Source organism: Lepisosteus platostomus, chromosome 9, assembly GCF_059453375.1.
Source record: "Lepisosteus platostomus isolate fLepPlt1 chromosome 9, fLepPlt1.hap1, whole genome shotgun sequence".
Lineage (NCBI taxonomy): Eukaryota > Metazoa > Chordata > Actinopteri > Semionotiformes > Lepisosteidae > Lepisosteus > Lepisosteus platostomus.
The window spans coordinates 44581123-44653211 of record NC_142619.1 but is presented as its reverse complement, the minus strand read 5'-3'; the positions used below and the strand labels follow the sequence as shown (position 1 = coordinate 44653211).

Genomic DNA, 72089 nt, shown 5'->3' with positions numbered 1-72089 from the left:
ATAATACAAACTTATTAAAAAGTTTGTTTTTAAAAAAGCATAGCCATCCCTTAAATTCTTTGTACTTATTTAAATTAAAGAAAGGTGCTGCAATTTCATTCACAGTTTACAAAATCTGGCCAAACCATTCTTCTCCAACTAGTAAATATTGTCGAGGGGTCCGTCTTCCACTGATGTCCTATCCATTTTGTCCTTTTCTTAAATAAATAGCATTTGTATTGAATTACTATATAGGGTATATAATATAATTTATAATCCCACCTCAGAAATGTGAAAAATGTATTTATTTATAATTATTTGATATCTGCTGCACTTCAAGGTAAAAGCACAATGAAAACACCAGAGAAGCATGTTTTCATGGTGCTTGTTAAGATGTAAGATGAGATGTAAGAAAGAGGTCTGTTTCCCTTAGGAAGGTGTACATACTGTTGCTGTAGAAGTGAGGGGCTTAATCGGATCTCCATCCACAGCCTCTATGAGCAGGTCATAGCGCTGTTTAACTTCATAGTCCGGACGTACCAAGAGTTTTATTATCCCCTTATTGGGATCTATCCAAAATATGTTGCTCAATCCAAGAGTGCTTCCACCAGCTGCAATTGAGTATGTTATCCCAATGCTGGGAAAATCTTCATCAGTTGCATTTACTACTCCAACTGTTGCAGAAGCTGTAACACATACGTATGTTGCTAAAGAAATGATTTGCACTGTACACACAACTTAATATAAAAATACAATTGCTTTTTTCCATGCATACATCTTTAAAAACATACTTTTAAACATATTAAAGGTTATGCTTTGAATATTGATAGGTGGTTAACAATATACAAAATGTAAACTGTTTGCTAGCATAATAAATTATTTTGGAACAGATGTACATCCCAACCATACATTTATAAAATCAGTATGATTTATTAAAAAATTACTCACGTCCTTCAATTTCAGAAACATTGAAAACGTATAAACTTGGGTGGAAAACAGGAGGATATTCATTCACAGGGGTAGTTGTTACGTAAATGTATGCAGTCCCTAAAGTGGACAAGAACAGAATTAATTCAGATCAGATTCATGAAGAACTGCCATTCTGTCAGGGTATACGAATCATTGTAGACAAAGTTAGAAAATGGCAAGTACCTTTCATCTGAGGATTGCCTAAGTCTTCAGCGACAACAGAAATACTGTACTCATTACCAACATAGAAATTATTTGGGTCTTCAATGTCTAGACTTCCGGTTAACTGTAAAGAAAATAAATAATATTGTGAAAATGTGATATTAATCAATGATACATCCCAGTGCTCTATCACATACTGTGTTCTTATATTCAGTAGATTAGATTCCAGTTGTAAAAGCCTGGTGTTAAATTCATGCTATGGGAGCTGTCAAACATACATAGTTCTTTCTTAGTGTAATTTTTTGTATCAGGCCTCAGGTCTGTATAATAGCAGTATATTTTGCTCTCTTGGGATGGAATTAGAATCAAAATTCCTAAATACTAAATACAGCCCAGGAATTAAAAACAGCAAAAAAGGCAGGGAGATATAATGATTTAATGTGTTTGTATAGTAGGTAAGGTATAGTCCTTACCAGCTAAGTTATAAACCACAACCAGTCATAAGGTTCTGTTCTAAAGTTTAAGTTATTCTCCTTTTGCATTGTATTGGGTAAATCTTACAGCTTTACCTATTTACTCCATATTTAGACAGTACAGTTAGCTTTTTTTTTTGGAAAACATCAGAAATTGGTAAACGGGACACTGTATCTTTCACTGTAAACAACACTAAAGCAAAACTCAATTTCCAAATTAGTCCAAATTGTTAAGATCTAGCAACCACTTCAATATTTACATGTATTAGATAACTGTATTTAACAAATAGAATAAGCAGAATTTAGACAGAAACGCCTAGCACTGTTGAATCTAAACATAATTCATTCAGTGTTAGAGCCTGCATCCTGTTGGTTACACTGTAAAATGAATACAAGGTGTCAATAAGGTACACAAGGGTAAAACTGCTCTTGTTGTCCTGATTACCACAATATTTCCTGGTTCTTTAGTGCTCCAGGCAAACATCTGATTGCAACGCAGGCAAGACAAGTTTGTGAATTTGAACTGGTTGTTGGCAGGGTCCACATCTATATCTGTGCATGTTACAGTGGCAATCAGAGCTCCCTTTACTTCTGTCTCCGGTACTTCCTGCCTAAAAAAGAGAACCATGAGATGTAATACATCCAGTATGTCTCTGAAGTATCCATGGAAACCCTCCAGTCAGCTTTTTGAGTCTATCGCTCTTGTTCTCTTTGTATTTAGGTTTAATACACATTGTTCCTGTGTATTAAACTGTGTATTAGTCTGAGGGGAATGTAAGGTGTGGTAAATTGTTTTGTATTGTCCTGAATTACTTTGCACAACTCAGCCAGTCTTAATGTAGCGAATGACAAGGGTCATAAACGTTACTTTGATTGCAGTTACAATACGTTTATGTACTCACAAAAGAGTTAGCATCTGCTGTGTGCTCATCTTTATAAAACATATATCGTATACATTTTTTATTTTATATATTATATACTGTATATATTATATATAATATATAATATCCTAAATTGAAAATATGACAACCATATAATTCTAACACATAGATGGTAGACAAATACAGTGTTTTTCATAGTCTGGAATAAATGATTGGGGTGGTAAAAGCGTATGAGGTTAAATGTATTTTGTATCTGTGTTACAAATTCATGATTTTTGTGATTAGAAACAAAAAATGAACAACAATGCATAAATGTGTCCTCTGCTTATAACCCCGAGGGGAAACCAGTTTGTTCTTGTGGCCATGGACCACTTTATGCACTGGCTCAAAGGCTACAGCCCTGTCAGACCAAGAAGTGGATATGGTGAGAGATGCTCTGATTGAAGGATTTTTCAGCAAGTTGGGCCTTCCTTGGAGGTCAAGGATATACAGTATCAAACCATGAGTCAGCGCTTTGGAATCTGAAGCTGGAGCCCAAATGGATGGGGATGTGGACAGTAGTGGAGCAAGTGAGAGAGACCAGGTATGGAGTGTGCCTGCCAAGACCAAGACCAAGACCAGCTGGTCTGGTAAGGTAGCTAGACTGCCAGCCTCCTCTTGTGCCCCCAGCCCAAATCCCTGTGAAGGGCAAAGGAAAGGCTCTGTTTTAGAAGCAGAGAAAATGGGCAGTCCACCTCCAGGTCTACGAAGCTATCCTTGGGAGTGAGGACTCGTGGAGGGTGTGGGGTTGCTATCTAGTGTTCCACTGACTCGGTCTCAGACTGTTCCACTTCCCTCTCCACCTTCATCCTGGTTTCTATGTACAAAGGGGTTCCCCCATCTTCCCTTTCTCTGTCGCCACATTGCCTTTATAAGAAGGACTGTGGTCCCTCTCTCGTTCTCACACATCCACTGTAAACTAAACAGCAGTAAAACCCCTGTTGTTGAAATGAAGACTCCTATCTCCAGCCTGCTCACTGCTGCTCATTGATGAATCTAGGGAGCTGAGCCATTCACTGCCCTACTGTAACAGTATTATCCGTTTATTTTAATTTAGTGGATGTTTTTGAAACATACTGTACCTTTGGGCAGCAGGGTTACAATCCGGAGGATTGTCATTGATGTCTGTGATGTTGAAGGTGAGAGTTATAGAGTTCGTGTGAACTCCTGGGGGGCTGTATCTGGCTGTCACTAGCACCGTTACGAGTGGACTGTCTCGAAGCGGCTGGGCATCGCGGTCCATCCTCATCGCCACGGTAATAACTCCACTGTCTGAAACACAGATCATCACAGAAGGACAAGCACTTTAGTGGAACTCAGATCTAATAGTGATATAATAGTTCAATAGGGTTTCCTCATCAGGGATTGCAGAATAGGTCAAACTTGTATTTTCAGCCTTAGAGTGGCAGTACTGAAATCAATTCACATTGGGATATAAATTGATTTGTTGAGAAAATCCTGGGTGAACAACTTTTCTTCACACTTATTTGAGGATCAGGAGTCAGGTCTGTTAAACTGACCTACTGGATTGCACCTTACAGTTGCAGGCAAGGAAGGATCTATGTCCAAACCAATAATTTTAGGAAAATAATATTTAATTATTCAATAAATATTAAGTCTTTTGGCTTCCAGAACCTGAAGCACGTGCTAATTCCCAAGTTTCTACTGTCTATTTCAAAACCTGCCAGGAAGTCTCTTTGACGATTCCATCAGTTGAAAGCACAGAAGGAAAATTTGGTTGTCAGTGCCATAAATGTCCTTAAATATGGTAATGAAGTTCTTAAATATGGTAACTAGCCAAAAGACGGTTTCCAAATCAAGACATTTAAAAACAGAGAAGGAATAAATCCAGCAGAAGACTTTCGAGGCAGAATTATTAAATTGTGGCCTCCCTGCTTTTGCTCTTAAATACTGTGGCTAACCCGGTTCTGTGTAAGCAGCCTGGGGAATAACAGGCTGGAGATGACTGCTGCAGACTCACTGACAGTTTTATTGCTCTTTTCATTACAGTGAGGGATGCTAATCGCAGAGCAGGAAAGTAGCTGGAAGGGCAGAGGGAGAAACAGAGAAGCAAACAACTGCTGGACGCACCAGAGGGGAAAGAGATAGAAAGGGGATTCCTCCTTATTTTTATAAAGAAAGACAGTGGGAAAGGGTGAAACTTGAGGTTAAAGGGGAGAAGTCACAGGAACAGTCCAGTACCATGGGGAGCAGAAAATAATCATCTGTTCAGAAGAATATCTATAATCCACATAGAGTTCTGAATTATATACACTGCTATCGTGACTCCTAAGGACATCAAAGAATTGAAAAACTAAAACATAACAAATAACACCACCGAGGATTCATGTCGAAATGTACAAAACCCTCATATAGCGTTGTTCGCATTTTTAATGTACTTACATTTGTTAATTGCAAAATACTGAGTGGGACTTAAACTGTAGAGCAGGTATCCAACATAATTAAAGCTATCGGGATCTTCAGCTGTGATATTAGCCACTACTTGTCCAGGAGGCAGCTCCTCGGGAATTGTAAAAAATGTGTTTTTACTGGAACGATAGGAATAAAAATAGTGCATTAGCTTAACAGCAAAATGGATTTTAAGTTATTTACCAAACTATAACATTTAAAACTGTTGAATACTAAGTAAAAAAACTCCAAAGTACATATAAATTCCGAAGCAAAACCTAGGTTTATCTGCATATCATACATTATCACCACAGTATCTAAATAATTAATGCATTTTACATATTTTTTGGGATGGATATTCTTCCTGAATCCAAGTCGTCATAAAAAATTCCAATTTACAATAGGAAAAAAGCAAGGATCCTGTTTACATTAATGTGTAAGCAAGCCCTCTTCTTTCAGTGAGAATGTGATGCGAGAAACTCACATTTTAAACTGAGGCTTGGCATCATTAGTGTTCACAATGTATACGATTACTGTCTTCACAACAGTGTGTGTCCCATCAGTCACCGACATGCTAAAAGTATAGCTGCAAATCAAGCAAAAAATGATTAACATAAAACATTTATTTGCAGAAAATATTACAATTCAGATAAACCGGGTCTTCTTCACATATTGAAATTACCTTTCACTTGAAATGAAGGCCTCATTTAATGGCCTGTGTCAAGTTTAAGGGGGTCTGCCTCATACACTTCCTTTAAATTATGGTATGTTTTGGTAGAGATAACATCAAAAGTTGATGTAGACATAACATTCAATAATTGATTGATTACCTTAATCAAACATTTCCCGTTTATTTTGCAAAACAACCATTAATAGCACAATAATATGTGAAAATAACTTTTTCTGCTTTACCTTTTATTCCCAGTCTCATAATCAAATGTTTGTTTTGAGGCAATAAATCCATTTCCTGGGTTAATGCTGAAGGCAGGGTTTTCTGGTTTAAGTGAAAACTTAAAAAAAAGAGAAAGCAAAAAATACTAGTTTGCTAAGGTTCTTGGCCTTCATGGGTTATCATGAAGAGACTCCCCATAAAATATCACAGTTAACTTCAGTCCTCAGATTATAGATCTCATTGTCACCACAGATAAAACAGTGTGTCCCATAGTGCACCAGCTCAACCCATATTAGTCAGAACAATTGCATGCTTGAGAAAGTGCAGGCCACAGAAGGCCAGTGATCAGACCTACTCTTGTACCTTCAACACCTTAGAGCTCAACCTTCACTTCAACAAGTGGCTTTACTGTTTGAGTCACACAGCTAGCCTAACAAGGGTTGTAATTTCACATGTGGAAAATATAATCACCTTTTTTTTATTAGAATATTTGTTTTCTCCCATTTCTATCAGTTTCAAAAAAATAATTCTTTATTCTGTGCTTTTGAATAGGTAACTTCCCTCTTATAATAACTTTTGGGTGCCCTACCTCACATCTTGCTGACGTATCTCCTCTCTCTTTTTCCTGTACACCAGTGGTTCCCAACCCCGGTCCTGAAGGAACACTGTCTGCTGGCTTTTGTTCCTGGTAAGCTCTAAATCTCCAGTGGTAATTGATTTAATTGATCTGCTCGCTCATTTAGAAATTTATTTAATTTATTTTCTTTGGCCTGTCTTGAGTGTCAGAAATACCTAATGTAGGTATTGAAGTTGTCTCCAGCTTCAGCATACAGAACTTTATACAGCCTCTCCTCAATTTGATTGCTGTTAATTCTGATTAGACAGCTCTGACCAGTTTAATTCATGAGGAACAGCCACAGGTGGGAATGACACTCTAACAGACAACTTACATTTCAGGCAACACATCTGAATGAGGGACGTTCTGAAACTCAGAAACTCAGAAACTGGTACAGGGCTGATACCAATTACAAATCCCATTTGATCAGTGACCTGAATTCAAGTTTGCAAACATAAACCAGATATGAAACTGAAATTAATTAACCTGTTATTAAGATCTCAGCTGGAGAAAAAACTAGAAAACATGGTGATCCTCTGTCCACCATGGATCACCACAGGAAACACTACTATATACAGCTGTAGACTCTCTGGCTGACATTTGGTGCTCTGTACTCTTTCTTTCCTCCGCTCATTCCTTAAATAAAATCCCTCTATATATTTTTACCTATGTTGTAAGAAAGTAAAAATAGGTTTGAAAATGTTAATTCCCTAAAGCTACCAATGCAAACAAAAGCAAATTACCGTGAGTGGTTTGCCTTCAGGATCAACTACATTAGGCTCATATAAAGGTCCAGGTGGTGTACCCTCTGGAATGTAAATTAATAAATCTAAAAATATAAAACATTTATGGTCAATACTGCTTCAAGTAACACTATAGATTAAAGATATTGCTAAGAGATTCCTCTAATGCAGGTGCTTTTCATTTTGTGTACATATATTTCCTAGCAACAGAAACTGGGCATGTGACACGTGTGATGACATTTTATTCGACTATACTAATCTGTAATGTAGCCATAGTACAGCACTTTTATCATTCACAAACAATTTCTTCCATGTTTCATTTAAAATGAAATGTTATCAACACAGGCTATTATCGACACAGCTGTTATCAACACAGGGTGAATTGTGGGAGCCACAGCAGTCAGCCCTTGAGGCTCATCAAAACTGCGGATGAGCTTAACTCTTTTCCCATTGGACATGCAAAAGTACATTTGCTCAACATTTCATTGTGTAGAAGAATGTTATACACATTCTCATTTTTCTTTCCTGCGTTGGTATTTTTTCTGAATGATTCAGATTACAGTGGAAATGTTTAGAGCAGAAGCTGAGTTTTGTGATTGCTTAAATAAATAAATTGCTATAAATTTAATTTAAAAATGTGTTTCTGTGTCTTCCGCTTTTCAGTTGTTTAAATAAGCTAATATTTGTGTCTAAGTGTTTATGAAAGCACTCTTCTTTCAAATAATGTTCATTTTTTATATCAGCTTTGGGCTTTGGGTAATAGTGAAAGTAACAGAGCAAAATGTCTTTTACATCAGTCTTTTTGTTATTTAACTACCAACCTTGGTTATTCAAATTGTCCAGAAAAACAGGGGGTTCATCCACATCTGTGAGGTACACTGTCAGTATTTGCATGTTGCTGTCTCCTGTTGTGTCCACAGCCAGAATTGGCAATTCAAAAACGTTGGGTGCTGTTTCAAAATCAAGAATTGGGTTTCCAGTAATCCTCACCTAGAACATAACATGAAACTAAAGCTCTGATTTTAGAGTAAATAAAGAATCCAACATAATTCATAACAATGTTTCAACAAGCAAGAACTACTCTTCATGATTCCTTATTGTTATTGTACACTGTTTTTAGATTGCCAGAAAATTTGTGTCTTGCTCGTGATTGATGAATTTGTGCTTAGTGGCTATTCTTACCTGACCTGATTGTATTTAGGACCTGGCTGTAAATGAAAGGACAGAGAAATGACACTCTAAATTCATGAAAGATTTGATAAAAGCTCATCATGAAATAAAGCAATTTATGTAGTCATATTTGTGGGTTTTTAAAAAAATGTTTTTTGGAATTCTTTTTGTAAGCATGCTAGGCGGTTGCTCACTCTTTTTTATTAGGATGGATTTTGCTAGAGACCAAAACATATATGTTTTTTCTATTTCATAGTAGAGTGGTTGAGTGCAAGTGAAAATTGTATGCAACAGATAAAACAGTTTTAACCAAAGGCAATGACATAAAATACAACAACTGCAGTAATATGTCAGCGTTTAGTCTGAAAATAGATTCATTTTACTGAGAAGTTTGATTTAGTAAAGATTTGGTATACCTACAGTAAAAATGAGACTGAACACAAAAATAAAAAATTACATAAAAAGTTAATTCCAGTGGCAAATGAGGGCTGTAAGCAGGTCTCTTCTCCTGCTTTCCCACCTCTATATTCACTATCTGCTTTTCTGTTCCTTGCTGCCACATACTGTATATCACTTGATTGTGGTCACATAAGTAACTGGTCATCTTCTGGGAATTTTGTCTGATAGTTTGACACATACTGTCCCTACACAAACCAGTCACCTACAGTATCTTTGCTTCCATCAGGTCAAGAGTTTTGCTTAACATTAGATACGTCTTCATAATAATAAATCCAAATCCAAAGAGCTTTAGTTTAAATGTGGACCTAATTGATCCACCACTGCTTCCACCTGGTTGATGCACAGCTGACAGAATAGTTGGTTTCATATTCATAGTGTTATATGCTCTCAGTGGCTAATACATGTAAAATTAGCAAATAATGAAACATTCACAATAAAACATCTGACCTGAATTACATGCAGTACATAAGAACTTATGTGTCTAATGATACTTCTCAGAACCATTAGAACAGAATTGCCAGCAATTAAATAATGAAATAATCGCCAACAATGAAATAATTAGTCTTTAATTGTTAGTTATACCTTAAGGAAACATGTCCATCCTAGACTGGAGCTAGGCTAAAACATGGCTGTATTCAAATGCCAGTAACTAATCCTGTATACAGCACAAAATTAATGTATGTCCTAACTTACCTCACCACTGTTGAGTCCAGTCATTGAGACTTGAAAAGCCTTAGTCAGAGGATTTGAGTTCTGTATTGTGGGATATTTAGGTGCGATACTGGCTCCTCCAGAAATTGTCATTTGGAACTGGGCCACCACAGTACCAGAATTACTGTTTTCTGCTACGTTTGCTGTGCTTGGTAAACCAGCAAATGAAATAGTTCCACGTACACCTTTAAAATAGAAAAAAAACAGAATTTTGTTGTAACTTGTTTTTGTAATTATTAATTGAGTCTCAGATTCTTCTGTTTTTTGTTTTAAAGGCATTTTTTTATTTTCTGAACAGGTTGCACTGTATTTTTTAGTTTTCTTCATCATCCTGAATCTCACTATAAAAGCCCATTTTTGTTGTCTCGATCTATAAGTTCCTCTGTGTGTTGTATTTCTGAGGTACAGTAGTGAGAATGTATAAATTAGTCCTGGTGAATGCCAATGCAACAAAGGAAATTAATTGTGGTTGACCCAGTGAGGCAATTCATAAAATGTTAGAAGTTATTTGTTATATTGTTGGGTTACAATAACAAGGCCCACCAGTAGCTCTCAGTGGGCAAAGTACAGAGTTGAGAATCCCTGCTTCCTTTCTCATGGGATTCCTTTCTCATGGATTGCTGTAATATTTTCCCTCTTTGTTCTTATAGCCATTCGCTTTTCAGTGGAATGCCAATATGCATATTGCAATGGTTATATAAATAACTAAGTCTGTACGTTTTCTATGGAACACATAATGTCTTCTGAAAAAGCTGTTATGAAGTCATTTTAATTTGTTTTCTCAGTAAATACACTTAAATCTACCTTTGTTTTAAACATACACTTAGTATCTTATAGTACTGCTGTTCACAACAAAACTGTGGCTGCCTGTATTGACCCATACTACAAGACACTGAAATGTTTAATTTGTTGTTTGCAAAAGGTATTCTTTTAATGTTTCAATAAAATTATCAACAGAAAAATAGGACCTTACAGATCTACAGAAACAAAGCCTGTAAATAATAGTAAGACTCTCAGTAAAAAGAATGAGCCGACAGTATAGACAACCATGATGGCTGTGAGACTTATATGACATGCTTGTCTAACAGAACTTTGGAATTTGTGTGGTTCTCTAATTGCGGGATGTTTGAGAGAAATACAATCAGCTGAATTTTGGAGAAGTGTGAATAGTTAGAAGCTGCAGTCAAAATAAAAATTAATACTTTCTCATACTGCCTTTATTACACCTCTGGATGTATGTATGGACAACATCAAACATCTTCTTAAGATATGGAGTTTGGCTGAAAACTATTCTATATACACAGTATATATGTATTTTTTATTTAATATTGAAAGTTGTTTTAAACTATTTCACACTTAACTGATCTTTTAGACCTCTGAAACAACAACTATAAAGAAACAAAGATAGTTCTTTTATATGTTTTCAAACATTATTGCTTCCTAAATTCAAATTCTCAATTTTCAATAGTGGTGTAATAACAAAACTACCGAGGCTGAGAAGATGTAATATACGTGAAATGTTAATGATATGACCTGACCTGAATTACATGCAGTACATAAGAACTTATGTGTCTAATGATACTTCTCAGAACCATTAGAACAGAATTGCCAACAATTAAATAATGACATAATCGCCAACAATGAAATAATTAGTCTTTAATTGTTAGTTATACCTTAAGGAAACATGTCCATCCTAGACTGGAGCTAGGCTAAAACATGGCTATATTCAAACACCAGTAACTAATCCTGTCTACAGTACAAAATTAATGTATGTCCTAACTTCAAATTCTCAATTTTCAATAGTGGTGTAATAACAAAACTACCGAGGCTGAGAAGATGTAATATACGTGAAATGTTAATGATATACAGTACGACAACATGGTGATAATGTATGCGTAAAATATTTTACATGTGAAATATCTTGTGTTCATGGCAAGCCCAGCTCTCATCAATTAGGGTGAAAATAAGTCATATGAAATCTGTTGTACTATTTTTAAGTAGAAACTAAAAAAGAACATCATAAAAGCCATTTTTAAATGGACTTACCTTGCATTGCCTCAAAAACCAAGAGTAGGTATATGAAAACTCTTAGGCTGGTCTTGTGGTCCATTTGCTTATTTCCTTCTTGCTGTTCTATCAATCATTCCTAACACACTGCTCAGTCTTGGGAGAGTGGAGAGGCCAGTGGAGCCACTCCCAATCTGTTTCTATGGCCCCTGTTTGTATAAACCACATTATGATCTCTTGAACCTTCCTTGTCAAATCACATCTACAGGAACTTATTGACATAATTTCCTCACAGAAGCAAGGCCTTGACTTAAAGTAAAGTGATCTTTTAATTTACTATGGCGTAATTCAACCCAGTGCTAAAATAACATCCCTTCTTCTTTCATCCCTTTTTTGGGACATTTGACAACTGTAACAAGTCAATTATTCGAAAACTGTAATACGTCAGAGCTTATCCTGGTTTCCAAGGTGTTAAGTTAACAGAGAGACCATGCATACACGCCTGGGGACTAGAGCCATCATGGTAAAGTACCTCACCCAACATACTGAAGAAGGCTCCATGGCTGAAACGTTGTGTTTTCTTTCTTCTCTTTTCAGCATGGAATAAACCTATTTCTTGTTCCTTTGCATACTGTATAGCAGCAGTGTTCTCAACAAGGATGTGAAGCCACAACCCATCAGTAATGGCTTTTACTCACTACATCACTCTAGTCTCAAACCCAAAAGTGCACCTTCCTTAGCCTTTGAAGAGAAATTGGAAATAATAATAATAAAAATTACATTATTGTATTCAACATTGGTACAGTTGGTAAATAATGGTATATCATTTATATTTTGGTTACTTGCTGTAGTCAACATTAATTGGCTGTCTCCATTAAATTGTTGAACAAAACTCAGGTGGTGTTCAGAATATGCTTCAAATTAGACTTGGGCTAGTGAGGTAGTGGTTATGATGTAACTCAGTAAAAGGAGAAGGTCTGATGCAGGTGTAGCTCTGCATCAAACCATATTGTAGGTGAGGGATCAAACCATATTGTAGGTGAGGTCCTATTGCTAGGCCTAATGATGATGTCGGATTGGTCCTCATAGAAAATGTGGTTAAAGCATAGAGGTCATGCTCACAGAATGCCAGCAGGAAGAAGTGGAAAGGCTAATGGTCTGTGATTAATTGAATTTGCATGGAGTGGCCAGTGATTGTGTTTGGTTCCTCCCCATAAACAAAAGCTGTAGGAAATTAACAAGGATGAAGGACAATGATGTTTGCTTAATTTTGTTTCTGTTTCTCTGGAACACTGTATGAACTAATATTGTTTCTTGTTGTACAATGTTAACCAGGTGTTTGTGATTCCAATAATATAATAATTGCCTGCTACTTTAGTAAGATCTAAGTCATGCATCTTGTTTTTAATACTCATAATTACATTTATTCACTTAATTTTCCGACTGATGTGTCATATTTTCCCTTGGCATCTCCCCTCTACTTTGCCTCCTCCTTCCATTCAAGTTTAAATATGTTTGATTTTGTCTGTCAATCCCTGTGCCAAGATGACTGGTGCCCTCTTCATTTAGATGTTAACAAGAAGGCTGCAGAATTTATTTATTTATAGATGCATAGAAATGGATAGCAAAAGGTTCTTTCTGTTGGTACTTGAGATCTTAGAGGTCAACTACAATGGAAGAGGTCAGTGGAAGAAAAACAAGTAAAATAATGCTTGATATATGAATCATATCAGCCAGTTGAATCTGAGTGAGATAAATGGTACACAGAGAACTCTCTGGAAAATAAAAGACTGATGAGCAGGCATGGTAGTGTGCTTTCTTTTATTTAATATCGTCACCGAATAAATAGACATATCTTTCACAAGAGCTTACAGGCTGTCATAAAAAAGAGTTATGTTTACTCTTACCTTGGTAACTGTATGCAACAGAAGTTGACCATCACTTCCTTGTGGAATAATGTATCCTGAGAAAAAAAGGTAGAAAGACAAAGCATAAAACTGCTGAAGCACAAGTATTCTTCAGGTGAAGGGTAAATATATTCAAGTTAGTGAGATTGTTGAAAGACCAATTAAGAGCAGTATAAAATGCACTAAAAATTGCAGGGAAGTATGAACAGCCATTTGTGGCTCAAACACAGCCAACCTTGGTCTTTTAAAGGGCTGCTTTTTATAGCACCGATCTGTTAAAGAGCTGCTTAATATGCTTATAATTATTTGCATACTGTAAATGCACAAATTGTGTATATTTGCTGTATTTGGACCACTGGTCTTCCCAATGTATACAAATCAACTGCAATATTGTTTATGCATTATGAGCAAGGTATACATTTTAGATCATTCTTTTGAAAACACTATTTGTTTCTTTTTAAAATGGCATTCTTCTCCTCTTCTGCACAACCATTGTATTATGTGGACCAACAAACATAAATAATTGAAGATACCTCAGTTAAATAAAGAGTGATATCTATAGATATATTTTTCCAACATCAGGGAAAAGACAGTTTCACTTCTGATAATAATTGACATTTTCTGATTTGTGTGGTTTCACTGATCATTCCCATTGGCAGTTTCAGTAGTTTGAGAAATTCCATAAAAGTTTTTTCTTCAGCACAATCAAATAATAACACTGGACTACAACTTTTTTCAAAAGTGTTGTTTCCTCAGAAATGTTTGTTGATTATGATAGATCTCTTGATGTTGAACACAAATACAATTTCAGACTGTTTGTATCATGTGGGATTATTGAGAAAAAATAAATGAATTTTTATACAATTTAATGCATTCAATCACATAATGGTGCTGAGCCCTTGCACTAGTTCAACTGAGCTAAAAATGTTTTGTGGATGATTTTCATTTGTACTTGGTATCTGATGCTTCTCTGATCAATGTCCAACAATAATCAGCCAGCATTAATGGATTCCAGTTGCCCTGATACCATTCTTCCATCTTCGTGATGTCCTGGTGAGACCTTTCATCATGCTTGTCACTGACCAAGATTTGCATGGAAGAAGTCCAAATGCGAATGAAGAAAATGAATCTTTAGTGACATTTTGCACTTCGTGGACTTGTATATTTGAAGCATGTTGTCAACCAACTGGACATAGTTTGGTGCTTTGTAGTTGCCAAGAAAGTTTTCAACAACATTCTTGAATGCCTTCCATGTGACTTTCTTCAAACTGCCTGTCATTGATGGCCTATTTGATTTGTGGACCAATAAAAATCCCTTCCTTTAACTTGGCATCACTTATTCTTGAAAGATCTGTCTCAAATATTGAAATCCTTCACCTTCCTTGTTCATTGCTTTCACAACATTTTTCTTGAGTCCACGCTTGATGTGAAGAGGCGGCAAAATATATTTGTTGGATCAACAAGTGGTTTATGTGCTACACTCTTCTGCCCTGGAACCAAATGCTTGTGGAGTGGCCAGTCCCTTTTAGTGTAATGAGAATCTTTTAGCACAACTATGCCACTCAGAAATGAACAGTACTTGGTGTATCCAAGCTCCATTCCTAGTAGCAGCGCCACTAATTTCAGATCACCACAGATGCATTACTACTCCAGTATTTTATGACCTGCACTGGGTGCAATGGCATACAAAGGCATGTCTGGACACAAGAAAGAAAAAACTTTTCCAGCTTACATTGACGGCAACATTTTAATAGGCCTAAATTATTAATTGAAATAACAAATATAGGCGGTTTTAAAAAAATGCTGTGTGATATGGAAATTCCATGGTTACTTATGTGATCAGCAGCCCCAAATCCATCAGATTTACCCAAATGTATGCAGGAAAACAATGTTGTCCAGTGTAATTTAATTTTATTACACAACCTCTCCTGTGTAATAAAGTCAGTGTGGAAATCGTTAAACTTTTAGAAAACAGAATACCTTTTTGATGTCTATTTAAATATTAGTCCATGTTATTGAATGAATTCATCTATTTATTGATAGACGTCTTGATCTGGATCAGAGGTGTCCAGTCCTGGTCCTCCTGGTCCTGCAGGGCTGATGTGTCTGCAGGTTTTCACAACCGCAGCACCTGAAGAGTGAAGCTTAAGTCAGAAACCACCTAGTTTAGCTTGATAAGAGATGAGCTGGAATGAAAACTCATAGATGCACATGCCCTGTTCAATGCCTGATCTTGCTCAGTGGCTCCCAGTCCTAGTCCTGCAGGAATACTGTAACGGAAGCCGGTCCAGGCTCCAGCGATGCGTAGTTCAGGACCGTATGCAGACGGTATAATCAGGAAGTAAGTGGAGAAGGACATCAGGGGAGGAGACGAAAAGGACCAGGGTGTGTTGACAGACAGTTCAGGTAGTCCAAAAGGGAGAATCTGGGGTGCAGTCCAAAGTCCAAAACCGGGGGATCCAACCAAGACTAAACAAACACAGTTAAAAACCGGAACAGGAACAGGGAGTAAAAACCAGGGTGACGAGGCCAGGCGCTCCGAGCCCCGGAGTCAGATGCTCAAGACGCCGTGATGAAGCCTATGCCGTCTGGTCTCTCCTGGACCCGCTGGTAGGTGGGCTTCCGGGCATCCACCTCCCAGTGCTGAGCCAGGAATAGTAATAATAATAATAATAATAATAATTGCTTACATTTATATAGCGCTTTTCTGGACACTCCACTCAAAGCGCTTTACAGGTAATGGGGACTCCCCTCCACCACCACCAATGTGCAGCATCCACCTGGATGATGCGACGGCAGCCATAGTGCGCCAGAACGCTCACCACACATCAGCTATCAGTGGGGAGGAGAGCAGAGTAATGTAGCCAATTCATAGAAGGGGATTATTAGGAGGCCATGATTGGTAAGGGCCAATTGGAAATTTGGCCAGGACACCGGGGTTACACCCCTACTCTTTTCGAGAAGCGCCCTGGGATTTTTAATGACCACAGAGAGTCAGGACCTCGGTTTTACGTCTCATCCGAAGGATTAGTGAGAGTGCCAGGCTTTAGTAGTGGGACACCTATGTTTTATGTGGTTCTCTCTTAAGTCAGCTGAATGGCTAAAACTAATTAACTAAGAAAGTCACAATTAATTTGGAATGTCAATTTACATTACATTAGTAATAAATTATGAACTTTACTATAAATAATATGGTAATTTAGCGTCATCTAGTGATTACATTTGGAATGACGTAAGTGGTTCGAAAATGTCTACTTGGTAAACATTAATTCATCCGTGTTTGTATTGCGACAATTATAGTTAAAGTGGTTCCTTGATGTAACGCTCAAATATCTGCATGGAAATCTGAAATGTGATAATCAGTCTTAAAACAATTTCACAGAGCAAGACGATTTCAATTTTATGCCACCCACAGTTAATTAATTTTAATTTACATTTAATTTTTGTTCCCAGTACTTCAACTGATACTTGAATTGGGAATTAAGATAACTGAGCGTGATGGTTTTCAGACCTGTTGCAACCTGCTTTTGTAAACGTAATGTAGTAACATATTCTATAAATATAATTGCGCATTTTGTAAACGCCAAATTACTCTCTTTTATAAAAACAAGTTATGTGGCTAATAACAGTTATTTTAAAATATAATCCCATTATAGGATATACATTCAATAACATCACATAGGCGTCACAGACATTTGTATTTTAACATATCCGTCAAGAATCAGTACTTTTACAACTGCAAATATTCCTCATTTTGTAGAAATTGTAGAAATAATGTTGGTAAAATACAACAATATAGCTCTAGATCTATACTGTGCTGTTCTCTTGCCCGGAAAAAAAGATTAAACTTTTTTCTTTTTTTACTGAACTATCTCTTCCACATTTGCACTTCTTTTTCATCCAGCCGTCACTGACGGCTGAAGCCGAAATGAGCCGAATGTGACGTCAGGTGCTTCGCAAGTCCCGTGTCGCTGACTGGCGAAGGAAAGGGAAAAAAGCAACAAGAAGGAAGAGCAATGGCGACATTGGATCGCAAACTGCCCAGTCCGGATGCGTTCCTGTGCAAACCCTGGTCCACCTTTATCGACGCAGCTAAATTACACTGCTCTGACAGTAAGGACCCGGCATAATAAAGCTTGTTTTCCACGCAGAGTCATTCAAATTGTGCTCCAACGCTGTTAAATTGTTAGAGTGGCCACTGGTGTCCTCCATGCTTCTCTTTTTATAATAAATACACAGCCTGAGAAATCAAATAAGTATGTAGAATCAAAGGGGTTCACAGTTTGCTGCTGTTGAGTTTTAAGTGTCGCCGTGTTTCCCGTTGATACGTTATCTCTGTATTAAGTATCTCTGTGACAGATGTCCTGCACTGCTGTCTGCTCTGTACTGTAGCCGTACGTTCGCACCTATGTGGGCCAGGTACACAAAATAACTGAGATTAGGCAATTCACTTTTCAGATTTACTTGGAGAACACTCCTGACTTTTCTCTCTTTGCGTTTGTCCGCAGATGTAGATTTAGAAGAGACTGGCAAAGAGGTTGGCAAAGGCAGGGAAGTGATGAGACTCAATAAAGAAGGTAAGTTGAGAGGCGAATGGTGTTAATTTCACACTCATACACACAGGAGGCTTGAAGTAACGCACTGACAACGCGTTACAAGAACCAGGCACACTTTCCAAGTCCTTACAACCTGGGTTTTGTGTGCGAGTTTGCCCGATAAACTTCCCCATAGAATAAACTTTGCCGCTGCGCCGCTCGAGTTTCACTACAGCTGTGGACGGAACACGCAGGGGCTGCTTGCCGGTCTGCGAGACATCCAGCGTGATGCTGGCGCACCGGTAGATGGCTTTCAGCGTGGCACTACAGAGGAGTCATGATTAGGATCAGATATTAGTGATATGCCTCTCGGAGATGTACGACGCTCCGTGGGCTGTGGAAGTGTTCAGGAAGGTGCGATTTAACGTGCGTCATTTTTCCCCCCGGCCAATAAACTGACGTCTGTTGGGGGAAAAGCTCTTGCTATGTTATTAGGGCATCATAAGGTTTAGTTTATGATCCCTCAGTTAGCAGCAGTTCGTGGCGTTTTCACTTCAAGCTTCACCGTTTTCTGTGGCAACCTGTAAAGAGTTTTAGTAGTGTTGCTGGTGGCGTAGCAAACAGGTTGTTCAAAGTCCTGTCCCTGCAGAGATGCTTGTCATAAGCAAATAGGCACACAGGTTTGAAAGAAGTTCTGCTTATTTTACAGCTTTACAAAGCACTACTGGAACTTCGATGGGGTTAAAACTCTGTGGTAGCTAATGCAAGGTAGGACTGCTTTCAGAGATTACATAAATGAAGTCTGTGTCCTGGTTTGTTCATTCTAATGGAGAATGTATTCAGGAGATTAATTAGAGGCATGTAAGAGGTTGGTCAAGGATAGCTTTTACATACTGTCAGTGGAGTTTAGGTCTAGTGATTGGGAGAATATGGCAGAGTTGTGACACCTTACTCTTTCCATCTTTGCATTGGACTTGATTGTGTGAACTGGGACATAACCCTTCATGTCCTGGCTTCTCAGGACAGATGACTTTCGGCATGCATAGCAGAGTTACTTCCTTGAGGCTCTTAATGAACTGGGCAGAACCTGTTTGTCTTTGGAGTCAATCAGGTGTGACAGCCCAGGGGAGATAGAGCCTCATACTGTAAGAGACAGGCCACATGTTAGCTCTTTATTCCTGTGAGGACCATATCAGCCTGCTGGATTGGTCATTTCTATAGAATTAAAAACAAACCGTTGAAAACTATAAAAGACCTTTTTTCTATATAAGCAATGGCAGGTGTGCAATTTCAAAATAAGCACTGTCTATAAACTCAAAGCATGATATATGTATATTCATAGTATGAATATGATACCATATAATTAACATTAACAGAAGGAAATTCTCGTCTCAGTGTAACATTATGTTTTTCATACATTATGGGTAGCACAAATGAGAATAGCTGTTGAATTAGGAATAATTCACATTTACATATTATTTTACTGATAGATGTTTCCAACCCACTGACATTTGTAGAGCTGGGTGTTTTACTGGCATAATCTGAGAGCAGTACTTTATGTGAGAGTGCAACAGCAATGCCACCCCTGGGATTTGAACCCACAACCTTCTAGTGATGAGTCCCGGACCCTAACCACTACTTCACACTACTGCTTTGGGAGAGCTGGCTGGAGTTTACTGGTGTTCTTTTTTCCATGTATACATCTTGTGAACAGATGTGAATCATTTGCGAGCTGCATTAGAGAAACCAACATGTCATAGAGCAGGTCTCCAATTAATGTGTTGCATTATTTATAAGTGAGGCAACTCCTACCAGCAATGCAGTGCCACAGCTTTGCAGGGCTTCGGTTGAAGTCCAAGCGCCTCCTTACTTGAGCCTGTATATACAATACATATTAGCCAAACAATTGGTTCTGAAAAAGTTATGCTATGTACAAATGCACCCTAGTCAATTTCAGAATCCTCTCTTTCTACCTAAAAAGGCTGAGATACCGTACCTGCTTACCCAATTAAAATTGTGGTTTTTAATTACATTGTACAATCCTGGAATCTCTATGAATTTTCTCAAAAGGATGATTGGTGTGGTGTATTATGTATTGTTCATGAAGACAAGCTACTGTTTTGTAAGAGTTATATTTAGTTTATAGTCTAATGTAAAAAACAAGAGAAAAACAAATTCACAATACTGCACACAGCCACTCCTTCATGCTTTTAGCAGCAGATTGTTTGCATATTGAGTATAATGTGGCAATAGTGTTTGAATTTCATACAAGCCCTGTCTAGGTGGAAAACTAGGTTATCCTGAGGAACCGTACCAGAGCCCAATTTCATTTACACATAAATACATCCATTCTTAACCATAACTAGAACCATGTGAATGGTGGGATCTTCATTGCATGCAAAGACATAATCGCTACTTTTCCTAAAGTAAATTCCTTTGTGGTTGGTGTAATTTGCATATTCAGTTGCACTCACAGTTTTGAGATATTCAGTTCTGTGTTTTAGTCAGTCTTTGCTATTATCCAATTCGCTGTTTGTGATCTGTATAAAGGTGTGGCTTGTAGCTTGTGGGACTTAAAGTTCAGCAGGGGAGGGAAAGGTCCCTATAGATTTTTATTACCTGTAAGAAAGGTAGTACAGATTGCCCTGTTTTGGTCATTCATGGAGTAAATTGATTTGCTGTTTCATAGAGGAAAAACCAGAATATTCTCCTTGAGAAATATGAAATGGGAATCTGGCACATATGAGTACTGTAACTGGAGTGCTCTAACATTGTATAGTTTTTTATAGTACCATTTTAAATGTTGAATTGATGAATAATAAAACATTCATATGTTTCTGATAGATCTACTTACTTTACCTCAATAGTAGTAAGTACATTTTGTATTGTAGGCTTTTAACAAGGATCAGTTAATGGCTTTCTGAAGCAAAGCTATTAAAGGTGTTCCTTATTCAGCACAAAAGAAAACCTGTACTTAAAATAATACATCACTATAGAAGCTGACCTATAGTTTTTTTTTGGAAAATGTAAGAAAAGCTTTCTCTCAGTTATATCCTTGAACTGAAAATATCACATATGCTGAGGCAAGGGATTGGAATAAAACATAAAATCCTAATCCAGCACCACTTTAAAAACAATGTATAAATAATGTCTTAAAAACAACTGTAATAAAAGAACATATGAGTGAAGTAAGATGTTGATCTCAACGCATTTCATGTTTCAACTTCTTCAGCTAATAGTTAAATCAGTTTACTATAAATGTTGTTTTCATGTTTATTTAAAAAAAACATTATGGTAAAGGCCTACATAATCTTTGGCTATTATAAATGTTTCTGTCTCACCTTCAGATAGGTGTAAATGAGAAGATACAGGTTAACTGTTTCCTTACACGAGAAGAACAATCTGAATGGAAATAAATAATTGTTTTTGTTGATGACAAATATATTCATGGGTAGACTAGTTTATGTGCTCATACACAAGTGCATGAATGTGTGTATTTAGAATAGCTGAGACCTAGGCCACTGAATTTGTATTTGTGATCATGTGATGATGTGAGTATACACCATTCTGCAGAAGTTAAGAGTGCCTCTACAGTTTTCAAATAAGTCCCTTCTTTTCTCATTCTCTGATATCATATTTCTTGGTAAAGAGTTTTGTGTGTGAATTCGAGTATTATTGAGTATGAAATTAACAGAGAAAGTGTCAAACCCGCCCCCGCGGCAAAGCTGGGGAGCAGTGTAGCGTTTGCCATGCTAGCTGGTCACTCACCTGTCACCTGGTGCCTGTTACCTTGGAAACAGATTCCGACAGGAAATCTGCATCACCTGCAAGGAGTTTCCACCCATATCAGGTGGTGCACTTAAGGACAGCTTTGACATGGCTCAGGGTATTGGTATAGAGTCTGCTCTTTGAGTCTACTGGGAGCCTCCCTGTATTCCTAGTCACAGGCTCCTGAGTTCTCTAGTTCCCTGTTTTGTGCTGTGTTTTGGATGTTGGACCCTTGCCTTGTTATTGACCTAATCTCCCCTACATTCCCTTGGAGCTTGGTCCTACAGTGTTTTCCCGACTTTGACCCTTGCTAGTTTCTGACCAGGAACCCTGGACTGTTTACCTGTACCACTGTGCTCTGCCTATTTCCCCCAGTCTGCTACAGCTTCATCTCTGGCTCTCTCAGCTGTCTTGCCCAGTGAGTGGGTTCACCTTACGAAAAGGAAAAAACACTGCTGCGCCATTGAAGCAGTGACATCTGAAATGCCTGACTCTGTTGTTATCTGGCCAATAAAACAAAAAAACATGAAATTGTTGAGGTGATCTGTCGATTTGTCTGACTTCTCCTCAACCTGTTGAAACCACAAGCTTTATACTCACATGTACTTGTAAATAGCCCTCCTAGAAAGTAATTGTATTTTGCTCTTTTTGGGTGGTTCTCAGACTGACCGACAGCTTGAAGATATGGTCTGGTTAAATTCAGACTTATGCCAGGCTCTTACACATGGGTATGTTGGGTATCCTTTATTGTGCTCTATTTTCAGTGGCCATGTCCAATGATGCTTTTTAAGTTTTGTTACATGTTCCTTTTTGAGGTGATTTTACATAAATCTGCCTCGTTCTTAAGGCCCTTGACTATTAACCTAGGTAATAAGGAATAGCATAAAAAAGGAGGCCTGTTCATGTCCTTGCACATAATTCATTAGGGATTTCCAGTTAGGATGAGGATCATTTTATTATAAATAATCAGGCTTGCTGTAATTATAGAAATACTGATACTACCATATTTTAAGATTGTGCATTTTAGTTGTACCTTTTGAACTTAGTTTTTGAACTTTGCACATTCTGACCGTAATTAGCATTCTGGTCACAAAATCCTATTTCTGGCTTTGAAATTGAACTATATGACATTGTGTTACTGTCTTAACGGTTGACTGGTTTAGGGCCTATGATTAGCTATCCATTTTGCTGAAGAATCTTATTCATGGAGGTATATTAAGACATTTTGTGAAATCATTTTGTCCATTCATCATATCACTTTTTCTAAAATAATTTTATCGAAGGAGTATTATTCATAATGATATATTTTCTTTACGTGAACATGGAAATACAGATGTTATTAAAATGGATGCAGGTAATCTTTGTTTATATTAAATACATTTGACTGTACATATAGGAAATTACCACTTTAAAATACAACATCCTTAAACATTTGCTTTGTTTCAGAACCACTTGTTATGTTTGAGTTGACCTGTGTTATTGCATTATTACCTAAAGACCTGTGTCTACCTTCTCAATTTTGGAAGTCTTCATGTATTCTTAAAAACCTTCAAAAATTATTGACCAAGTGGATCCTAGATAGTGTATTTACTGAATGATGTGTGTGTTCTTTTTTCAGATATGCACTTATTTGGCCATTATCCAGCACATGATGAATTTTTTCTTGTTGTATGCAATATCTGCAACCAAGTAGTAAAACCCCAGGTTTTCCAGACGCATTGTGGTGAGTATTTAAATAATTCAAGCCTTTGAGGGATCAGAACTGATTTGATTGAGTACATTGAGTCAATCGCTGACTGTGACAAGGACATCTCAAGTACTGGCGCACAATTAGCTCAGTGTCGCCCACAGAGTAAGAGTGGGATTAGTCATAGCTTCAGCTGTAACACTGTCACCCCTGTGACGTCCTGCAGAGGCAATAGTGAGGAACACACCTCTCCACCAGTCAGCGCTGATCCACTTGTTTTTCACTGCATAACTTATATTGGTTTGTAGCGAAAGATGGATCGCTTGGTGGAGAGGTGGATCAGAAGAGCCTGTCTACACAGCTGCCCCCTTGTGGGTTGCCAACATCAAGACATAATTGGAATTCCAAATTGGGTGGGTATACAATACAAAATTACACCCGTAGCTCTTTTTTACGAATGCAATTCGTTCCTAGAAACCCTTTTGTATAGCGAAAATTAGTAAAAAGAAAAACCTACTTTCACTATTTTTTTATGGGGAAAAAGCACGATCTGGACACCAAAAATGTCCCTCCTACTTTTACTTTTTTCACCAAAAAATGAAAAACGAAACAATCACATTCACACTGTGGTTTGTGTTTTTTATAATGAAAAACACTGCTTCCCTAGTTACACATCATTAATCATACTAGTGGGTGAGTGATAGTGGATTAGTGAAATGTGATGCGAACACTGCACTATGATATGAATTTAACACAATTGTCAGTAAATTGTGTGCAATTTTTTTCATAGAGTTAAATCTAGAAGTGTTCTGTCAGTGTTTGTCACAGGACAGACTTATTTTCTTATTCGGTCTTAGTTATTCAGACTTACTTTTTACTTTAAGTACAGTGTTGTCCTGTACAATAACCACTTCAATGCTTTTTGTGTCATGACACACACTCACAGTTTTCATTTTCTAAACACCTTTAGGGTCCATGATGAAGTCTACACCATTAATATTCTTACCAAAAGAGCACACACAACAGCGAACAACACACAAAGCAAGACGTGGTGAACTGTATCACACATGTCTCTTGTGCCAATATGTAGGTTCTCTGCCAACACTCACCCATACTAGAGGGTGAGTGATAGTGGGTTAATGGAATTTGTTGCAATTCCTCTTCACTCTCTACATTTGGCAGAGGTTTTGAAATTTTTCTTCGTATCACTTCTTTGTAGTTTTGAGTTGGGTTTCGTTAGTCGAAATGTGGGTAACAATTCACGTGCTTCATAATTTCCATAAAAAAAAATTGTGAAAAGAGGTACGGGTGTAGTTGGCGACTGGAAATTTAAGCATGGAAAATGGATTTTAGCTGGTATTATGCAATACTTTGCGGTTTAGAATTGAAACAGTCTAGCTCTTTATTTAATAGCTCAGCGTAATGGTTCAGTGTAACAAAATGTGCTTTTACAAATAAGAAACCTTTTTCCATACATTTGGTAGAAATTGAATTAAATTACAAATTTGAACACTGTTATAATATTGTGAGGGTGCATCATTTGCTTTCTAATGTTTACTTATTGTATACTGTACTCTCTGTACGTCTCATTGTCAACACAAGCTGCAAAGTTCACTCTAGTGATTTGATACAACTTCACAGTTATGTAAATTCGGTATTACGGCAAGATTGCCCGTGTCTTTAATGTTAAATGCTAAGTCAGAGGTTGCGAGAAATGCAAGTACTGTTAACTTACATGGTTGCTATACTTTTCTGTTCCTGGTGGATGTCCAACATGCACATAGTCTTAAGATGGAATGATTTTGGGCATGAAAAAGTTTAGTGCAGTTCTAAGTGATTACTGACACAAAAACTTTAAGTAAAGTGTTTGCAATTTCTTTTGCAAAGGTCTTTCCTTGGTTCATACTTTTTACTTTTTTGTTTTACACATTTTAGTGTCTTTGTAATAGTTCCTAATTCCTGGAAAACACCAGGCATACATGTTAGAAATGGCAGGCAAGTGAAGTAGGGAAATATCAAGGTTAGGGGTATGATTCTGTAAAGTGGAAACTACACTGATTGAGGTATACAAAGTTGCACTTTATCCCCTTTATCATGTTGTACTGTACTCTCTGTTTCCAATAGAATGGTTTAAAGATAATGGAGTTTGTGTAGAGATGTAGAATCACATTTTCATACCTTGCTTCTTAAATTAGTTAAGTGAATAGGAATCTTAACTGTCACTTGTTAAGATGTGTGAGTGTTCACTAAACCTAGAAGAGATGTCATTGTGAAATATTATAATTTAACAATTTTTTTTTTACATGTAAGAAGTCAGTGATTTACATCCGAGATGGAGGGTGTTAATGTGTTTGTAACTGTAGGTTTCACTAGTCTGAATTCATAAAAAACAACCTGGGTTTGGGAAGGATTGTTAAATATTCAGAGATGGAAAAAATTACTATCCTTGGTAGACAAGTGAATACACACGAACACCGTTTGGTTTAATGATTCTAAACTCTTTCATCAAATTGTTAGTGACAAATATACAATATATAAGAAAGGGTTTTAATATCCATCCAGAAATATCCTTTGCTGACTAGTAATGTCACGTACCCCCTTTAGTGAGCTATACAAATGGCAGAACAGCCACCCAGATCGTAAATCTGCCAGAAAAGAACCAGAGGTTTACCACCTGACCATTTTATTGTTTTGGTATCTCAAAGTTTCTTGGAACTGTCGATTAAATTGAGGCGAGGTACAAAACATGCTCCATCAGCAGTTTACAGAATAAAAACCAAAAACTGGAGAAAGTTTTCATTATATGAAATGTCAAGCCAAACTACATACAATAACTAGTGTATAGTAAAATGTGTTCACATCTGTGCAAGTACACATGTATATAAACTCAAATTGCATGTGGCGGTCTAGCCATGGGTAGGCAAACGTGTTGCACAAATGCAGGGTTCCTAAAGGTTTTAGAGGTTTTAATGAGCTCCTGATCAAGACCTGGACAAAACAAATATTGTGACTTCTTGTCAAGGATTCAACAAGGATACAAGTGTTTATTTTAGTGCCCACGTACACCAACAGTGTCAGTGGCTCTTTACAGGGTAAACCATCCAAATAACAGTGAACAAAAGTAAAAAAGAAAGAGATAAAAAGGTGGAAAAGGAGGAAAAGGCATACATTAATTATAAGCTTGACTAAACAGATACATCTTCAGTGTGGAGTTAAAGACTGCGAAAGAGTGTACATTTCTCAGATTGCCAGGGAGTGAGCTCCTGAGTTGTTGGAACAAGGCAGCTGAAAGTGTGCACAACAAGGTGCTTGTACCTGTAAGAAGGTGCTTCGAAAAGATGAGCCTCAGCAGAGCATGGAGCATCTCGCATAGGGAGCGATGAGGGATGCCAAGTATTGTGGGGATTTGGTGTATAGGGCGTTACTAGCTAAAAGTAAAATTTTGAACTGAATGCAATGGGTGATGTCCACTTATTTGGTTCAATTAAGCCATAAAAATCTGAGATGGAGTGAAAACCAGAAACCAGAAGGCAGCACTCCAGAATCAGGGCTGGATACCCTTGGCCTAGACGACAAATGATCAAAAACATTTTCAGAAAGTTAAACATAGGACTTACATGTGTTGTATGGTTACTTTTCTGTGAAAGTTAAATTATTACTATCCCAGATCATGATCACAATCATGACATATTATCCAGGATCCCCTGGCTCATGACAGATTTTGGGCCATATAACGTGTGAGGGCTGTGAACTTGTACTGAACTTGTTAAGTGCCTGTAAGAAGGGCATGTTCCCGTTTCCAGTCGTGCATGTGCTGGGTTGTGACTTCACTAGCAAATAAAATCTGGGACATTGCATTCTCACTGATCTCTCAGTGGGACATGCTCAACACGATCATGAAATAATAATCACTTGCTCAATATAGTGACACCTAAAGCTGTGTTTGGCATCCGTTAAAAGCTTGCATATATTAAAAACCATTTGTGATCATGTTTTCCTGAGCAATTGTGATTGGCTGTGTTCTTTAATTATTTATAGTGTTGTGAAGGATTCATTTGTTAACTTTGTCCCGATTTTGCATATGTGGAACAATATAGAAATAGGATGGTTCCATCTTGGTGTTATTGATATCGATGAGCTCTTTGTGAGCAGCAGAGTAATCATGTTATGGTTTATGTTTTATCCAAAGGAATATAGCTTATGATTGCATAATATAATAGAGTATTAGAAGTTTATTCTTTATCCAAGTCAGCTTAGCCAATAATACAATTGAATGATAGGATGGAGCATAGTAAACTTGTAAAAAATAGTTACATATTGCAGTTCTAATTATAGTGGTTTTAAACATTACAGGGCATAGTATAAACCTAATGCAGTAATCTGCTTTTAGCAAGAAGCAAAAACCTTTGAAGTTCTTTCTAAAAAGTGTCGTAAAATATATTGAGAGTTCGGGAAGCATTAGCTTTTCTTTCTTTAATACACTGTTTTCTAAGAAAATTTCCAATGCATAACTCTTTTTATACTGCTAAAGGAAGCATTGAATTGTTATTTTAATAAACTGAACTTAGACTTGTCTGTCACTGATGTTTTCTGCTTTATTAGGCTAAACTATTTTGACCTCAATTGATGACTCAGGAAGTTAATTACAATATACAGAATCACTGCTGCATGTATCCTATATTCAAGAAAAATAAAACATGACAAAATACCCATTTTTTTAACACATGTAGACACAGTAGTCCTGCAATACTGATGAACTGGGAAAGTGAAATATAGTAGTTCACTACCAAATCCTGTTGAACTTTTGCAAACTTCTGTATTTCAGGATCATATGTGGGACCATAGAATTCGACATCTACACGAGTGGGGAAAGTGAGCCAAAATTAGGTTGTTATAACACACTCTATTTTCATATTGTAGTATTGTAAGTATGGCTGATAAATGTAATGGAAGGGTGGTCATGACCTCCAGTTGTCCAGCCTGAGGGAGGTTGCACATTGAATCTGCTTGGGCACATTTCTATTGCCACTTTTGATCAGGATCGAAAGAACAGGATTCATTGTTAACACACTGGTGGCAGATTTTATGTTCCTCTGAGGAAGAATGTGTTTGACAGAATCATCTCTGATCCTGTAACAGGATAGACACACACAGTAGTACATGGTGGATCTCCCACTGTGTGATACAGTACACACTGGGGTGCATCACGTCGCTAGTTGTGTTTTAACAAAAAGTAATCCAATGACGTTTTCTGTTAAAATAACCAATGCATTATATTAGATTTTTCTCTAATAATTACAGTTTTTTCAGCATTCTATAAAGCATTGCATTATTTCTACATTTGTGATGCAAAATGTAACGACAACAAAATGCTTAATTTTTTCCTCATCTGTCATGATGCTGATGTTATATTACCCTTGAAAGTCAAGTTAGGTAAGGAACATATCAATCTTGAACGTAGTGACCTTGTTGATTAAGTTAACTTAATGTGCACATGTGCTCTGTAAGTAGCTGAATAGTGTTTTATCCTCTCCTAGGTTCAGTATTCTTCCAGGTGCAGTCGTATATTATAATAAAGTTCACATTACAGTAAAGTGAAAGGCTCTGACAACATACTTTGTGTTGCTTCGTGCGGTGTTCCATAACACCTTTAATTAAATGACAAATACTGTCTGCAACAAATCTGGTGAGAAAATGCTATGTACAGTAAAAAAAAACAATACTGCAGTTCAGTATTACCAATCGAAATTTTTTGTAAGATTGTAAATAACTGTTCAACCTAAGATTGTGTTTTCACATTTTGTCATGTGTAACTGAGAATCCTCCCTCCATTACTTACAAATGCACACAAAAATCCCTACTGCACAAACATCCCTACTCTGGGTCTGGCCCAGGCTTTCCATCTGTAAAGAATAGTCAATGAAACTTAACCTGGAAGAGAGAGGGAGATCATATACCATTACAGGAGGTAAAGAGGTGTTCCAGTAATGTGAGAGGCCTGTAAAGAATACTCTTGGAGATGTGAGTGTTTGGAAAGAACTGCCCACGTTTCATAAAACAGGTGGATAGGATTTTGAGTCTGATTACTGTATAGCGTGCAAACATGCTTGATGGGCTAAACAGTCTTCCCGCATTTGTGACCCATTGTGCTTTTGATGAAGGTCCCTGTCAACCTGGGAAAAAACAAAGAAAAGAAACGGAAAGCAAGTCCAAGTGAAAATCATTTGGTCAGTGGTTTACTTGTGAATGAAAAGTCTAAAATAAGAAAGCCATGCGTAGTGCAGGATTCCCACCTCTGGTCATGGACTGCCACAGGTTTTATGTATTACCTTTAAATCTATTTCTTATCACTTGCGGCATTTTTTGTCTTGTCCTCTGAAGCAGGTGATTTGTGCAATAAATAGTTATTGAGATATTTTCAAGGAAAATTCCATCAAGCCTTAGAGCTCAAGAGCCACAGTTTGCTTGTTTTAATTCAATAGATTGACTAAATTGATTAAATCTCTCATGTTCCACACATGTACAAATGGATGATTTAAGGATGGATGTCCTGCAAGACCTGGTATACTGTTGCTCCTGGGGGCCAGAGTGGGTCACTCCTAATATAGTGGCCCAATGTATGTTCACATAATATGTTTAATAGCGCAGGTCTGTGGACTCCTGTGGCTGAATGAATTCGTACAGTAAGGACCGCACTGTACAGACAAAAATAGTTTTAATGAAATAAACACTTCTGCCACAGGTAAATAGATTCTGAAAGACGCACAACCCAAAGTTGTTTCATATAGTAAAATATGCGACTAGAGCTTCAGTGTGACTTTTTTATGTTTTAACTGCCTGACACATTGTGCTGCAGTAGAGTAAGGGTGATTTCTAAGTGAAATGTAAGAGAAAAGGTTATTTCATTGAAAAGACAGTGTTTGATATATGTTGCATGATCTTAATAAAGAATGAAACAAATCATTGGGCTTTGCAACAAACAACTAAGCTGCAATATTCTAGCCCTCTTCATTTCTTATTTGTGTTTTCTTTCACTGGTAGATCAAACTAAAATATTCAAAAAACACAAATCAACTTAAAATATTCCGCTGTTATAATTGATTTCTTAGGTCTAGAAGTCTAAACCACGGGAAATGTTATGAAGTGACATTAAGTGTTTTATAGGGTTTAACTTGGATGGCAGCATGATGTTTTACTTTAATTTCCCTATGGTCCATCTGAGAAAGTGCAAATACTGTTAAGTTACAAAGTGTTGCCATCACTTTTATATAATAAAGTAAAATTTCTATAGTATATAAAAGGACTGCATCCATTACAGATTATCTGTAAAAGAAGAGGAGAAATGAAGAACAAGGGTGTTTAAAACTGAAAACAGCAGCTGGAATTTAAAGTGTCTGGACATCATGTCTGGAATATCTCTTTGAAGGCACTTGATGCAAGTATTCGAGGTCCTTAAAGGTATGGACAATGTCAACCCAGAGGACTTCTTCAGAATCAGCAGTGAAACACGAACCAAAAGGCACAAGTGGCACATATATGAAAGTGCATTTAAAACAAACAACAGGATGCACTAGTTTACACAAAGTGTTGTGGGAGTGTGGAACAAGCTACCCAGCCATGTTGTGGAAACCAATACCCTGGCTTTTCACAATAAAAAGCTGAATAGGAACTTTGTAACAATTAGCTACTAACTACCAAATGAACTACAGGGGCTGAACGGCCTCTCATTTGTTACCTTTTCTGTGTTCTTTTGAATAAGTATGGCCAGTGGTGACCTTCTCAGATTTGTAAAATGAAGTCCATTTATTGACAGAATTGAAGTACCATTGAATTAATATTTCATATTTAGTGGTGTAGATTAGCAAAATGTTTATTTCAGTTTTACTTAAAGTTAAACCAGGTATGGCTAATTCCTGATTTTCACAATGAGACAAAAAGTGCCCTTAAAATCCCACTCAAGAACAGAACAACTTATTTTTCACGGACAATGACAAGAAAGGGTACATAGTTTTCAAGATGGTAACTCCATTAAATAAATTGCATCCTCAGTGGGAGGATACAAACAGTATAAAAAAAGGCAAACATAATATATTAACAATTAGTGATAGCAATACGAAGGTTTTCGGGTTCAGTGACCTGCATAGATTTGTGTCCGGGGTTTATTGCTTATTACCGGTTGGTGGACAACTGTATTAAAAGTATTAAAAGATGTTAGAAACTGGCCTGATGAGTTTTTTTGAATCATTAGATTGAGAAGTTGGAATATTGAAAGGTAACCGTTCACATGTGGTGCATTAATAGATTAATTAAAGGTCGAAGGGCTGAGGGCCACATTCTCACTTCAGTTTAATTGACTAGGTTAGTACATAAAGTGATTCACAGTGGTAGCTGTTGTTGGGTGGGTTTAGAGTAGGGATTTGTGTTGTAAATAGTGAAGACCTTTACTAAAATAAAGTCTTCTTGCATGATATCTTGTGTTCCGCTGTGCTTTTCCATGTGGCTAGGCCTCATGAGCCACCCCCTGCTGAGAGGCAGGCTTGTTGCAGTCAGTTCTGATGACAGAAGGGTATGAACAACTCGTTGAATCTTTAATGTGCGTGTGGGAGTACCAGAGCTGAGCGAGTTACAGATGTCATGTTACAGATAGTGTGAAACTGGATGCCTGCTGTCCAGGGGGTGGCGCTGTGTGTGCTCGGGGCCCGCAAGCATTCGGGATCGAATCCCGGCAGGGGCAGCGAGAGCTGCATGCCTTACATTGGCAATCATGCAGCAACGCAAAATGTGTTTTACTTAGTAGGCCCGTTTCGCATGTGAAAACTTGCAATACAGTAACACTACAGCGTGACATTTTAAAAATGTCCAGCAGATGGTGCTATAACATTGCACATTTTTAATAGCTAAATGTTTTAAAATTAGCATGTTCTTTAGGTGCAATCATAGAAGCTAATATTCATGGTAGTTAGTCAAGAAGTACATTGTTACTTTGCATTTTCAAAGTGCTTGTTCGTAGAAATTGTCTAAGTGAACAGCTTAGAAAAATTCATCATAGTCTTTCTCATAGATGTAAGTGAAGTGAATGGGGCAATGAGCTAGACTCCCAGGCCCCTACTTTTACGTTTATGCAGTTTGCTATTTATTATCACAATTTATAACATATGTACCATAATAATAAAACCTATGTAGAGGAGAATCACTTTCCTGTAATCAGAGCGTATTAAGACTTTGCAGAAGATTCAGTACCATGTATCCTGTATAACAGTAATTTCCTTTTCAGCATAGGTTTGGAAACACTCTGCATTTTCATAGGGTAATAGATACAACTAATCAATGTTGAATTTCCAGTCTAATCAGTGTTTCCACATTGAAAGGAATATTTTGTAACGCTCAATTCTGGGACGACAATACATTTCAGGCTAGGAGGAGCAGAAAGTATTCAAGGTACAGTAGAACTGAGACTTCCAACAACAACAAAAAAGGTATAGAGGGCAGACTCTGCTTATATCCTCTAGCCCTTCTAGCCTATCTAGTAGATAGTCGGGTTCTCTTCCCGACATTTCTTGACGGAAACCGGGGTATCAGCTTCAACCAACTTTTTGTTCCATACCCCCACACCTCTTTATATATTTATATATAAGAAAATGATAATTTAATTGCACATCTGCAGTCATTTTTTCCTTCAAACTGTTTACTTGTTAACTTGTACATTGTCTACTGTTTGTTTGTACAGTATATTGTCTTGATGCACTGTCTGCACTTTGTGTTTTTACACTTGTTTTAACATTCGAGAGACTTTCTGTAAGGAAGAATTCCATTGTACCAGTACATGTACCGGTTACGTATGGCAATATAGTTCAAGTTCAAGTAGAACATTCCCTTAAGCCCTGGAATGTATCTGGTAGCTATCGCCCAGTTTGATTTCCAGAGCAGCAGTATTCTTTTATATAATGTGGTGATCAAATTTGTGCACGATATTCTAAATTAAATACTAATATTTATTAATGGAACCTAAGCTACGTATCGTTGAGCAAAAACTGTCCAGTTGGGAGAAGGCCCACGTAAGCACAGGGAAAATGTGCAAACTCTGCATGTACAGCCTAAGACCAGCGTTGAGCCCAGCACCCTGGAGCTGTAAGGAAGCAGTGGTAAGCATCCCACTACCCTGTTGACTATGAGTCACACGAGTTAGCGTAATTTATAAAAAACAAACCATCTTCTTTATGGTCAGATTTCATTAGTCCTGTGGCCTCTGTACAGTGGTTAACTGCTCTCTACAGAGAATTCTTCATGATTTTTTAAAACTTTTTTTTGTAAACATTAGTATAGAGTCTCTCTGATCTGTAACTGGCTGTTGAGTGGGGTGCACACCTAATTCTGTGTACAGCCTGCCTTACGAATGCCTGTAGCATTTTAAGATTCACCTTTTGAAAGTTTTTGAATCCAGTGTATGTTGTAGACATACTCTCGTGTGAATTTCTTCACTTGTATCATGTTATGTTTCATACTTGCTGAACAATTTCTTCATATTTAAGCTTGCATTTAAGTATGGTATCCATGTCTCTGGAAATTCCATTTAATGTTCCTATATTTTGAGAGTTTCTTCAGAATAAAGTCATTGTAGTTTGGACTTTGGATTTTTGATTATTGCACACTCAGGGTATGGGGGTTTCTTAATAGTAATAGTTTTTTTGGTTTTATCTCACTGCTAATAGTTTATAAAGATAAACTTTTGTTGCCAAATGTTTTTCTTCCATTATAAAATGTGCGCTTGACACATGCACAAAGAGCAGCTCCATAGAGTGCCAAGTGTAGCTGTACAGTTGTATAATTTGTAAAGAGCCTCTGGGACATTGTACGTACAATACAGAGTGAGGACTGATTCTGTCATAAACAAGTAACATTCCATTCCAGAAATCCTGCCCTGTCGATGAGGGTAGAGTGGTGTACGGTTTACTTTCACTTTTGTTGTGTGGATTTAGCACAACTGCTTCAGCAGAAGACTTGGTGTTTTTGTGTGGGTTGCACGTGCGCTTGTATAGATAACGTATGTCTAAACAGGGAAAAGGCAGTAGCGTTTTGTGCTTGTTATTCTTGGCAGCAGGCCATCTTTCTCTGAGCTTGTGCTGCCTGATCACAGTAGGACCTGAAACTTGGGCGTTTGATAAGTGCCTGTCCTACTTACGTTTGCAGAGTTCTGGAGATTAACTTCTGCTGCAAACAGCACGTGCCAGCGTAGGAATAATGCCATTGCCGTGTGGAATGAGCGCTACGATGGACAGTCAGTTTAGGATTCCTGTTGCAGTCTCTGTGGCGTTTTGAAGTACTCCAGCCCTGGGAGGTGCAGCATGTTTACAGTTTTTGCACAGCCTGATCAGGCAGGCCGCCTGTGCCCATGTAAGTGCCTTGAGTTTGCATTTGTTGCTCGAATGGCAGGGTGTTGTAATTCGTTCCCAGTTGCTGACATACTTTTTTTTCCTGTATGATTTTTCTGTAACGTTGATTTAATTTATGAGTGTAACCAAAGTGTTTCAAATCCATCGGGAACTGGGTCTTTCACATTTTGCTTAACTGGGAAGTGCTTAAGTTGTTTACTGCAGCCATGACCTACAGGGCATTTCAGTTTCATAGCAGCACTTCAGAAACAGTCCTCAGTTCTTGAGTCTGACTCTGCCTAGCTAAAAAGATGGTTGACATTTTTTTTCATGCTGCGTTGCACTACTTCCTATGGCTGCACAATGATACAGTGAAACCCCAGTCATTTCCTTTACAGTACAAGCTTTTAGTCAAAAGTGAGTTTTGTTTTAGTGTACCTTTCAGAGAAAGACTTTTCTCTGTAATCGTGATTTGTACATTAATGTGAAATGTATCATTGTGATACCATATAATACATTTAAAGAGGAGAATACATAAATTTAGAAGGGTTGATTTTTGTGGTCACAATGTTTGCTTTAGAGGGTTTTTTTCCTATTTGTATATAAATGACACATTTATTTTAAATTGATCATGTTTATTTTTCTGTCATTTTTTTCTTTTATGAATATCTTGAAAGAGATACTCATTTGTCTTAATCTACACGGTACATGAATATTACGTAATATGTTTCTGGATGAAAATCTTACGTGGCCTATAGTGCAATCAACAACCAGTCTCAATTGATTTTAATATCCATAGTTTTTATTACAGACTTTTACAAATTACCCTGATGGGATAGCTCAGGGAATTGCATAATGTCTTATATTGTTGCTTGATGTTATGGTTTTGATTAGAATTTTAGGATTTTGTAGATTATATAATTATGAAGATAAGGAAGAAGAATTTTAACCAAGATCTTTTAACTTTTAAAAAGCATTGTTTTGACTTGCTGGAAGAGGTGGTTCATTAAAACAAAGAACCCAAAGCCTTTGTAAAATAAACAATACTTTTTCTATGAGCAGTATGACTCATGATAATTTAATTTCTAGTTGCAGCTCCCTCAACATTTTAGAACTGTTTGCACTCCTTACAAACCAAGATTTGCAAGACAGCAATTTACTGTCTAAAATCAAATGTGTACTACTTTCAATTAAAACATAATTTATTATTTAAGCATTTTCTGCTACTTAAAATGAATTGTCACTTAATATAACAAACCTATGTTATTTAATATTCTGATTACAAAAGTAGCGTACTGTAGATCAGTTGAAATTTATATGACTTGGAAGGTACCACTTCTGAGATGCGGGGGTGACCCGCCAATTCTTTTCTTTGTGTTTAAACTTAGAGGTGCTAGAAATGTCAACTTATATGCATAGATATCTGTAAAATGTTTCTGTTCAGGGGGCCTAGAGTTACTAACTCTGTGGATGAATATGCAATCAGAAGAGATGTGACTGACGAGAGGAGGCTGTTCAGCCCAGAAAGCTCATTTGTTTGGTCATAGCAAATTAATCAGAGGAGCCCATCAAGGTATTTTTTTAAAGAACCTTCAACAACATGGCTGGGTAGTTTATGCCAGATTCCAATTTCCCTGTGTATAATAATAAGTGCCTCTTGCACTCAACATGGTCCTATGTGAGCATACCCTTAATTTTACTTACCCATACACTACAGGTGGGGGCGGGGGTTACATGCAATGGTATGTTTATGTACATTAATTAAAAGAATTGTGTATGTATGCTGGAAATACACAAAAACTTTGGTAAAGAATGGTTTCTTACAAAACCAAACACAGTAGAAGTATTCTTTAAGGCAAAAACAAATTACATCTTTCTTGAATTATATCTTGCCAGCATTGTAAAGCAGCAGTTAGGGAGCTGGACTCATAACTGGGAGGTTGTGGGTTCAAGTCCCAGGTGAAACACAGCTGTTGTACGCTTGAGCCAAGTATATCAACTAAAAGAGTGCAACTGTAAGTTGATTGAAAGAAAGCATCAGCCAAATAAAATGGGAATAAGTAGTAACATTTGGAGTTGTTTTCATCTTTTTACTGATGTTTTTCTTGATTTGATTTTTTTAGGCTTTGTATTCCATTTTATCTAATAATGTTCTAAATCTTTAACCAGTTTGACTGATTTGGTAGATTTAATTATTCCATTCATTTTCATGTTCAGTATTTAATTGAATATTTATTTTTAATTACTCTGTAGTCTGTAATTACTTTTTATAAATATTTCAAGCAAAGATTTGTTTTAAATGATCTCTGCCATTAGTGTTAAAATATGTAAATGGTTATCTGGAGCATAGTATATTAAGAAGGTGGTTTGGTGTTATGCAACATGCAGTTCCATGTAAAATAATTCAGATTAATTTCATTAGTACAACTACTTCACAGGTGTGGTTTGACAGAGTTAATAAACCATTTTCTTTATTTTCTGTGGAAACATTTCAAACCATTTTCTTCTCTTTTCAGACAGTTACATAGCAGTGAAACCACTCTTGTTAAAGTTGCTAATGATCTTCTCTTGGCAGCTTATTCAGGTGCATCTTTCCTCTTAGATTGCATTTCTGCCTTCTCTAAGGTAATTCATCACATTCTTCTTATACAGATTGTTTCCTATCTCTGGAAATACCTTCAAATGCTTTAAATCTTACCTCGTTGTGCACCTCCTGAGTGGCTCAGGCGGACCTCTGTGGTCACGGGCTCGAATCAGGGTCACGTCGCTAGCTGACTGTGACCAGGGTCCCCCAGATAGAGGCGCACAATTGACTGAGCACTGCCGGGGGGAGACCGAGATTAGCTGGCCAGGAATCCCTCAACTCTCAGCGAACTCTGACAGGCATGCCGTCAGTGAGAAAGCAGTCTCTCCTCCAATCGGATCTGAGCTTCTGGTATGAGATGTGGTGCTTGTGATGTGTTAGAAGTCGAATGGTTTGAAGCTGTGCAAGTCAGAGACGTCAATGGTTCCTCATTCTCCCATGTGCGTTTGTGGGGTTGGTAGCTGTGAGACATCAAAGCATACTTATTTCTAACTGGGTGGGTGTAACAGTTATTGGTAATTCAAAATGTAGCTTTCTAATAAAAGCTTGCTAAGTGTTGGTATTTTATTGCTCTTGGTGAAGGAATAAAATTAGTTTAGTATTGAGGCCGGGTTGATTTCATCTGGTGTTTCACAGGGCCAGATACTGTGCCCTTTACTATTCAGTGTGAACGTATTTCAATTTGTGTTCACGTGTACATTCTAAAATTACACTGTCATTCGTAATGTGTTTCTATGCAGATGATACTCAAATCTATATCCACAAATAAACCTAGACCACATTAAACAAAAGTTCTCTGATTGCATTTCTGATATAAAAGCTTCGATGCCAGAAAAACGTTTTTCATCTTAATTGTGACAAGACTGTGGTCATCTTCTTGGGTCCAATCTAATCCATTCCAAAAAACGGTTCTGTAACATTGCCAGTTGGTGGCTATGTGCTTGAGTTTCAATCCAAAATGAAGATGTTGGTGATACTGAGTTGTCTTTTGATCTTGTTGTCTAGAATACTGTAAAACAAATTCCATCGGAGAAATATTGACAGGCAGCCTACTATGCCGTCTGTGCATATTCATCTATATGTTTTTCAAGATGTGGTTCTTGTAATGCCCTGGTTATGGTCTCTAAAACTGCTTATGTTGCAACATTATCAGAGTTTAGCAACTAAAATCTTAACCAGGTTGCATGCAAGTGATCACTTCCCTCCTGAATTGGGAATCCTCACACTGGCTTCCTGTCAGGTTTTGAGTTTATTTTAAAATCTTGCTTATGTTCAAGACTCTTATCATATGGCTTCCTAGTATCTGGGGATTATGTTATTTGTTTATTTCCTTACACAAGACTTTCGCTCAACTGATTCTAGTTTACTGTGTGTTTCCACTGAAAGAAACCGCTTTTACGTCTAGTCCAAATATGTACTCTTTTTAGAAAAGCTTTTTTATTATATTTATCTTTTGTATCTTCTTAGTCTTTGCTTTATAATTTTCATTGTGTAATGTTATCGATTGGATTGTAAATAGCAGCTAATTTAAAGCTATTTAGATAAAATGAACAATATGATTAAGTTAGAGATTGACAAATATATATATAATTAATAGTGTCAACTGTGTATAATATAGTTATATATAGTTGTCTTTATATAGCATCTTTCTTTCCTAAGAATTTCTAAATAGCTTAATTTCCAAAAGTGCCTTGCAAAAGTATTCCCCCTTCCTAAGATGTCCCATTTGTTGAAGTATGAATGATGTGTGCACATTTCTTTGAAGTTAATATTTTTAATAAAAACTTGAATGCTGCAACTGAACACTTCTATTGAGGGAATAAACTAAGTGTAACCAAAAACTAAATAAAAATAAAATATGTTAATTAAAAATATTAACCACCTTTGCTATGGAAAACATAAATCCATTCAGGGCATTGACTGAATTACTTTGCAATTTGACAATTACTTTTTACTATGAGTTGAGTGGCCTGATAAGCTGGTAAGCACTATTACTGAATAAATGCACAAATAAACCAAGATTCAACCATGAACATCAAGGAGGTAATGTGAACACTGTCTTTGAAGTGTGTCACCTAACATGGGGTTGCCAATAAAGCACCAGCCCAGTTTTGCTTAGTTGTGAATAGTCATGAACAGGTGCAGCGTTTGCTTCTGAGAACTGATGAGATCTTTCTACAAGGGTGTAACGCTGCTCTCATTAAATATCCTTCTCATTATATTAGACACTATATCCTACTTGCATTTAATAATAATAATTTAATAATTGCTTACACTTACATAGCGCTTTTCTGGTCCCCTCACTCAAAGGGCTTTACAAGTAATGTAGCCCCCACCTGGATGATGTGACGGCAGCCATAGTGTGCCAGAATGCTCACCAAACATCAGCTATTAGTGGGGAGGAGAACATCAAAGTATGTTATCACTGGATTGATTTAAGTTTTTTAATATCTGGACATTATTGTATGACTTTAAAATGCAAGTCAGATGAAGAATATTTTATAGTTTAGCAGTCCAATACAGAAGAATAAAAAAGGCAACCTCATTGTTTTTCTCTAGCGAGAGGAAACATAGACTTGTGTACAGTATGTGCCCGTATGTCTATATTATATAAAAGCCCCCACAAGTGTTTTAAATTGAACTAGCAGAATTTAATCTATTTCTTTACGATGTGCAACCCTTTGGCTCTACAGGTAGCTGGGGAATAGTTGCACAGTGATTAGAGAGGACTGCCCTTCAAAAACCATGCATAGCAGGAACAGTAAGTTTTATGGCATTTTACTATACTGATCATTTTACTGTATTGATCAACTGAGTTGTATAGACACACGTCAAATGTTTTTTTTAATGGAATTAACTAACACTTTTAAGCCAATTAACTGGTGTAAATTAAATGAATGTAAACTCCATTTTACCATTTTACACATTTTCAAAACCACTGTAGTTGCGATGATGCTGCACTGATTAACGGCCAGTTTAATTACATTCATGTTTGACTTAGAGTATAACCTGATATTAATTCCTTATTTTCCACAGTTTAATTTTTTTGACAGTATATAATTTATAGGCTTAATTAATATGTGAAGAAAATGATTACATTGCTGTTACATACCAAAACAGATTGTGAGTTTTTATTTTTTGCTTAAACATCCCAAAAACATTTTAATATTTTTTTTTCTGAAATCTTCACAAAATGTGATGCTCGGTTGGATCCTTCATTCTTCCAATTCTGAAAATTAATTTTCCTGATTAAAATGGGGGTTAAAGAAGTAGTTTATACCTCAGGCCTATCACAAATGACAAGCCTTGCACTTAATAGCAGCTTTTTGCTGACCAGAATCCTTTTGTTTCAACCCATTGGAACCCTGCTGTCCAGTGCTGGATTTGTCATTTTTCCTTTACAGGTGGTTCAAAAAAGCTCAGCTTGGCCCACACGGAAGAATTGCAAAAAAGAAAATAATAAGAAGGTTTATCTTGTGCGCTTTATGAGCTAGTATGTGACGTCTTTGAGTCAGGTATCAATGGTAAAGTAGATCTAGTATTTTGCAGCCTACTGTATATAGTGGTAATTTCGTTGATGTGTTGTCTGCAGGGAGTGTGATGTGAAAGTAGTGTTCTCAGTGCAGAGATTATTAGTTTTGGGATGGGCTTTATGGTGCAGGAATTTGCAACCCTCCAGCCAGCAGTATTGGCATGTGAAGATGTTTTGCCTGGCTTGCCTAGTCATTTTCTGTGTCATCAAATGACAGACCTGATATTTCGTGCATTTACAGTATGGGCTCACTCTCAGTTATATGTTACTTCACAAAATTGAATCTGATTAATAAGCAGTCTCACTCTGTGGAGGATTCCACAGAGGTAGAAATTTCCAGAGGATCACTCGTCACTCAATATTAGAGAATCACTTAAACATCCAAGGGAAAATTATTTTAAAGCTGAAACTGCTGTATATTAGTTGTATATAACATATTCCTTATGTATAATATCATATTGATTTTACGGGACACACACTCCCAGAAAATTAAAAAGGTCAGGGAATTCACTGGGGAGTGCAAGTTGTTAGAAACGGGTGTTACTCTTTAATATAACTACATGTGTAGCTGATTCCAAATTTAAAATGTGTATAGAGGCAGGATGAAGATAATGAGTCCGATATCTAAAACAAATGCAAGTTGTCTTTTGGCAATTGAAAGCTACCAGATGATAAATGACATTTATTCTATAAACTGTAGAAGTCTTAGGAGTTTTTAAAGTTAAGAATGCACTCCCAGTGTCTTATATCAGTTCACTATATCTTGCTCTGAGGAATTTTGTTCAGCAAATGTCACGGCAATATCTATAATGAGTAATTAAGAGTTTCCATGAAATATCCTTAGAAGTAAATAATACTGATGAATGATGCAAAAAGTTTTTTTTTTTCTTGTGGCTACGTATCAATTATATCTTTTATAGAAAACACAATAACTGGATTCATTACACTGGACACAGAGGTCAAGACATAATCACCATTTTCATAATTCACTTCTGATTTCTAACAAACTTTATATGAAAATGTACTTAATTGTGTAATCATTGCTTATTTTTATTTTTATATCCTCATGAAGCTGGAAGCCTAGTGCTGTTGTAAACTGAATCAGGAGCTGCTGCAGCTTATCTGGTATTTGGCTTTGAGCCATATTGATGACAAATTTTTTGGACAGCAGGATGTACTGTGCCCACACTCCAGTTTGTTGTTCTGCACAGCTCCATGTGATGTAGTTTCCAGAGATAGCAGGCTGTGATTTAAATCTGTCATTATGAAATAATGCAATTATAGCTGTACCAAGTCATTAATAGATTTACCATCTTAAAACATTTTGAAATATTAGTAATTATGACTTTGATAAGTACTGTGTTGGATGATATGTTTGGTTCAATAACTAGTTACTTTGCATATACAGTACTTTAACATGTAAATGAACCTCAAATGAATTGCAACATTCATATCAACAAGTTTTATTAATCATTTAGGCCTTGGTCTCAGAAAACAGATCATTCCTTTGTTTAATCACTATTAATAAATCATGTTTTTCTATAGATGTTTTTCATGCTTACAAAAATGTAAATATTACAGTTTGCAATTCTTTGTCTTATCATTATTTTACATTGTGTTTACATTAGGCCTTTATTTTTTAATAGTAATGTCTGCTTTGAAAGAAAAAAAGGCTTCTATGAATTATACTGAACTTCTGAAGGAATGTTAGATGAGGTTCCTCTGTGAACAGACTAGCAACTTTCAAGTCACAAGACCAGGTGATAGACTGTCAGATGAAATGCACTGAGGAGAAATGTGACTTGCTAAAAGTAATTTTTATGTGCAAGAGAATTAGTTGTAAGGAGCATTTAAAAACTGTCCCTTTTCCGTACAACATGAAAACACACAATTAGTTTTTATGTCTGCCGCCTTTAGATGAAAAGTAGACTTTTCTTCAGTTGTTTCTTTTTATGTTACACTGTACATACTTGTTTGATCTTTGGTTTGCTATTGTCTAGGAAGTTCTTCGTGGAGGGTTTCAGTTTTCGTTTTCTGTCAGAATATCATGCGAAACCATCTGGTTATAAAACTAGCTTTGAGCACAATCCTACAAACAACCTTAAAGTGTTGTGTACGTGCAAACATTGTTGTACTCAAAGGATTACCTTTTGCTTTGCCTGTCCTCTGACTGCTGTGAAGTTCTCACCTGCTGGTGGTTTCTACTGGATGCAAGTCTTCTTATTCGTCTTGTGGACCACTGCTCTATAAAGCTCTGAGAAATATAAATGCAGTACTGTTTTTCACTCTGATTCTTTGAAAATCAACCAGAATCCTATCATTTAGTATGCAAGGTCATCTTAGGAATCATCCACAGATAGAAGTATTTACTATGGGGCTCTAGCTGGGCACTGTACCTCATGGATTTACGAATATTAATGTTTTTCGCTCTCATCAGTTAAGATTCTTTTGTTGCTGCTTTGGCATTCAATATTGAAATTTGTAGTATGTTTTGAAATCTAGGTTGCGTGGCTCAAGGCTTTTTATGCAGCTTTTGTGAAGGTAGTTTTGTGAAATATTCAGTCTTTATTCAGTCTTTCAGCTCGTTTAAGGCTTTTAACCCTGTTAAATAAGCCTGATGTACAAGTGACCTTGAAACTAAATGAGGCATCAGCCAAAATGCTGTCTGTTAAACCAGGTTGCTTACCTTGCTGTGCGCTTTGTAGAAACATCCTGTTCTTTGGGGCAAGGGGGTGAACTATAGTTTTTATTACCATTTCAGTTTTAAAATGCTATACTTGCAAGGAACTGAATATTGTTCTTTTTGAGTACCTGGATTGGAAAGCCTTGAATGGTACAACTGTACCAGGTTCTGAATTTAGTGAATTGGCTTCCTGTACCTTCCACTACCTTTGTAGCTGTAGTTTCAGGATTGTACTGTAGGATTGTGGCTGTATTATGTGAACTAGAAGATGAGATGCCAAGAAACTGATTCGTGGCTTTGTTTTCTCAAGATTAGATTTCTGTAACTCTGTGCTGGTCTCTCTTAAGTATATGAACAAGCTTCAGCACATTCAGAATTCAGTTCAGAAAGTCCTGCAGGTCCATTAGACTTGTTTTGTTCTTCCTGGACTGGCACCCAGATCCCTCTCCTATTTTTCAGTACTCCTAATAATGTAGCTCTTTGCTGCATAAAGTAATTACTGAGCTATTGGGCTCCACTCAGACACATCAGATCATTAACTTTGGGTTTTGCAGTGTGCACCCATGCTGAGATGTTGAACGATAGGGATTTCTACATAAATGCACATAAACTGGCATGTTGTACCTGAGACTCTCTGTCTTCGTTTTAAAAGACCTTTAAAAACACATTTCCTGATGTTTGAGAATAACACTACATGGCTGTATTGCCGTTTTGCTGTATTGTGTATTCTTATTGCTTATGTCTTTATTTGTAAAGCACTTCATCAGGATGTCTCGACATGCAAGGCATTATATAAAAAAATATTGAAAAATGTATCTGTATCAAAAAGAATTCTTAACATCTGTAATATTAGCCATCATTTCATTAGTGTGTGTGATGTATTTCACATACAACAAAGATCACCTTTTGAGTTTATTATTACAAGGTAATTGTTAGTAATGTACATGTCCATTCACACACAGAAGTAAATATTCAGTCTTTAGTGTCTGTGAATTTTGGATGTTATTGTACATGTGCTATGAATACAGTGAATTTCAGGTAAGTTGTGACATTTATTTTTTGTCTTTACATTTTGCAGAAAGAAGACACGGTTCTGTGTTTAAACCCTCCCCTTCACCGGCTTCATCCCCCTGTAATTCTAGAGCATCATTAGCCCAGATGAAACCCAAAGTCTGTGTCACCCACAACTCAGTCAACAGCAACTCAAAGCCATTCAGAATGCCCAAAGACAATCTGCATACCTCCATTAATAAGCAGCAGCACACAGTCTTTGCTTCGAAAGTGCCCAGGGATAAACCATGGTGAGTTCTTGCTGCCCCTGTAGCTTTGATAATTAAAAACATGTTTTGTTGATGTTTTATTTATTTAGACTATATGTAGGGATAAACTTGAACAGGTAAGGTTATTGTTCTTAATAGACTGCATCAGTGGATGCTACAACAGACACTGCTTCATGCACCTGGACATTCACTGTTTTCAAAGGCCACTTCCTCTTGCATTTTCACTGCTGTATTATTTATCTCAAAAGATTGAAGATTTATTTTTTTCAATGAAATTTTTATTACTTTCACAAAGTTGTGATCTTTCACACATGATCTACAATTTAGTGTTCTTGTGTGCTTTTCAAGTGTGAAGCTTATGAACTTTCATGAACTTTCAGCTGAAATGCTTTGATTGCTAATAGTGCTTTCAGAAAGTATTCACCCCCTTGGATATTTTCACATTTTATTTTGCAAACTCAAATAGATATATATTTATGTGTGTTTTTGTTCTCACTACACAAATAATTATTTAATGTCAAAGTGGAGCAAGCGTTTTTTACATATATTTTAAAAGAAAACACAGAAATGTCTTGATTTGGCAGGTATTCACCCCCTTTGCTATGACACTCCAAATTAAGTGCATATGCATCTGATTCATATAGTTGATTTTAGAAGAAATATACATGCACCTGTCTATGTAAGGTCTATATCAGTTGACAATGCACATCAAAGCAGAAACTATTATGAAGCTTAAGGAGCTGTCTGTGCAACTCTGTGATACAGTTATGAGGAGGTATAGATCTGGAAAGGGGGAAACGCATATCTAGGGTTTTGAAAATTCTCAGGAGCAGAGTCGAGTCCATCTTTAGGAAATGAAAAGAATATGGAACCACCAAGACTCTTCCTGGAGCAGGCTGTCTCCACAAATTAAGCAACTGGGCAAGAAGAAGTTTGATCACAGAAGAAGTGACCAAGAACCCAATGACCACCCTGACAGAACTCCATGGCTGAGATCAGAGAACCTGTTCAAGGACAACAATCAGTGTAGCACTATGCAGATCTAGCCTCTATGTGAGAGACTCATACTACTGTATGTGTCAAAAGGTTCTCTGGTCTGATTAAATAAAAATTGAACTCCTTGGCTGAATGCAAAGTGCTATGCCTAACACAGCTTATCACCCGTGTAGCACCATCTGTACCATGAAGCTTGATGGTGGCAGCATCATCACATAGGCATGCTTTTCAGCAGCAGGGACTGGGGTACCTGTCTGGTTAGAGGGAACAATGAATGCGGTCAAATATAGTCTTATTCTCAAGGAGAACGTGCTTCAGTCAGCAAAAAAGTCACATACCAGCAGGACAGCAAACCCAAGGCACAATATGATAGATTTAGAACAAGAGGTGAATGTCCTTGGGTTGACCAGCCAAAGCCCAGACTGGAACCCCAGAATCCCATTGAAAATCTGTAGAAGGACCTGAGTGAAAGTTCGCTGATTCATGGAGCTTGAGCAAAACTGCATGGAAGATTGAGCAAACATCCCCAAATCCAGATATGAAATGTTGTTACAGACACACTTTAAAATGCTCAAAGCAGAAGTTGCTGCAAAAAGGTGCTTCTAAAAAGTATTAACCCATGGGGTGATAAAGCAGTTTTTCATTTTTCATAATACCATAAAAGTTTTTTTAAATTGTTGCATATATTGCGTGAATTATGTTTTTCAAGGGTGATGCATACTTTCTGTAGGCATTGTATTTACATTTTGATCATATTTAAGTGCTGTAGTTCACTTAAGAAAGCTGCATTATCCTTAAGAACCATGTATGTTGCATTTGCCGACCCTAGGGTAAACCTGATATGTGGAAATAATTTCTGCCACTACAGCTATATAAAAATGTATAATTTATTTAGGAAGGCAGTATATACTAAACCCTACAAAGCAATTTAGACTCATGGAATAATTTAACATGTAACAGCCTTACTGAAACATTCCCTCTCTATATATATATATGTTACATGGTAGTGCTTTACAAGAAGGGATGTCCATGTGTGATTAATGGAGAATAACATGTCATGTTAATAGCCAATGAATCAGTTGTGATTTAAAGTGTATTTCATATTAACATCACAGGAAATGAATTACATCACGTTTAATTAAATTGAAAATACACTTCTTGTAAAGTGTTACTTAACATATATTATGCAGTTTGCAGCCAAAATGTTTTACACAGGCAGAGAGGTGATGTAATTCAGATTATCAGAAGATGGTGTACAGTATATGGCATTGAGACAGAACACATGTCTCAACCAAAAGGCACTAATAGGCATGTGTCTGTTTGGCAGTGTGAAACTTTAAGTGGAAATTTAGAAATAATAAGTGAGGTATATTTGAATGGAATGTGGTGTTTAACCACCCTTGGAATGGTGCATTGAAATTTCCACATGGGATGTTCTCCGAAATAAACTCAAGGAATGAAAGCACAAACATTTCCTCAAGTTAGAATTTATAGCGGTAAGTGTTGTTAGGGCATTCTTGGAATAACTCATTTGGTAGACTTTTGTCCCATGCACAATATCAGCTAAAATGATGCTTATCAAACACAAACATGGAAGAAGGACAACTTGTGTTGACATAATGTTACACATAGTTATAGATTACACATGTAGTGTCATTTCCTAAAGTTCCCAGATGGAATCTGTAAGTTTTTCGCTCTGCTTTCACACTATGTGGAATGCCTTATAAATTACTTTTCAGTCTTCTTTATTTACATGTTTTGCCTAATTTTACTAATATTTTTTAAAAAATCATCCTGGTGCACATCTTTTACATTTTGGAGATTAAGCTGCTGGAAGTCTAGACCTGGGGTTATGTCTAGAGCTATTCTAATCAGTCATGCTGTAATTTCTAAAATCTTAACAGCAGCACTGCAAATCAGTAGATGCACTGTAAGCAGTGGCAGGTCCTTATTACACTGGTGAAAATACCCTTAGATTCTGGGGACCTCTTGGACAGCTTCTGAAGTTGTCCAAGGGTTTTTCAGTGTTGAGATTGGGGATTATTGAGTGAATTAGTTTACATGATTCTGATTATAAAGAATCTGAGTTTGTTTTCCTTTTTTATTTTTCCTGCCAATAGTTAATCTTATTAACATGTGAAGGTGCATCTGCATTAAAGTGTCTGTGAATTTGTGTTTATTACCAGACAGTAAAACACAGGAGACTGTCTTAATCAATTCCCTAAAATTGGGGATTTTTTGTGGGGTTTTTTAGATGAATGGAACTAAATCTAATCTTACTATACTCAGATAACACACTTTTCACTAAATATGAAGATTACTGAGATTAATGTCAGAGTTGTTCAAACAAAAATAACTTGGTTTGTTAAAAGCAGTTCTCTTTAAAAAAATAAACAAAATCACTGGCAGTTTGGTGTTTGTTTTGGTCTCTAATGAAATAACTTAAACTTATTTTTACCAATGCAAAACAATAATTGGGCTATCATTTAGTCTGCTCATTGGCTCATTGTATTTCCTTCTAGTGGAAGTCATGAAGAATTTTCTTCTACTTTCAATTAAGTTGACATTTTGAGGTATAAGATCCATGTGTGTGGTCCATGTGACTTCAAATGCTGAAATATTTATTTTGCTTATTTTTGAATGTGAAGTGTGCACATACTTGTTTTTGGGAGAACATTTTAATCAACTGTAAAGTTTGCTGGCTAACCTGAGTAAGAACACAAAAAAGTGACAGAATTAAATTTTTAACCAACCCCTTGACGTTGTTGTACTCTCATACCAATTATATATACTAGATAAGCACCTTCAATAAACTTCAAAATGTATAATTCATAAAATAATTTAAATCTTCTTTATGTCTCTGATGCAAATTAAATGCTGTTGTAATTCAGAGGGCAAAATATCAGATCCATATATAAAAGAAGGCCTTTTCATTTTTCTTTTGTTAGACACCTGTTGAACACAGGTGAATTTAATCTATTCTAATGTTCTAATGAAAACAACAAACAGGCTTTTCTCAAAACGTTGTGTTTTCAAGTTCGTTCTGCTGATATTACGTGCAGTACATTGATGAAAGATTAAGATTGATGCAATGTTGCTGTGTTGTTTGTAGATAGCAAGTCTTAAAAACTTTCTTAGTTTTGTTGCAATTGTGTGCCTGTATCTGTTTTTGTGTCAACAGCATAGTGTGGCAGCTTGTTTTAATTTCCTAAATGAATATGTATTCCTTATTCTCACTCTTAAATGTGCTTCACCTAGATTTCTATTTCATGTTTTCACTGACCCACTGCTTAGATAACATAAATCAGATGCAGCAATTAAAAGACACTGGGGTTTTATGTCTATTTTAAGTGGAAATGTGATATGTTTATCAAGTTAGATGACAATATCAAGGACATGTATGCACAGTTATTGTTTTGGAAGAATTATCAGTAAGATATCTGTTGAGATACAGTGGAATTCCATCCTGTAATTCTATACTGATCATCAAAAGCAACTTTATTTCATCTGATGAATATCATGCTTGGTGAAAATCAATGAAGTATAACTCAGAAATGAACCATTGTGTCCCACTTATCAAGAACATGCATTTCTGCTGTAAGTGTGTTGGAAACTGGACAAAGTCGCCTTGGAGTTAAATACTCTTTAGAGATGAATCTTGATTTTTATGTAGACCACTGGAATTCAGGGAGTGTGGTGAGATGGTTGTGGAGAATTGTTATGTCGAGCTCATCTTGACATTGCAGCATTCCAGTTGACACAGACCTCATGCACCACGGTGCCACAGTGGTTAGCATTGCTGCCTCACAGCTCAGTCCCTGGGTTCCATTCTGGGCCTGGAGTGGTGTCTGCTTGGAGTTTGTATGTTCTCCCTTTGTCCACATGCTCCAGTTTCCTTCTACTGTCCAAAGACATACTGGTACTTTAGGTTCATTGCCTTCTGGAAATATTGGCCGTGGTGTGAGTGTGGAAATGTTTGTGTCTGTGTGTGCCCTGTGATGGACTGGCGTCCCGTCCAGGGTGTATCCTGCCTTGTACCTGTTGCTTGCTGGAATAGGCTCCAGCTCTCCATGACACTCAGACACTGGATTAAAATGGACGGAGGGACATGTCTTTGTGGCATTTTTTGTGTGGAGAGGATCAAATTCCTATGTGAGATCCATTGAAGATTTGAGGGATGTTCTGGGATGATGTGTGTCATCTAAGGCTCACAGACCAGTGAACAGGAATGTTTGTCCAGACTCTACAAGAGGAATGGGTCAGAATCTACAATGTAACATCTTCAACCTGGTTTATACATGTGTTACAGAGAAACAGCTTGCACTGCTTCCAATGGTGGTCAGCTCTGATGACAACAAATGTCAATCATCATAATGAAATTCCAAAGCATTTGCTACAGAAACAATAATCATTTTCCAGATAATTGTGAAAAAAAGTGAATTTGTGCAAGTGTAGGTGATAAGTTTCTTTGTTCAGTATATTTTTTCATTTCAACTATTTTTTCTGTTGGCAGGGGAAATTTCTTAATTCTTGATTTGGCTAAGTTGTCTGGGTAATGCTATAAATCTTTCATGTCGCATTATTCATATGATTTTACTAACTCAACTAATATTTTAAGGCTTCTTTTTGATAATTGATTTTAATAGTAACTTCTGTTGCTCTTTGGACTGTTAACAATATTCAGAATAGTTAGAAAACAAGACCTTTCTTAAAGATTTTTTTATATGTAAATATGTTGGAAATGGGTGCAGAGCAAAGCCTTGTTTTCGCAATCAAGTTGCACCATATAAAACTGCTATTTCCTGCAATGGCCTCTTTTGGGTCATTGAAAAACAAGATGCAATTTGTTCTCAGCTTAAGTATTTTTTCATGGAATTTGGCACTGTATGAACAATGATACAGTGTTAAGGGTGCTCTGTACTTTCTGAAATACTGACTACCTTTCGAGAATGAAAAGTTAAGACTAAGGTGGCTGCAGAATTACCTTTGTTGCCTCCTAGAAAATGTTTTTTTTTCTCCAAAAAGTGGGCCTCTATGGATAGACATTTGAAAATTGGTAGTTGGATTCAAAGAAGAATAGTATGGTTGTCCTTATAGGAAAATATCATTGTACGTTCCATTTTTAAGTTGCTTTTTGTTTGCTGTTACTTTTTTTCATTCGTTGTTCAGCGTTTATGGTAAGAAGAAAAAAACATTGCATTTGGCCACCTGTACTCTTCTACTCTTATTATTAGCATGATTGTTCAAAGAATGTAGAGGTTAGTTTATTCTGGTCAGACTGTACTTTTCACTGGATATATAGAAGTGTATGAATGAGGGTCTACATGATATATTCAATGTATGAATACAATAAACCGAATACATTTTTATGATTTATCTTTTATGACGTAAATAGGTTAGGTTCCTATTAGGGCTCCAGTAGAGAAGCTTATTAAAAATCTAATTAATGAAGAGCATGCTAAGTAAGGCATTTTAGATTTTATGGCATTCTTGCTGCAACTTTGTCAAATTTTGTTGTTGCTTTAATATTTTGCTCTTTTTCGTTTTTTAACAAGAACACATAGATAAGCATACAATGCTCCTTTTGTTCCATTGAGTGTGAAGCAGCAGGGTCTAACAATTAGGCATTTTTTCTTTCAGTGTCCCTGTCCCAGTAGTCAGCCTTGAGAAGATTCCTAACCTGGTGAAGGCAGATGGTGCCAATGTTAAAATGAATTCCACCACCACTTCCACCACCACCTCCTCTGCCTCTTCATCCACCACATCTTCTGCAGCTTTGGTTAAACCTGCTTTGACATCAACAGCATCAAAGCCAGTGCCTCCATCACAAGAGAAGATTCTGAATGGCAAAGGACTCATATCCCCTTCATCGTTAGACAAGAAACACCAAAATGGCACCAAAAGCAGTAATAAGCCTTACAAAAGACTTTCTGGTGAGCATATGCACCAATTTTCTTCCTGTAATATGGTCAGTGGTTTTGGTGAGGCTGGGCCCGATCTCAGGCAGAAGTTTCCAAGTTGTGCTAATGCACAAGCACGATGCATTAAAATCCAGTTTCATTTCTACATAGAAAGCAAAAACACTCCTAAACTAAAGTCACTTTCTCATATATGTTACTATTGAAATAAAGTATTTAGCATACTATCTAATTTGCATGTTATTTAAAATAGCCTTTTTAGACAGTTGATTTGAGAATTATCTGGTTTTTGGCTGCTTAATGTGCAAACTAGATTTTCAAACATGTACCTACAGTAGTATTTTGTAATTGTTAAGGGAATAAGGTTAAAGGTATGATCCAAATATTATGATAATATTTTAATTTCTCATGTTTAGCTTTGCATTTCATGTTAAATGTTACATATAATGTTTGAAATTTTTGTTTTCTTTTACCAGACTATATACATCATCCCTGTAATAAAAAGCCAAGATTGCAACACACAGGCACACAAAATATTTCTTCTCCTGACTGAATTAGTGGGAGTTTGCCAAACAGTTATTTTTGTGTTTTCATTCATTAACCCACCAGCAAACATTACTTGTTAATATTGCGGTCGGAAAATCTGTTTGAGAACTTATTGTTTTTTCTTAGTTTGGATTTTTATTTCTGCCTAGTTTTGTTAGTTTCCAATGGCTATAAGGACAAATAAGAAACCAAAACCGAAAATGATTAGAGACAGCTGTTTCTTTTCTACAGAAGAGCATTGCTGCCACTAAGGGAAAAACATTGCCCTCTTATCTCATAATTACAAGATACATATCTCGTAATTATAAGATAACGAATTATCTCGTAATTACGAGATAGCAATGCTTACGTTAGTGTATGTACAACCTGTTACGTTGTGCACTGAACGCATGTAGAAGCTACGGTGAACTTTGCTGGCACTTTCCGTTTAATGTACAGCGCTGCAGAATTTGTACAGATTTCGACTGGGGTTTAGTCATAATGAAACCTTGCAGTTTTGAGCAAATTGAACAGAATCATTACAAGCATGAGGACCAGTTTTGTGGGATTTAGAGATCAAAACAATGATGGTTCCTTTATGAACAGTTACACGTGCAATCACTTCCACTGCTTAAAACTGTAAGTCTGCACGTAGCAATATAGGTATTGTAATGGACACGGCCGACACTACAGGTTGTGTGAGCTGTCTGCCAGCGTGGTGACGTCACCGCCCTTCCCTGTGAATAGCAGGGACCCCTGCAGCCGGGCTGAGGGGAGATCTCCCTTTAGCTCAGCCGGCTGGTTCCCTGTTGAGTGACGCCGGAGACCCGGGTTCGAAGTGGAGGGCTGACCTGAGGCGGGAGCCGCGAGGGCACAAACCCACGAGAACCCGAAAGCGCTATAGTATTAAAGGTTTATGCCATGATGAAAAGAGAAGAAAGAAACACAACACTTTGACTGTGAGGGCTTCACAGCCGAAATGTTGTGTTACTTTTTTCTCTTTTCAGCATGGAATAAACATGGAATAAATAAAGAGAAAAAAAGTAACACAACATTTCGGCTGTGAAGCCCTTACAGCCAAAGCGTTGTGTTTCTTTTCTTCTCTTTTCAGCATGGAATAAACCTTCAACGTGTTCCTTTGCAGCCTACGCATGCTGACGTAGCTACCTACTTGATATAGGTACGACAATTCTGCTATTGCGTGAGCACATAAAGTATGCGAGAATTACTAAGTCATAATTCCAAGATAATTTTCTCGTAATTGTGAGATAAGGGTGAGGATTTCCTTGGTGGCAACAATGCACTACCGTACTTTTCCATCGCCTTTACTGATACATGGTAAGCCGAAACAGTTATAAAGTACACCTCTTGTTTTTTGCTCTTCTAAGTAATCATTTATTTCATGTGTTTTTTCATATGTAGCGAGTAATACTAAATCCATTTATAACCCTAAAATTAGTTTCAGGTCATTTTAATGTTTGATAGCTTTGAGTAACAAGCAAGAAATTGAATTCATTTAATTCCTCTGCTGTCTTACATAACTTGCTAGCCTGCTTTGTATCTGACTTCCTCGCACCAATAGGCTTTGCATCTGTCCTGTCCAATGAAATGTTTTTTCCATTTTGCTAGAGTTTCATCTGACAAGATCTGAGTGAGAGGTTACACTGATTCAGAAATCAATTTGAGAATCCTATCCTATTTATTATTTCAAGATGTTGGATTTGGACATTATGAAATGGATGCATTGTGGCACTTTGATATATCTGTGATATACTTGATTTGTTATAATTGTAGACCTTTTTCTCTTTATTTTTAATAATGCGCAATGTGGTCAGAGTGTGTCTCAACCCTTAGTAAAGATCGTATTACCTAATTGCATCAATTGAAATAATAATTACATTAGAACCCTATCACTAAAGAATCACTAAACCCATCACTAAATTAATCACATAAAATTCAATCAATATATTTGCAAAAAAAAGTTTATTTAAAGTTAATGTAATGACTATAAGTCAATAAGATTTAATAAGCTAAACTATTGTAACAACTTGTACATTAACTGCTTTTTGAATGTAATGTTCATTATGTACAGTACATACAAATTATTAAAACTTATTTTTTTATTTGTAAGAATAGGTAGTTTTTCTGTTTTCATACACATTAAAATGTGAAGTTAGCCTCCTATATACAGTATAAAGTACTTTATACTTTATGGGAATCCAATGAGATGAAAGCACTATATACAGTATATACAGCGGATTATGATTAATCATTCCTTTCTATAAGGAACTTCCTTAATGTCCTTTAGATGTTTTGGGAGAAAATCATACTGTATTTCATTATACCGTAGGAGTGAACGATCTCAATCATAAAGCACCCTGGCAAAGGTGTGTGAATCCTTAATACTAATAAGCATTGGCACTAAGATAACAAATGGACAAAACAAAATCAGACAACATTATGCCTTCAAGAAAGGCATTTCCAAAAGGGTCTGTGTTACAAGCCTTAAAAAAGTATAAATGTACACTACATTCCAGCAATTTAAAACTGTCATCAAAGCTGTGACCCAGAAAACGATATTGAAAGCCAGATTTAAGATCGCATATACAACTTTACAGATACAAAATATTAATACTATTACAGAACCTCGAGGAAGAATTCAGAATAGTGGCTTTAAATTATTCAAATTATTTAGATTTCAGAATAGTGGAGGTTAAGATTGTCCTGAGCACTACATGTCAGTGCTGCTACCTAGCGGTGAAGCTGTTCACTGATTACTCATTGCATTTCAAGAATGCATCGTTCTGGCTCCCTGCTGTGGAATGATTGTGTAAAGAAAGAGACTTCCATGACAAAATGTCAGCTGTGTGGTACATTGTGGCATGATCTGTTTTCCTGTTTTGACTATCTTTATGAAATCCTGATTCATTGTAGAGCATGTGGATATAATGGTTATATCGGGAAGGCTGGGCAGAACAGAAGTACCTTCAGTGAAGTTGTTAACAAGCAGGCAGGGTAGGGGTTTCTCTGTCAAAAGCTGACAGGGTTCCAGAGTGGAGGTGCACTTTAGTCTGAGAAGTGTCCCCCAGGAGCTGCTGTCTCAGTCTTAAAAAATCTGATGATCTCTATTAATAAATTCAGAAATAGTGAACAAATCACAAATCATAATGGTGCCAGGACCTAAACGTTTTAAGTGCTGTATAAATGTACATATTTTAGTCATTTCTTGAGACATTAAATTTGCAGAACATTAACTTTATTCATATTAATTTTATTCAACAATTCATTGTTAAGCATACATTTTGTCTGTGTACAGTATGCAGTTTTAGATTTCCTATATATTTTATTTTGTAAATGTTTAACTTTTTGTGCTTTTTGTTTTATAAAGGTCTCCCTAAAAGTATCTCCCTAAAGGTGCTCCACATAAAAAAAATCCCAAAGAAAAATGATTAAATTTTCTGGGATGTTATATTTAATTCTTCCTGATTCTCACGCTGCAGAATTCTGACATATTTTTGCAGAACCCTGCAACAATTACCAAAAGTATGATTTCTTTCAGGGTGTTACATATAGAATGTGTAAAGTGTTCTATGTTTGTTTTCATGTAAGCAACATTTCCCAAGTATCACATGATTTTTACAGTATCTTGTAAAACACTAATAGTTTTAATTGACACTGGACACTCTCTAAATGGTGTTACAGTGAGAGTTGTATTACTTTGATTATTTTGGTACAATGTACTGTGCCAATTAAATTGCAGAGAAATGATCTCTGAAAAACTTGCATGGTAATGTTTTTTTTTGCCAACATAATGGTATGCATTTTGATGCAGTCAAAACGAACATAAACTGTGTAAAATAAGGATTTTACAAAGGGACAGATAAAAAACTGCATATACAGTTTTTCATAGTATCTTTAATGATACCCACTGCAAATTTCTTGTTTTTTTTTTCAAATTATAATTTGTGCATTTGTATATATTTATTTAAAACCGCAACATGAGTTTAGTAATACAGGGAAAATGTTTTATCTTGGTTTCTATTGGCATTCATTGCCATGTAGAATTTGTACAACACCTCTGTACAGTAAATAAGGTAATTGATCTTGAAACTGATTGATTTCATTATGTGGTCTTATCATATTGATTGACTAAAATCATGATGAAATGGAGTAGTTGATCAGTATGAATTGCCAAAGAAACAACATGTCTTGTAAATAGTAACTGTTTTTGGAGCTATATTTTTAAGCCAGTGTTGTTGTGCTCTCTTGCATGGAAAGGTTTTTCTCTTAAGGTGAAAAGACCTTTTCTCTTTAATGGTATGGACAGTGAATGACATTGTGCACAGAAGATCTCTTTTTTGAGTTTGCCATCATAAACAACTGTGCATTCTTTCCTAAACCTTGAACAAAGTCGGACAACATGCATGAGCACCACAGCTGGTCTTTAATAGGGGTGCAAAAGTGTATTTGGATACTGTAGTGTGAGTACCATCAGTTAAGGTTTAAATACAAATGTGATAAACATGAGAAAATAAAGCTTGACTGATATGTTTAGTGTTGAAACACATACTGTTTGCTCTGTAGATTTAAAAAAATAATAATATTAAGTCAATGAGGAAAAATTATGTTTTCAATATTGGAAGCAATACCGACCAATACTATTTTAATTTATCGCATTGTTTTCTTTTTCTAGAAAGGGAATTTGATCCCAACAAACACTGTGGTGTACTGGATCCTGAAACCAAGAAACCATGCACAAGATCTCTTACCTGCAAGGTGGGTGGACCTAGGGAGAGACAGTAGTTCTTCTATAGCAAAGTTGTGTCTTTGACTAAGGTTCTGCATGAGTTGGTCTAGCCTTTCTGCTTCTGAAGAATTGGCATGTGGATGTCATTGTTCTCTCACAGGCATGAGTTGATACTGATTTTTTTTTCCATTGCAAAGTCTGGTCTGCTTAGGTTTCATAGTTAGAACGTAAAACGCCAGAAACAGAAATGTATAGTGTCATGTGTTCTAGCTCGGTATTATGAGCCAGTTTGAAACATCTGACTCTATGATCTTTAGACGGTTACCCCAATCCTCTCGTTTCCTCAGACTCACTCTCTCACCCACCGGCGGGCGGTCCCAGGACGAAAGAAGCAGTTTGACATCCTCCTGGCAGAGCACAAAGCCCGGGCGAGAGAGAAAGAGGGGGTGAAAGACAGGGATCACCCAGGCATCAGGGAGCCCAACCACAGCCATCCTCTGCTCTTGCAGGACCCTGTGGCAGGGACCCTGGCCAGCCCTGGTTTTGAGAGCAAAACAGCATCTCCAGCAAAATCCAGGCTCTCTAATGCCAATTTTTCAAGGTATTTCAGCATCCATCCCACCTCAAAACAGCAACATTCAGACATAAGATATTTATGTGGTTTAAGTAATTAAAAAGACTCCTTTATAAAATCAGCAAACCCCCCATGAATGCTATTTAAAAATGAAAGCTGCTGTTTTCCTCGACAAAGTTGTAAAACATTCCCTTTCCCAGTGCTAAGTGTAGCCACAAGGTGGTGCTGTGTGATCAGAAACACATTCCCTCCCAGTTTATGCCAGACTTGGCAAGTGAAGGATTTAAAGTGACGAATAGAGAAACATAGTCAGTGTGATGTGAGCATTCACAAAGACAATGCCCAAAGTCAAAGTCTTTATGTAAAAGTTCTTATACGTTAGTAATGGAGGGATTAAAAACATGCAGGCTGTGTTCGTTACCACGCCTGTGTCTTGAAACAGTTGTGCCTGAGCGGTCGGATCAGTGAAGTGTAGTAATAGATGAGGCAAGCGGAAGAGGTGACTATGATGTGTGCGCTGTCTGCAGGCCGTCCCTGGGCGGCTCCGGAGGGGGTCTGTGCTCTTTGGCCGACGGGGGGGCAGGCACCGAGCCGCCTGCCCCCGCTCCGGGAGGCGACGTCGGGGGCCGGCTCTCGAGCGACGAAGGAGAAGCGGAGGCCCCAGAGGATTCCGAGAAACTGGACTGTCATTTCTCTGGGCATCACCCCAGGCCACAGGGAGTACGCATCTTTACACGCCACTTAGTTCGGCTGCCTCCTGACAGCGCTAATTCATCAAATCACTTCCACGCTGTGACCACACCGGGCTGTTAGAGCACATTGGTTCCTGCACAAAACAATTTCCGGTGGTGTTTTCTGACCTGAAAGGCTTCTGAAGCTTTGGGAAATTATCGTTCACTCGTATGGAGTTGCGAATAGGAACCATGTTTGTAATGAGATTCTTTTGCATTTTAGGTTCAGAGAGTGGAATGTGATCAAGCACAGTTTCAGACATTGTCCTTCGCTGCAGTACTTATTTGTTTTCAGTATCAATGAGACATGTCTTTTGGATTCGTTATTGTGGCTTGTGATATTCCTAGAGTCAATTATCGTAAATCGTTAAACATGGTAACAGTAGTTCATTATTGTGGTGATTTAAATGCAGCGGTCTGGCAGAATAAATTAAGCTTTATAAGCCCCTCCCGACATTGTATAAATGTCGGCAGGGAATTGTAGAAACATCAGGTCTTCAATTAGAATGCAATGCATTGGTGTCCATAATATTTCAGCTCTTTATCAGAGCTTGTGCAGAGGATAGCTGAATTTGGCCAGAGTAAGCATTCATTGCTCAAGCTCTTGGCCTGTCAAATGCATGTGTACATAACATCATCAACCTGTTTAATGACAATGGCATTATAGCCTCCAGGTTTCAAGCCAGATGCCTGTCAAATATTACACCATGCAGTAAAAGGGCTGTGATAAGCCATGTTCAAAAAGACCCTTGACAGAGCCCATCAGAACTTGAATAATAATAGAGAAGAGCAAGGATACAGTTCATCGGATCCTGCATAAACATAGCTACCAAGGGGATGTGGCTCGGGAGAAACCCCTTTTCTGACTACAGCCAATTTAGAGCTCTTAATTTCTATAGTTTATTTTCTAACTGCCTAGCTCTTTAAGTGGCAATTAGCAGTAATTAGGTCTTCAATAGAACCAAATTTAGTGAAACATATTCAGCTTTTATGGTGATTTATTCTTATTAATTACAATGATTTAAAACATTGTAATCGTGGAGATAATTGTGTACACTACATAAATCTCCATTCTGTTGAAAAGAAAATTTGTCTTGTTGACTCATGTAACTGTTGGGAAAAATAGCAAAAACCACAAAAATCCACTCTAGGCTAAATTGTGGAGCTGGAGAACTGAAATTCATTCATTTAAAATGACTCAAAGATAAGTGATCACTGTCATGTGGACGCACGCTCGTCTTGAAGGACTGGTGAGGCAAAAATGCTCAGCATCTGTGATGAAAAACAGATTGCCTTGTTTCATAAATAGCAGAGTTGTAGAGTATTTAATGAAGAAAATCAGCTTATGATGTTTTTAAAGCAGTCTCCAGCCCTGGTTCTGAAATGGTAATAGGTTACCTTGAAAGCACAAATATTCAAGGAACTGAAACAATTTAATTGTTACTTAAGCAGGTGTATTTTATTAAGTAATTAATCCTGCCAAGGCTCTGTAATTTGTATTCTGTTCACAGTCCATACCATTTTAAAGCTGAGAGGGAACCACTTATGGATTTATCCTCTGACACAATGTTTATACGTATGATCTAATCTGTTTAATTTGGCTTCTATTTTTATTACCATTTAGAGGGATCAAACATGAACATAATTTAGGCTATGGAACATTAGACAATGAAAATGTTAAAAATGGATGCTTGAAAAATAGCATTTTTCTTTTGAATCATCCAAAGCACTGCAGCTGGCTAATACTATTTTGACATTTTGCCTTGCAGTTTTGCACTTTTGGTAGTCGATTGATGGGAAGAGGTTACTACGTGTTTGACAGAAGGTGGGACCGGTTCCGACTAGCACTTAATTCCATGGTAGAAAAGCACCTCAATTCACAAATGTGGAAGTAAGTATGGTATCGTCAAGCAGGAAAAGGCACAGACAACAGATAACGGCCAGCATCTGCATTAGTTTCCTGTTTGTAAATTGAATTACAATTAATATTTGAATTATTAAAGAAAGTTGTTTAATAGCAGATTATACTTTTTATGTGGTTCTATAAATTTGTAGATTGATCCCAGAACGATGCTGGCTGTCATGAATGCTGTAAGCATGAAAAAGTGTGTATTTTATTCCTGTCAGACCTGGTAGTATATTTTAATTTCTGTCATTAGTTACTAGTTCTAATCATGAAATTAAAATGCATGAGATCTAGGTGTATAAATGTACAGCGATTATTACTTTAATTTCTTGATAATTCTATATTTTATGACTCTTATTGAACTGTTCTCTTGTAACTTGCTTTTTTCTTAGTGTGAGTCTGTTTTAAATTCAGTTCAACAACCTTTCTTGGCATGACCAGTGATTTACAGTGTTGCCAAAGCGTATACAATCAACACAACATCTACAGACATTTACAATACAATTGGCTTTAGATTTGTATAGAATTGCTTCACTGCTGTACTGTTATAATAACTGTATTGTATAATGTTTAGACATTAAGAAGGGAAAAAGCTTATAGAAATGTTTAGAAATGAGTTGTTTGATTTCTGTTTTTATCTACCATGCACCATCTTAGGTCTTTTGTGTATTAAATGGTTAAGATGGCTAACAAAGCACCTGCTTTGTTTCTCCTTATCTTTTTCCCCTTACACTTCTATGGTTACATTTGAAAAAGTGGGAGCTTGTGAACAAAAAGGCCTTGAGATCTACCCGTTGAGTGTGTCCGAATTATCACACTGTGTCAGACGGAGCTTGCTTGAAAGGACTGTACGTGAGACAGGGCAGTTGCAGGTGTCTTATGTGTGCCTCTCTATGTTGTAGGAAAATCCCACCAGCAGCAGACAGCCCCATGCCTTCTCCCACACCGCAACTCACTGCTGCCTTTCCAGTCCTGCAGGCCTTCAGCAGTCCCAGTGCTGTCTACCTTTCTTCCTCTGGCATGAGTCCGAGTATGGCACCTTCCTACGTCATGAGCTCGCCACTCTTGTCTCCACCTGCCTTTGCGAGCCCTTCAGACAGTAACTCCATCATGTCCTACACTGCGGCCTTCCCCCATGGGACTGCGGCCTTCAGCATGATGGACTCTTCCTTCAAGTCCCCTTCCCTCGTGTCCCCCGTTCCCGCCATCGCGCCCAGCCCGTCCCACGGCAAACAGGCCAGAACCAAAACCAGCAAATCCTTGAAGGTCAGAGACATTTCCTCCCGGGTAATCAGCAGCTCCTCGGGCAAAAAGAAGAAGCCTCCAACCTCTGCAACCCCCTTGCAGTCATCCCCGGTGTCGTCCTACCCAGGATCGCACAAGAAGAACTGTGTGCTCGCCCCAGGCACCACACTGAACTCCTGTCAGACCACCTCCTCCTACAACAATGTGTCAGTACACAACAGCAACAATGGGACAAACCCACTTAGTGCCAAATCTGAGCCCTCAGGACGAACTGCTTTATCCAGCAGCTCGACAGACTCTATAAAAAACATTAGCATGGTGGTGAGCAGTATTGACCCTTCTGTGTCTATGTCATCGCACATACACCACTCTGGGGACCACGCTCTGTCAGCGCACAATGCAATGTCTTCAGCTTCCCTTTCCTTCGACAGATCGGAAGGGAAGAAGCGGAAGAACTCCAGCTCGATTAGCAAATCTAGCAAAATTACCAAAATGCCTGGTATGAACAGTGTTCACAGAAAGAGCACTGCAAGCCTTTTATCTGCGGTGTCCGAGTCTCCAAACAGTTCCCTCTCCCGGCAGGTATGAAACGATTACATTTTATATTTTGCTTCACGAGACTGTTCTAAATTAGGATGCGGAGAAGCTGCCGGTTCCGAAATGTCAGTTATCGGAATAATTATGATTAAGTATAGGTTAGTGTTGTGCATAATGTTTTATTAAGGAAAATGATCAGTCTAGCTTTGGCATTTACAGTCTAGAGGACTTTAAAAATCGGAACTTTAAAATTGCAGAATGTAAATATTTTACAAGTATTTTGATTTAATGTGTGCACACCTGCCTGGTGGATAGAGTATGAAGTAAAAATAAAAAAAAACAAATCTACATATTGGATCTCTCTTCACCCGCACTTTTCAAAACACAGGAATCCAGTAGGGTTTTAGCTTACTTAAAAACTTCTCCTTCTCTCTGGGTTTTATGAGCTGCTTCATCTTAGCTTCTCCTTATCATCTTTTCTAAGCATCCATGCATTAGGATTATTCTCATTAGGTAGTGGCAGCTTTACAGTGCTGAACTGAGTTCATTAATGTTGGCTTTATTCCTTGTTAAATATTTCAGTAGCCATGCATTGCTTTTTACAGAGGAGCATCATAAGGAGCTATTTCTGTACATCTGAGCAATAAAGCTTAAGTGCCTATATATGCGATCAATTTCAAGAAGAATTTAAATTTATAAAGCATTGAAAGATAGGATTTCCTGCAAGGTATTTCTTTTGCTTGGATTTTGTCATGTGATATCTCTTGTTCGACGTACATTTTGCTTTTCTCCCCTGAGTTGAGTTCTTCACTGTGGCGCTATGGTAGCAGGTTCAAAAGAACATCACTTTTCATGTATATTTTATTATTTATTCACAATATAGGAACCATGCAAATAATAGGTATTCACCTAAACTTCTGTATCATTCGTATTCCTATGGCAAGTTCTTTAACATGCTGTTTACCAGAGTGATTAACACAAAAAAGAGAGAAATGATGCTACAATTACCCAGGAACAGCACATGAGGAAATCCAGCACACCCAACTTCTGCTCTATGTTCTTTAGTTTCAATGAAGATGATTTTTAAAACTTGTGACAAACTCTTGAGTTGTCACGTGTGGTAGCATGTGACCAAATCATAGGACCAGTCAACTTAATTTCCAGCTTCTTTGTACGTCCATGTGAGCTCTGCAACTTACATGAAGTTTCATTACTCTGTCATACTGTACTGTCATGATATATTTCAATACATGCATGTTATCCACAGCTTCAGTTTGATTGGCTTGTGGTCCCTGTGTTTTCTTAAGTTTAGAGCATGCCATGAACAATCTTGACAGATAATGTGAACAGTTTTACTAAGTTTCACTCCTTTCTGTGCAGACATACTGTGCGTTAGTAAGTTTCAGAAAAAGGGGAATTTTAAAGGAGGTATTTTTGTTTTTTATATAATTTTAATATCAGAAGCTTAATATACCTACGAGTTGTACATATTGTATTCCTTTAAGAATTTCTAATCATACTGTCAAAGATAATGAAAGGCTTCACATTACTAAATAGTTTTATTTTACCCACTTTTGTAAGATCCTGAAGCCTATTGTTGTCTCAGTAGTTAAAACAAGACTAAGCCAGTTAGTACTTGGCTGGAAAGTACCAGAGGTTTCTGCTACAATTAGTGCTGGTGAATCAGAAGGAAACAGCATTATATATAAAACTTCAGTTATATATTGTGTATATTGGGTTAGCCTGCAGCTATATCACCTTACAGCTTACAACTGGCAGCCCATTGAAGGTCAGCAGGTTTGAGCCTGGCCAGAACCTGGATGGGAAAAAACTAAGGTTGCTGCTGGAAGAGGTGTTAGTGGGGCCAGTAGGAGGCAATCACCCTGCGGTCTGTGTGTGTCGTAATGCCCCAGTGTAGTGATGGTGACACTATACTGTAAAATAAACTGTCCTACAGATGATACTGTATGTAAAACTGAGGTCCTGACTCTCCATGGTCATTTAAAATCCCAGGGTGTTTCTCTTAAAGAGTGGATGTGTTAATCCCAGTGTAATGGCCAGACTTACCCGGTAAGAGTATGTGTGTTTGTGTCTGTGTGTCTTCCCAGCGATGGACAGGTGTACCATCCAGGGTTATCCCAGCTTATACAGTACCTGTTGCTTGCTGAGTTAGGCTCTGGTGCCCCCTGTGTTCCTGTACTAGATAAAGTGGATAGAAAGTGCATGGATGGATGTTACTAGAATTATAGTGCTTTTTTAGAATCATTTCAAGGCATTAAACAAGTATACAAACTCCTGGTCCTGGAGAGCGTTTTGTGTTCAGGTTTTTGTTTCTGCTCAGCTCTTGACCTGCACTGTCTTATTATTGGTTTAATAGAACCAACCTCTACTAACTTTTCAGGTGCTAGAGTGCCCAAAAGGCCAAGGAAACTTGCAGACAATACCTGCCCTCCAGGACCAGGAGAGCCCCTCCCTGACTTAAAAGAATGTTATTCACTGGCAAGGGAACTGAATCTCCCTAGTCTTGAATGAAGGAAAATCTTGTTTCTTAATACAAGTTTTCAAAAATCAGAAAGAGTTTGTCAAAGTCACCTCAGTAGATTCCTTCAGGACCAGTGATTAAAACACTACTCTGAGAACACAAAGTGGAATTAAAGACTGGAAAGTATTAACACAAAGGGTTAGGATTTCTGGAAAATGTATCAAGCCATATTATTGAAGCAGATGCCTTGCAGTTCTTTTTTTAAGAAACAGCAAGATGAGATTCTTGGATCAATCCTAGGAATCAGCTGAGACAGAGAAGAGACATACAGTAGTCACTTCTCATCTGTAACCTTTCTTAGGTTCTTTGGATCTAAAGATTACAGTAGGAATATTGACCTTCTCAGGCTGAATAAGATGTTGGGTTTTCTGGGGTCCCAGTACTTTGTTTAGCCATGGTAAAAGTCTGTTTCCTGCACCATGTCCACCAACACAGCGTACTGAACATGGACCTGAGCCACAGAAGCAGATCTCTGGAAAACCCCTTAAAGTGACCACTTGAAAAATAGACCTTAATATCATGAAACGTTTCTAGACAGTAAAGGTCCATATAATTTTAAAGCTCTGATATATAAAAAAAAACTGCAGAGATGATTCCTTTTGCACCTGCTGTACATGCAGTATAGTTCCTGTCGAGTATACTAGAAGAATCCTAGTCACAAGTTAATATCATTTCTGGCATTCATAGTGGCCTACTGTAAAAGGGAACTCAACACATAAGGTGCAAAAGTATTTATAATACCATGATATGATTTGATGAATATATCAATGATGCGTGTTTGCTCCTCGGTTTGGAAAGTAGACACCAGAAACAATAAAAAAATGTGTCGCTTTATGGTGCAGGAGACTGAAAGCCACTCCTCGTCAAGGTACTTCTGTAGAGTTTGCAAAAGCTGACATTAGTAGGGCTCAATTTCTGCTTTCAATGAGTTTCTATCTCAAGTGAGCAATTTGTCTACTATGTGATTTGTTACTAAAAACTGTGACCAGGTGTCTTAGGTATAACTTAGTTTCTTTTATCTTTCTTTTTATAGATGGGGAAGAGTAGTGTTCCCTTGTCACAGACCAGTTCATCATCGTCATCAAACTCTTTTCACAGCAGACAGGTGGGCAGCTTTTACTGCAGGCTGTTGAAGTTGTGTGTGTTTATTCCCTGTCCAAACAGTCTGAGTGACACTGGGGGGTTGCTTCAGGGAAGATGGGTTTCCTGAATGATACTGTGATTGTACAGTATCTTTTGCTTTTGCTCTCTACCATGTTGTACACATCTTTGCTGGTGTGGTTGGTTTCCTCACAACAACCATTGTGGTCCCACAATGTTAGAGCCATTCCTTACATGTCTTGAATACTTCTATGCCCACTGCTAAATAGTTGGACTTCTTCATGTGTTACAGCATGCAGGGGTCCAGTAAGCACTTAACATTGTGTTCACTTTGGATTTGATTCAGATTTGTGATTGAAATTCCCCTTTGTCTGGATATTTCTTTAAGTAAACGTATAATCATCTACTTAAAAAAAATGGATTGTAAAATCAAGTTCTCCTCCATAAGCAGGCACTTGAACATACAGTATATTAGCCACTGCCAAACAGGTTTGTAGGGTTTGTTAGAAACACATATTTCAGTTGCAACGTAGTCATCACAGGATAGATGTAGTGCTTTAGTTAATTAAAACAATGTGCTCAAACATGTGCAGTGCAGTGCAAAAAGTGCATTTCCAGAGTGTACTGTTCCCCTTTTGGGAGCATGCAGAACACTTTGTGTTATTCCATGTTAATCTTAATTGTGCTTCAAGTGGTATACTATCTAAGGTGACATAGTCTAGTCTCCAACATACCAATGGCAAAAGTGCACTCATCTCTGGAAGAGCTTAGAATATTGGTTCCTTTCTGTTTTTTCTTGATTTTCAGCAGGTTTGACATTCAGTGAGTTTGATTTTCTCATCAATCTTTGATCATCTTATCACCTGTGTCTTGTCAATTCTCTCACTATATAGTTTAGTATGTATGTGATAGTTGAAGCCATTGGAGTGTTTAATGATCAGCTGTGAATAATCAATTAATCAAGACCCTGCCAAAAAACGTATACTTAATTTTTCTAAAACATACGTGCATAGAGGGATACTGTCAGTTCCTTTTGATGCTCCCTATATAAAACATTCTATAAGAAATTAAGCATTTTGCTGTACACTTCTAAAGAGGAGCATCAGATTTTGATTTGTACAGGTAGTGGTAATTTAATTTCTCTGCATTATATCCTGTAACCTTTTGTTTTTTTTTTCAGCCTAAGGTACACCACTGAAAGGGTAAATAGGGGCGATCAGAAGATTTTCAAGGAACTGGGATGACTAGTTCCAATTCATCATGCTAAAGCTATGAACATGGAGTCACAGGACAGAAGCCTACCAGGAGGCAGTCAAGACCAATCTCTCATGTTCACTAGTCAGCCGGCTTTTGTCCCATATATACAAAATGCCCCTACTTACTGCTCATATTTTCTGTTTTCTTTCTAATATGTGAAAATTAAATTCTGTACGTTGTTTACAGTTCAATTCATTTAAAAAGAAAGTGTCTGGATACTAGACACTAGAATGTGTTTCCCTCGCATAGTACTTGATGTATAGAAAACACCTTAAAGCTGCAAAATCTGTTTCAAGGGAGACAGGTATAGAATAAGAAAAATGTTTTCAAATCAGCATTGATTTTTTTGTATAAATTTTTGAAGTCTGGTTTCACGTTTTTAACTTTTGCATTAAACGTTACATATATAATAGGAAGGATATTTCAGGATTTTTTTGGTTTATTTGAATGCCTTTTTTATTGTTCTGTTACTTAGGACCATGCACATTTCCATCACGGGGATAGATCATAGGATTTAATGGATGCGAGAGCTCCTGTAGAAAGGAGTGTTTTTCATTTATTCAGTGTTAAAAGTGCACTTAATTGCAAGTTTCTTTACACCTTAAAAGGAACAGGCAGCAGAAGTTTAACAGTTAAGGGAATCTATATTTCTTTTGCTTATTAAAAGATGTCTTTTGTAAAGGTTGTAATCAGGTTTTAAAGGTGAAAATTAAATATTTGCAATGTATACAATTCTGAGGCTAATACCCTTAATGTAAAATTTTATAGTGTTCATTTTGTAGTAATTTATAACTTAATACTGTGCTGACTGACTAGGAAATTTTGAGTTATAGATGTTGAGCAAAATTCTATTTTTATTTTCATTTAAATTTGAAAGTGTTATAAAGTTCATAAGAATGAACAATTTGTACATATCTTTATTATTTTTGCACAATTTTATTTTTGGTGTTTTTCAGTTTTGAAAAAAAAATAATCTGTATTTTGATTTTCTATTTATTTTAACTTCTCAGAGCTACAAGAGTTAAGGGATTTTCCCAAAAAGATTATGAAACTGTTTTGAAGCAAGCTGACGTCTATTAAGAGCATGGTATTCCTCTGCTTGCTCGCAGTTGATTTGCGAATGATACAATATAGAACTTACTCTCCAAAAGTGTTTCCTTCTTGGTAAAAACATAATTGAAACCAACTTATTTCTCTTTGTTCTTCATCTTCCCTTCCTTGCTTAGCTCCCATGTTTTCTATGTAAGTATTTTCACCATTGCTGACATGTGGCAGTAGGGAAACATTTCAACAAGTAGTCTTCTATGTTTGTTTGTTTGTTTTAAAGGCTGTTTGTTGGAAATATTATATTACATCATTTTAATGGTGTTTCAAAAACAGTTTATTGGTAGACACAACACATGTTGTGCAAAGAGTTTGGAGTCTTTCTATCTTTTTCTTCATAAATGATATTTTTACACAAAACCGCTCAAGCAATCAAGAATCTTTGTCATTCCTTTGTGGTCTTTTTTAAAAGGTAAATTTTGTAAGGAATGGGTGCTTTTTTGGTCCCTCGTCTCCTGATCAGATGCTGGAGATAGCTTTTCGTTTGAATAGAATGAAATATGACACGTTTATTACTGTCGCCACCAATAAATAAACATCTAGTATAAATACCTAACTGTTTTGAAAACACTTCCCAATGACCTAGTAGAGACGTATTTGCTTACATGCACTTTTTCCTATATTGGGAACTTAATTGGCACTTAATTGGTATGTTTTTCCTGTTTTTTGGGTTAATGTGAAATGGTTAAAATAGGTGGATTGCCAGCTCCAAGCAGAGTAACATCCACCCTCCTTCTCTAACAGAACATACTGACACTGTATCTATCGGTGTTGTATGTTTTTACTTTAGGGATTTTTCAAGCTTTTAAGTTCAGGTGCCTCTCTTCCCTGTTGTCAGTAGCAACAAAAAACAAAAACAATCTGAATAGATTACTTAGAGTTATAAAACAGTGATTTGTTGTTTTATTTTCATCAAGAGTTTATTTGTACAGGGCTGAGCAAAAAAAAATAATCCTCTAAATGAAATGAATTTGCTTTTAAGACAGCATCATTGTTCCTGCAAACAATTTAGAGGAAACCAGTCTGTCTTTGTATTTTTGATTTTTTGATTTTGTGAATTACTGTACATCCCATAGGGATACATCCCACAGGGCGTGAAAGAATGAACTTCTGTATGTTGTAAAGATGTGCTATATTTTCCATTCTCTATCCCAGCACAGAAAAACAGTTTGGGTCACCGTTTTTATTATTGCTATTATTATTTTTGATCAAAATCTTAACCGCAAGAAAGTAAATTAACATCTCTTGAAATGCACACAGATTACACCATATTAACAAGTGTGCAGTTAAGTGGTTAGGTTAAATCACTCGAGGTGCTTTTCAGATGTGCAGGTTGGCCTCTGTGATTGGTGGTTCAAGGCTGGGTCCTATCACTAGCTGGCTGTGACCAGAATTCCCCAAGTGGTGGCTCACAACAGGCCGACCACCGATGGGATGGGTTGGCCAGAGTTGTCTTGGCGACTCTTACGGCCTCCTGGGTGTCTCTGCTAGTGAGGGGTGCTCTTCTCCTCCATGTGGCACTGAACCTCCTGTAAGGGTTAAGAGAGTAGTTTCCCTACATCCCCCTTCTCCCCTGTGAACTGGGGATTGTAGCAGTAAAACGAGATATGAGAAACACAATGGGCTATTCCACATCAGGCAGGTATAACAGAAGTAACTGGTGATTTTAAATTAAATTCTTTCAGCAAAATATTACAGTATCTTAACAGAACAACTCTTCTAATGTACAAGAACAGACTAGACTAGAGTTAAAACTTGCTGTGCCCAGAAGCTCCCTGGCATGACTTGTTACGTATTGTAACTACTTTGTATGTCAAGGCACACTTTATGCAAATGCTGGACAGTTATTTGTCAGATGCTCAGTGCAGAACAGGCTGAAAATGCACTAACATTTTTTAAACCGTTAGCTTAACAAATGTTTCAAAAGTTGAAAGAAACCTGTATTTAAATATTTTATTTAAACATTACCTATTTAAAGAATATAGAAGATTCCCATTTTTGTTTCATGTGAAATTTGAAATGCAATTTCTTTCTATTTTCTTGTACACCCCCTTTGGTTCCCTTATAAAGAATAGTGAATTATTCCTGCCTTAGAACACCAAGTATATTATCCTTCTTTCCTACAGACACTTATACCTCTTGTACAGATATCTTATAGATATAAAGAATGTATCTTATAGATATATAGGTCTTGGTTTAGTGTGTTTATAATTTTGCCAAAGCAACTCTTAAACATGACCTCAAATTTCCAAATTTATTCCTATGGGTCATTTATGAGGAAAACTGACTAATCAGTTATATTTAATGTAAGACAGGTTTTGTGGGTATTTTAATAAAAACATTTATTTTGGTGCTGCACGCACCATAAACTACTTCTAAATACTTCAGAACGGTTTCACAGAACGAGGTTGGCAAAAATATTGTATTGTAAAGCCTAGTTGTAGATCGGTGTGAGAAACCACACTTGTATGTGCTCTGAAAACATATGCTCACTTTTTTTAATTTACAAATGTAATTATTTTTGTCCTTGTTCAACCTCAGAGGATAATGAAAAGGTATTTTTTGTTCAGCCCTTGAGATAGATTAAGGAGTCTGTTTTGTCCTTTAACACACCTTTTAATTGAACACACTGCACAGTAAGGGACAAACGCCACAATGACAAATTAAATAATTTGTCTGTTTCTAAAGCCTAACATGTAGGGGGAGTGTGATAGCATGGAATATGTTTTTAATATTTTGTTACTAATCAATCTGGCTGCATAATCAGCAGCCTTAAATTCATATCTAGTATATACACTACTGGAAAGGATGAGAACGTTAGTGTACTCTCTTACGAAAGTATATCTTGAGGAGATTTTTCTTTGACTGCCACCAGGGAATGAGAACATACCTGCAATATGATACTAAAGATAAAACTTTGTAGCTTTCCTTTTTTGGGTGATTTATGGAATCCCAAATTAGTCAACTTCAAAAACTGTTCAGATGCTGCCTTTTAAATAGACAGCATTTGCAGCCTACTTTCTGAGCTTTACTTTTTACCAGGATAAGGCCATTGACCTGTAACATGACAGTCGAGTGCTTAAGTATACCACTTCAAATGCAAAAGCCTGTCAGCCATATGAAAGGGGTGTGGATAACTGTATGCCTTCTTTTATATATTGATGCACCAGGTGTAAATAAAGCTGACCAAACTTTGTAGAGAATAGTTTATGCAGCATATTCTATTCATGCTGATTCTCAGTGAACTGTTGTGTAAAAAAAAAGGAAAATTGTTTTTTTTGTATTTACACTTTTTTAATATTTATGCTGTTGACCCGTGGCATCTTTGACAAAACTCGATGGGAATTGCTGGTTTGTCATGGGTTGCGTTAATTGTTGTTGCACAAATACCAAGTTGCACCTGCCATATTGTGCTTTCCTACTACAGATTTCAAATCTTTTTAGAAAACATAGAGCATGAGAAAAAATATTTTACTTGCCATATTGTACAGTGGTTTTCTTTTAATTACTTTGTGTTTAGGAACACTAAGGAACATCCTGCACCTTTATTTTTCTAATTAGCAGTACATGGTAGCGTCCATTCCATCCGTGTGGTTATTGTTAGCAGAAATGTGTCTGAAGTAGGTGTAAATATTCAAGCTGTATGGCTTAAAATAAAAAATTAAAATGAGAACAAACTATTGAAATGATACTGCCATGGTTCAACCCCCTCCCCCCCACTGCAGAGACGGTCTCTGGACTGGGATGTTTTTTTGTTTTGTTTTTGTATCTGGCTTTGTAAATAAAATAATTTATATGTTTGTAAGAAACACATTGTCCAGTCTCTTAAATGAAAGAGTAAGACACTTCCCCTTTTGGAAGTGGGTATGTCTTAAAGGACAGGTTACGTGGAAATGGTAGCCTGGATTCCAAATGGGCACGAACGGCTGATTAGCACCAGATGTAATTTAATTTCCTATCCTTACCTTTCTCTTACTGTAGGCTTGCAGGGAACGCCTCCTTCATTTGACTGTAAATCCCTTTATCTGCTGCTCTGTTCTAAACTAGTAAC

At 37.0% G+C, this 72089-nt stretch overlaps 2 protein-coding genes and 1 long non-coding RNA gene across 16 annotated transcripts in view; 2 read left to right on the top strand and 1 right to left on the bottom strand.

Annotated features, from left to right (window-relative positions):
- The window catches only part of LOC148655056 (cadherin-related family member 3-like), a 16562-nt gene extending 4852 nt beyond the window's left edge, over positions 1-11710 (bottom strand). Inside the window, exons 1-12 of one of the 2 annotated variants that reach the window (XR_015941179.1) lie at positions 11550-11709; positions 9486-9688; positions 7985-8153; positions 7164-7249; positions 5825-5922; positions 5397-5498; positions 4907-5052; positions 3586-3775; positions 2029-2194; positions 1132-1234; positions 928-1026; positions 427-665 (exon numbers count right to left, since the gene is read on the bottom strand). Coding sequence is in view for 1 of the 2 variants with exons in the window: in XM_088645176.1 (XP_088501302.1) it covers positions 427-665; positions 928-1026; positions 1132-1234; positions 2029-2194; positions 3586-3775; positions 4907-5052; positions 5397-5498; positions 5825-5922; positions 7164-7249; positions 7985-8153; positions 9486-9688; positions 11550-11613 (1665 nt within the window). In the remaining variant the exon portion in view is untranslated. Of the gene's footprint in view, positions 1-426; positions 666-927; positions 1027-1131; positions 1235-2028; positions 2195-3585; positions 3776-4906; positions 5053-5396; positions 5499-5824; positions 5923-7163; positions 7250-7984; positions 8154-9485; positions 9689-11549 lie in introns of both variants that reach the window. The other variant, XM_088645176.1, reaches the window with a different exon arrangement.
- Positions 11711-17375: 5665 nt separating this feature from the next.
- Positions 17376-71847, top strand: atxn7l1 (ataxin 7 like 1). 13 transcript variants are annotated; one of them, XM_088645162.1, is made up of 13 exons: positions 17461-17530; positions 17926-17994; positions 23339-23443; positions 28233-28294; positions 44654-44876; positions 51492-51784; positions 56988-57070; positions 57389-57642; positions 58143-58335; positions 60116-60237; positions 61155-62079; positions 65610-65681; positions 66858-71847. In XM_088645162.1, exons 3-13 carry the CDS (start codon positions 23391-23393, stop codon positions 66873-66875), a joined length of 2298 nt encoding a protein of 765 aa, XP_088501288.1. In that variant the 5' UTR covers positions 17461-17530; positions 17926-17994; positions 23339-23390; the 3' UTR covers positions 66876-71847. The 13 variants fall into 13 exon arrangements, with proteins under 13 accessions (XP_088501287.1, XP_088501301.1, XP_088501288.1 ...); XM_088645163.1 differs by lacking the exon at positions 17461-17530 and adding an exon at positions 18662-18720; XM_088645164.1 differs by lacking the exon at positions 17461-17530 and adding an exon at positions 22384-22448 and having other exon boundaries at positions 17930-17994.
- On the top strand, positions 62088-64326 carry LOC148655055 (uncharacterized). Its single transcript, XR_015941178.1, has 2 exons — positions 62088-62888; positions 63887-64326. It is a non-coding gene; the product is annotated as an uncharacterized LOC148655055 (long non-coding RNA).
- Positions 71848-72089: the final 242 nt, after the last annotated feature.

What these genes read in the sequence shown, in the direction of transcription:
- atxn7l1 (XM_088645175.1), top strand. Translation starts at nt 17,434, where the DNA reads ATGGCGACATTGGATCGCAAACTGCCCAGTCCGGATGCGTTCCTGTGC. An exon ending in TAAATTACACTGCTCTGACA is followed by an intron (nt 17,531 to 17,925) that starts GTAAGGACCCGG and finishes GTTTGTCCGCAG; the next exon opens with ATGTAGATTTAGAAGAGACT. An exon ending in GTGCCCAGGGATAAACCATG is followed by an intron (nt 44,877 to 51,491) that starts GTGAGTTCTTGC and finishes TTTTTCTTTCAG; the next exon opens with TGTCCCTGTCCCAGTAGTCA.